A 72,089-nucleotide genomic window follows, 5' to 3' on the forward strand; every position below is an offset into this window, starting at 1 on the left:
GACACAGGCATGAAAGGGAAGCCACAGTGGGGAGAACAGCCGAAGTCAGAAGTTTCAGTGGGGGGTCCTGTGCACACATGGAAATGCCTGTCAGAAGATTGGGGCCACTTTATTAAACCGTGACGATTCTGAAAAGTAAACTCTTAAAAAATCCCCGCAGGAGGAGCTTGCTCCAGGAAGTATGTACAATCACCAGCTACGATTTCAGGGAGCTGAATTTCCTTCCTGAAAAGGGGAGCTGTGATGGCTGTGGTACACCGACTGGCAGCGGGGTGGCTTGTGGATCATCTCTCCTTCATCAACCGGTGCGGTTATGAGATCTGTGACTCCTTTGCATGTGCTGGGGCTGTCACTCCCAATACTTCTGACACATCCACTGGTGATTGTCACACTGCTACCTTTGCTGCCACCTCCTCCTCAAGAGATGGTCCTATTCCTGGTCCTGGAGATGGGATAGGAACAGAAGGTAAAGCAGCAAAAACGAGATACATGTTTCGGGAGGAGTTCTTTGACGTTTCCAAGCCCCATATAGCTGCAGCTCCTGAGGAGCAGCTGTCGCAGGGGTGCCCAGAGGTGAGCCTCACAGAAATAGGGGCCAACAGCAGCAGAGAGGAACACCCAGAAGGAACCAAGAGTGACGTGGGAGATGCTGTTGCCAGTGCTAGGAAGGTATGTTCTCCATAATAACAGTAAACTACAGTAAACACTTAGTAAATAATATACCAGTAACCTTGTCATGCACATTTCAGTTTCCTGACGTTATGTAGGAGAGCAGGAACTTTTTCACAATAGATTTCAAGATGCATGGGAAACATAAGCACTTGTGTGGATATTCTTGTGTCCTTTATGTCTGTAATGTGCATCCTGTGACTCAAAAGCTGTGGGTTGCTCAAAATCTTATGACGTTGGTTGTAGTCAGGCATTTGAGTTGAAACTGTTAACAAGGATGGAAGGACAGTATGAATTTGCTTCCAATATGTAGATTGTTCAGTACTACTCCTTATGGACCAAAAAGAAGGAGTCACAGGTCTAAATCACCAGATGTAATTGTGGAGACGTAGTCAATGTTCTCCTGTTGCTGGTAAACTGCACTTGGGAGTTGAACAAATACCTTCTAGTGTGGGCCCAAAGGAGACATGAACGTGAAGTGTGGCATGTACTAGACCTTCAGATCCCAGTGCCATGAGTAGCATAACACAGCTTTAAGCCGATTGTTCCTTGTGAACACCTACAGCAGCCTAGGTATTTCGAGATCATCTTTTCGCTTATTGGACTTGGGATAGAAAAAGAAAGAGATGGAAAGTTTCTTCTATTTTTTAAAAGAGTTAATTTATAATTCAGATATGTTTGATTATTTATTCTTTTCCCTTCCTTATGGACTAATATGGATTGTTCTTTTCATTGTTTGCTTATTCTGCAGAAACGTAAAAGGAAGTGTGTATTCAACCAGGGTGAACTGGATGCTTTAGAATACCATTCAAAGGTAAGTCTGAAGAAAAGTGTATTTTGCAAGTATGTGATCCCTGACTTTGGGCACGTGCAGGGTGCGAGACGTGGTTGCAAACAAGTTCTGTTCTTGTGACTTGCTCCACTAATGAGGGAAGGTCATCTCTCCAGTCTTTAAATGAGTAAGTGCATACAGAGAATGTCTCCTGTGCAGATATATGTGAAACAAACTAGACATGAAACTGCAGTTGAGGCATTTCGAAAAGCTGGAAACTGCCTTCACAGAATGTCTTTTACGGATAACTGAGCATTTGTTGTGGCTTAACCCTGGTCAGCAGCTAAGCACACACAGCCACTTGCTCACCTTACCACTCCCCCACTGCGATAGGGGAGAGAATTGGAGGAAGAGGTAAGAAAACTCATGAGTGGAGATAAGAACAGTTTCATAGTTGAAAATAAATGAAATAAAATAATGACATTAATAATGCTAATAACAATATGTAATGAAACTACTAATATTATTACTATGTAATGAAAAGGAGGACAAGAATAAGAAAAACCACCAATGATAAAACTGCTTATCACCAGCCGACCGATGCTCAGCCAGTCCCCAAGCAGTGAGAGCAAGAGCCAGGGAGAGAGCAAGACAGAGCTCAAGAGCCTTGAGAGCCAGACCCCCCGTCAACTGTCCCCAACTTATATACTGAGCATGACATCCTATGGCATGAAATATCCCTTTGGTCAGTTGGGGTCAGCTGTCCTGGCTGTGTCTTCTCCCAGCCTCTTGCAGAGAAGAAGCCGGGAGAAAAGGAGCAGTATGAAAAACTGAAAAAGTCCTGGGCTTAGTATAAACATTGCTTGGCAACAACTAAGAACATCAGTGTGTTAACAACATTCTTCTCAGCAAAACATAGCCTCATACTAGATACTGTGAAGAGAATTAACTCTAGCCCAACCAAACCCAGCACAGTATTATATGGTGGTGAGTTACGTACTAGTTGAACAAGAGGTGATTGATTCGAAATAAACAGTGTAACCTGTTCTGAAGATCAACTCATCGTTAGTATATCCAGACACTGTGCTGAAGTTATTCAAAGCTTCTCTGACTAAATGTGCTCCAAGATGTCTTGTTCTCCTAATGAGAAATTATTCTGTCTTAACGTTTTACATTGTCATACTAAAGCACCATGAATGACTTGGGATTCAAGTCTCTATTTAGGCTCAGGTTGATGTGCTGGTGAGGTTTGTCACAGGTAGAGTGGTGCACTTCACTCGCAGGAGAGGAGTGAGTTAACAAAGTTCAGTGGTGAATGTGACAGTGGTTTAACAAAATTCGATGACAAAGTACACTTGATTATTTATTGCAGAGAGGACAGGGTCAGACAAAACTGTTAAGGAGACCCTCCCATTGAGTCGTGAGGTTTGGAGAGGACCCCCTTGCGTTCTAAACTCCTCAGAGAGCAGTCTAGGTGCGGCTAGATCCGGATTTGGTCAACAGTTTATGTCTAAAGGATTATATATGCACAATCAATCTTTTTATTAGCTAAGATTTCAAAATTCTGCACACTTATTCCCAATTCATTTACCGAATATCTGATATGCTATGTCTCTCAACCTTAAGGAGTAACCTTGAGAGGTGTCTCTACTGAAGGGGAGATCCCAGTGTGCAGCTGTCTGCCATGCAGGAGAACTCAATGATATTTGGGCTGTCTACTATTTATGGAGTAAGGTGATTGGCTTTTAGTCATATATGCATACCAGCCATACTTTGGTCAGTGCATGCTCAACTAACCCTCAGCTGCTGAGCAAGATTTATAGCCCTTAGCTGTTGTGGTGTTACCTGTGTCACTGCAGTCCACTTTAAGCTGGATGCAGCCACCACTATGGCCACTGGTGGCTATTGATTAAGCAGAAATGATGGATGGGAAGCACACTGCCATGAAGTTACAACTGAATTACACTGATACATGTTAGTAATTCTTGGAAATGTAACCTGTGGAGGATGCTTCACGTACTCCTACCGCTTTCCTAAATAGTGATGTGAGACTAGGACCTACACCTGTTTTCTTTCCTCTGACAAAGGTGTTAGTCATGTTGGGCTTTCTGTTTAATTCTGTTCCTCTTGGACTATATTTAAATGAGTAAATGAGTAAAATCTTCTACTTGGCTAAATTTTTAAGTAAATGTGTCCCATTTGCTATGATACAGTGTAGAGGTCCTGTAATTATTGTTGTGAATAAGCTATGTATGTGCAGAATCGTCTTAAAGGAGAGTACTCTGAAGTTCAAAATCTAAGAGGTTTATGAGTATGAAAACCTTTAAGCTAAAAGAAAGTCATTCAACAGTAGGAATAAGGGAAGAAATGAGAAGTTTGACTTGGAGGCCTGTGTAACTTCAAATGATTTTTGGTGAATATGTGAAAAAGACAGTTTTGAAACATCTGTGATCCCAGTAAACCTCCAATACCATTCACAGATTGGAATGTGTTGGGTTTTACTATATTTGTAGTGTCAAAAGTTGTAGGTCTGCAAGTCGATTCAGATTATTTTGGCACTTATTCATATCTTTAGAATACCTTTACAAAAAAACCCCTAATTTGTGTCTTGCCCATGAAAGCAGGCACTGAATCCATTTATGAATTTCAATCAGAGTCAACACAGGGAACAGTACAAACTATGCTGGATTTTTTCAGTAGCCGTTTGTTAGAACTACTCTTTATTTTGCAAAGGGAGGGTGCTGAAGCAAATGAGAATGTGTATAGATCCAATAATTTTATCTTCCTGGACTCACTGGGAGATTATTTGACACATACAATTTAGAAGAGCTTCAAAACAAATTCTAATAATTTAATTTGATTTACTGACTGTACTTCCACATTACTTTTAAAATACATAAGATTTTGTTTTTCAAAGTAAGTTAAAATGTGGAGAAATACTGATTTTTAGATCCAAGTGTACATCTCAATTAAAAATGTGTATATGGGCACAGTAACCTGAAATTAGACTAGAATTTTAACTTACACTTCAAATTATTGTTTTGAAATTTATGTTGATTTGGAACAGTAATAATCCACCTCTATTGTCTGTGAAATGTTTTATTCAGTAGTCTCTCACTCTTTCTTTCTCCAGGCTTCTAATTGTTGTAACCTTACCGAAAATCATCAGAAGTCTGCATGGCCTTATTATTATGCCCTTGTAGCTTTTGAGTCAGTGAACTCAAGTGTTTGGCAAGGGTCCTTCTCCCACTCTGCACATTGAAAATATTTTAATTTCTGTCTCATTCAAGTAGATTCTTGAAAGATCATTTCTTTTCCCCCTTTTTTTTTTTTTGTCACCATACAGGTCAGGAAGCTCATTTGGGAAGGCACTTTGCATTTAGTCCAAGAAGGACTTAAAAGTGGATTTCTTCACGGCAGTACTGCAGAACTCCATTGCAGGAAGAATGTCATTCCTGGACACATCGGCTGTGCGTTGGCTGAATTATGTGAGATGGCAAAGCAGTTTCCAGCTGTGAATGAAAGTGACCAGCAAGTTGTACATGTGCTGGATGATGAAACCTCCGTTCCAGAGCAGGACCTGCTTTCATGTGTTACAGAAAACAGCTCAAACTGTGCAAAGATAGTTGTGTTAATGGACCAGAAGTACTTGGTGCCACCAAGGAGCAGTTTCCTTTTATCTGATATTTCATGTTTACAGCCCCTGCTGAACTGTAAGTATCTTTAGGCATTAGAATTTACCACTTCTGTCCTGCCTGAGAAGGGCAGTTAATGTCAAGATGACGAAGGACTGAATAAACAGATTTTAATATACAGCATCACACTGTTAGGAAATGTTGCTGCAAACTTTCAGAGTGGTTTTGTGCAAATGTGGTGGTGAGGCACTGGCACAGGTTGCCCAGAGAAGCTGTGGATGCCCCATCCCTGGAAGTGTTCAAGGCCAGGCTGGATGAGGCTTTGAGCAACCTGGTCTAGTGGAAGGTGTCCCTGCCCATGGCAGGGGGGTTGGAACTAGATGATCTTTAAGGTCCCTTCCAACCCAAACCATTCTATGATTCTGTGAAACACATGAAGGTTTTCAAAGGAATCTTGAGTAGTTGGGAGCTCATGCCATGGGGGGAGTTATCGATCTCCAAGAAGCTTCTTGAAAAGTCTCAGCCAAAATATGACAGTTTGTGGGCATGTTCCAAGCCACTGTCAGTACAGAAGTCCTGTAAATGTGTTGAATTGGGACTGGCTTTGCTGCTGGGTCCCTATCCTACATGATGAGGCTTTAACATAGATAAGTCCATGCTGCTGTTGGGTGGTGTTATTGCTGTCCTGGTTTTCAGCTGGATTAGACCACGGGAGAAGGATGAGATTATGCGCTTAAAGCAAGGGTTCCCTTACAGATTCATCCTGTTCAGCGGCAGGGTCTATTTAAATTGACGTAAACTGAATGTGAAACTGACCCCAGTGTCCTCTAGAGAAGATAACAGTTTGAGGGGCTGCTGCACCCGGCTGGAGGTGAACACCACTTTAGCAAGACCATTGAGTAGCAAACATGAGTTGACTTCTCAGCTGCTGCAGTTCACAGCTGAGCGTATTGGCTTAAGCGAAAATCAGTGACGGAGAAATTGTGGGGTTTTAGAATTAACTCTTTGTAAAAGTAAATCAAAAGTTCTCTGGGCCCGTATCCCAAGCCTTAATGGGACATGCAGAAAGCTTTAAGCTGACAACATGTGGTGGTGTTTGCTGTACTTAACCATTCCATAAGCTTTCAATTTGACCTTCATTATTATTATTAGCAGCAGCTAAGCTTCATCAGACAATGTTGTAGGAAAGATGTTGCCTGTGAGCAAGAGGGATTACTGGGTTTATACTGGTCTACCCTCTAATCAGTAACTTTAGATTTGTTAGTTGCATATTAGAAGGGAGGAAAAGTATGTAAGTTAGATGTTCACTGATTTATTTTTATTAATAAGAACATGCAGGAGGTGGAATTTTATTACCCAAGTAATAAATTTTTGTTTGAAGTCCAGAATTTAGCCAGTTAGCTGGGTCTAGCTCTCTGTCTCTCTTCACCTCCAGCAGGACAGGAATGTTGTGTTCAGGGCTGCAGCCTTTCACTCAGCTGAGCACCTTATTACGTAGCTTCTGATGGAAACTCAGGATTTTCATCTTTGAGACTTGCACTCTATCAGCCTTTTTTCCTGAAAGTCCCCAAGATGTTAAAAAATTCTTGGAGAGGTCTGACACAGATCACATAGAAGTCCTTTCCTTAGGTAATCGGCCTAAAAATCTTGGAAGTACATGATTAGGTGAATTGATACAAGCATGCTAGAAGCCTTTTTACTTCTTATTTGGAAAAAACAGAAGAAAGTTGTGGCTTTGCTGCATGGTTGGCTCTTCGAATGTTATGTGTATGTGGGTAGCTAAGCCTTTATCAGTTCTAATCTGTAGATGTATTTTAAAACTATTGATTTTTTTTTTTTTTTTTGGTAATTTCACTTCCCAGACAAGAAAACATATGATGTAATTGTGATTGATCCACCATGGGAGAACAAGTCTGTTAAAAGGAGTAACAGGTAACTTATAGTAAAATCGAGAAAAGTTTGTCAGCTTACAAAGGGTAGTCAACATTTTGATAAACTCAGGCAATCCAAGACCAGTATAACTGTGAGACTGTAGCTTAAACTAGCAAATACTTTGGCATGTGCCTACCTTCAATTCTATGAAATGTCTCAGGGATTTCACTGAAATGGCTTGGGTACTTATACAAAATATTTGCAAGAGTAGATCTTAAATTGCCTAACTGGTGAGAGAATGTTAGTCCTTGAGAGTTTTAAGGAAAACCTGGAATCTGGCTTTCCTGGATGCCTGAAAGCCTGGAGGCACAGATCATGCAGATATTAATTTGAAATTATTAGGGATACTTCAGTGAGCATAAAGCTACATAAACGTGTGTTTCGAGGACTGAGGTCCTATTTAGAAGTTTTATTTTTTTTAATATTTTTTTTTAATTTGAACTGTGGTTTGAGCTTCAGTCTGAGGGGTAGAAGAGAGAAAGTGATAATGCAGCAGTGAAATCCTCAAGTGCAACAGGAACTTTGAATACTGTAGTTTTATGAAATCATTAACTTAAAATTTTATGGGCTTTGTTCTCCACTGAGTAACATGAGGCTTATGCCAGTGGAGCTCTCTTGATTACCATAGAATTTTATCCATGTACAGGAAGGGCAGACAGGAAATATGGTCTTACAACTTTGTAGAATAACATCTACTGTAGCTTTTGAAGCTTGTTATGAAGACATAATTTGAAGATGCAGAGACTAATTAGAAGTTTTACTTTGAAAGCCATGCAGAAACCACTAGAAATACAGAATTAAACTAATTTAGGTTTCTGTCTTAACTAAGTTACTCAGAAGAAAATTGTAGATATTCACAGGCACGAATTAGTCAGCAAGACCCTCTCTCCCTTTCAAAATTAAAGCAAAAGGTGGAAGAGCTGTCGCTGTTGTTAGTTACCTTGTTGATGGCTAGTCTCTGTTAAGCATTTCACATCTGGGTTGTGAATCTTGCTTTCTCTGGGCAGTCTAGTCCAGGAAGTATTTGGATTTTATCCTTGTTTTTATCCATTTCTCACTGTTGTTTTCACTGTTGCATTTTATAGGGTTCCCAGGTACCTAGATGGTGGCAGTTTGTTCCAGTAGGCAGTGTGCCAATGGTTTTCGTGCTGCAGCATGTAGGTTCTATGAATTGCAACTCAATCATTGTGTAGGATAGCATAGTGAGAAAAATGGTAGAACAGGACAGAATCTGGAAAGCGTACTGTATTCAGAAATGTAGCATACAGTTAGCTCAAAAATATGCAGAACTCTTCTGAATAACCTAGAGAACTTTTACCATGAATGGTAATTTAAAAATAATGAATAACTTCTGCAAATAATTGGAGAAGTGATTACTCTTTTATGACCTTTTAAATTACAGTCAAACTAGTGTTGCTCTTGCACTTCTAAATGACTCACTTGTCGTTTTCATTCAGAAGAGAGATTGCGTATTATCAAAAGTGAATAATGTTACGTTGGTTAAAGAGCTGCTTTACAATAAATTGCTTTGTTCTGGCATGAAGATGAGAGTATTGAATTACATATGATAGTTCTTAAATGTGGGCTTTTAGACTTTTTTAGAACCACACCTCATAATGCTGTATGTGGAAGAATAGTAGAAATAACGTAATTACAGGTGCTGCTCAGTAAAACTTAAGTACACACACTAATGATTTTTTTTAATCAGAATCCATCAGATTTGGCCACTGGGTGTCAGTATTGATCCATTTTTGACTTGTGTTGCCAGGCAGTAAGCAAGTTCTTGAGGCCTCTTGGCTGTTTAATTTCCTTATCCATTTGTGTTGCTTTGCAATTTTTATATTTGGCATATGCTAACTTGCTTTCTCACTGTATTGGCCATTAGATACAGCCACTTGTCTTCATGGCAAATCAAGCAGATTCCTGTACCAGCTCTAGCTGCTCCAAATTGTCTTGTAGTCACGTGGGTGACTAATAGACAGAAGCACTTACGTTTCGTTAAGGAAGAACTTTATCCTCATTGGTCTGTGAAATCACTTGCTGAGTGGCACTGGGTAAAAGTAAGTTCTCAATGTTTTGTTTCTTTCTTGGAGACTGAGAAGGCTTGCACTATGACACACTATATTCTTAAAATTTGTCTATTTACTACCATGTGCTTATGTATTTGAAATGTATGGTATCACCAGTATCTTCCTTTTAATCAAAGAAAATGTCTTGAAAAAATAAGGTATGAAAATCTTCCACTGTGTCTTTTTAACTCCTTTGCGGCAGATTACTAGAGCTGGAGAATTTGTATTGCCTTTGGATTCTTTACACAAAAAGCCTTATGAAGTTCTTGTACTGGGGAGAGTTCAAGGAGACGTAAAGGAAACCTTAAGGTATGCCAGGATATTTATAGTAAATGTCTTTTTTGAGGCTGCTAAGATTCTCTTTGTATATATCACTTGTTCGTAATACAATATAATGTCCCAAAAATCTCTTGGTGTCATCTTTTGGCTGATTGTGGGCCTAAATATAGGCTTACTAGCTTTGGGATAAGGGAGTGCTTTAGTGAGATTAAAGGATGGAAACCTTTGTCTCATCCTTATATCTGTTTGGAACTGGCTCAGATAAAAGCCTCGTGGACAGGGTTATTTGGCTGACAGGTTCTCTTGGACCATGTGTCTGTGGCACAGGCTCATGCCATTTTGGGGGTGCTGGTATTTTTTTACACACGAAAACATACAGGACCATGTTGTTTGTTCTCAGTGGCTTTCTATGGCTATTGAAGTCAGTGATTTCATATGCAGTCGTATTGTATATTTTGGCTGAGCAACACTGAACTTCCCTTAGACTTACGTAAAGTTTGACTGTGAATGAACGTTCTGTGTGTTAGCTCCCATCTGAAGTAGGTCCGAGAGCTACATTTGGTGGTATTCATTCTCATTCTTGTTTTCTTGCTTTGATTTATACGACAGGAAACCTGAAGATGTACTTCCAATTCCAGAACATAAGTTAATTGTCAGCATACCCTGCAGTCTGCATTCACATAAACCCCCTCTTACTGGTACGTCTTGTTTTGTTCATGATGTTTCTGTAGGATGGACTTGGATGTCTCACGTGTACCTAGAAGGAGATACATACCTTTATATATGAAGTACCTTAATTTTCCATATGCCAGGCAATTTTGCTCAACAGGACTTGCGGTTCCTCAACGTTTCTAAAAATGTTGTTGTAAGACACCAAAGTCGTGGCCTCTAAGAATGACTGTGAAAAGTAGAACCTCAGGCGTCACTGTGTCAATATTTTGGGTAGATATGTAAAAAAAAAAATAGTAGCATTTTTAGATTTATTTTTTAAATACTGCAGGAACAGTTTACAGATACCGTATGTATGAAGTTATGTCAAATGACCTAAAGTACCTTGCAGGCACACACACAACGGGACTTCTGGGAATATATGAAATAGGATATCTTCTACTTAGCTAATGAAAGCAGAAACCTCCTCATTGTGTCATCCTGAAAGAAATGTTTTTATGTTTGCATGAGTTGCTTATACACCTGCAGTACAGTTACACCTTTAAATCTAAAAACTTAATTATTTTGAAATTGTTGACAGTAGGCAAAAGATCACAGAATCGCACAGAATCAGTAAGGTTGAAAAAGACCTATCAGATCACCTAGTTCAACCATCAACCCAGCACTAGACCATGTCCTCAAGCACCACGTCTACATGTTCCTTGAACACCTCCAGGGATAGTGACTCCACCTCTTCCCTGGGCAGCCTGTTCCAATGCCTGACCACTCTCTCAGTGAAGGAGTTTTTCCTAATATCCAATCTAAACCTCCTGGAGGCCATTCCCACTTGTCCTATAGCCAGTTACCAGGGAGAAGAGATCAGCACCTGCCTCCTTACAATCTCCTTTCAGGTAGCTGTAGAGAGCAACCAGGTGCCCCCTGAGCCTCGTCTTTAGGCTAAATAAGCGTGCCCTGCTTATTTCTGAGGAGCAGTATTTAATTTATTGAAATCAATGCAGTAACTCCATCCAGCCAGTTAGTGTGTGTATGAATTCAACCTTTCAAAGTTTGGTCCAAAGGATTTGAACACTTGTGTGGTATGTTACCTTTTGCACATTGTTCTGGAGCAGTCTTGCTTTGACTAATTTCATCAGTAGAAACTTGTACTACTCTCATCATTATAGCAGCTGAGTGCTTTACAATGCTGTGGTAAGAAATGTATTTCATACCTCTCACAAAAATGGTTTCAGCCTCCCCCAAAGGGAAAACTCGTGGTGAATCTGCAAATATTCTAGGTGTGTGTGGTGTTGTGCCATCACATCAGAAAAGGCAGGTGGAAGAAATGCGTAATGCTGTTGGAGAGGAGAGGCATCACAGGTTGCTTCACTGGCATCCTGAGGAACCAAACAACTTCAGTTAGGAAGCTGATCTGAATATTTGTTATATGTCTAGGAAGGCTCTAAAATTTGTACATTGGGCTTGTAGTTATTGCATTAACATACGTATATATACACCTGTTAAAAAAATGAGTAAAGGCGCTTACTTTGGTAGCTAAAAATAAATTAAAAAAAAAGCAATTCTAGGAACATCTCTTTCCAGTTCTGAAGGCACATTTTTTAAGAATTAGGGCTACAGCAGGAAGTATGTGTGTTGATTTAAGCTAATGAAAGGTAGGGTAGTGGTTTGTGAGTCAGCCTCCTAGGGCCTCTTCAGAAAACCAGTACTTAGCCAGCACACTCAGACACAAACAGGAAACTTGTGAGGTGTCCGAGGGTGCAAAACAGCAGTTTGAATGTATTATAGAGAATTCTAGTGCCAAAATAGTCCTCAGAACAATTCTTGTGTAGGCCAGAATCTAGAAACAATATTGGGGAATCCTTTATAAATGATGACCCTGAATGGGTTTTGAAAGAAATTGTCCGTGCTAATTTATATATTTCTTGAGTCTGTATCTGAATGCTGGGATTTGATACCATTGTGCAGCGTGTATGTTTCTATTTGAAAAATGAATTTGCTGTAGAGCAATGTCAGTGATTTACAAGGGGTTTTTTTAATACAAATCCACGTGTATCCTACAGTTTTGGCAGCTGCGTTGAACGCGGTTATGGAATGAAAAGGTGGACCGTAAGACAAAAGCTAATTGCTGATGTGTAGACTTCGGTGTTGTAAAAGGGTGAGTGGACAGTATTCTCAAGCGGCCAGTAGAGAGCACCTGAGCTACACCCTAGAGTAGTTCGGAAGAAATGTGAACAGAAGCAGAATTTTGGCAGTGAGGGAGAAGGACACTTGATGACTCACACGCATTCTTTATGCTTTGTTTAAGTAGTAACAAAGCCAAAAATATTAGTATTTACTGATGCTGTCTGGCACTTTATTTCTTATTACTACTATAAAGGCTGTATGTTGGTACATATGTAGCCACTTAATGACTGATTATAACAGTTTATCTCTCTGGGGGAGGAGAAAGATGTAAATTAAAGTAAGCCATCAAAAAGAGATGTTTGTGTTCCTACAGTGCATTTAACCATGAAATTGCGACTGTAGGGGTTTTTGGTGATGCATGTGCTGTGTTAAATGCTTAGAGCTTTAATATGTCATTGTAAATGTACTTAAGCTTCTTTATGCAAATGTGTTAAAATGAAATTTTGTTACTCCCGGTTTTGATTCAAATAACAGCAGGTTTTCTTCCTAATTCAATTGAGTGTTGCTCTTAGAAGACATAGAAGGTATTCTGTTAGATGATGTGAAGTAATGTAGAACCTCAAACGCTTTTTGTTTTCTTTTCCTGTTTTATAAATTCTTTTTGTTACAGCCATTTCTCCTCCAGCTTTTTAAGTATGTGCATTTATTGTTAGAAAATAATATTGTCATATTAGGAGTATGCCTAAAAACATTGGAATTAATTCTTGGCTATGTTCTAGCTGCTTTGCATATCTCCAGCAGAAGAGTTCAGTGGGAAGTCTTGGGAGCTCCCTCCTCCTGTAGCACTCCTGGCTTGTTAGGCCATGTTATAAAATTGTTCTTGGAAGTAAAAAGAAGTAAATGCCTTTTGTTTCCTTATATACCTTGTGAGTCCTTACAGTTAGAATAATTGATAGCTGCATCAACATCTAGGTTTGCAGTCTTCCAGTACCTGAAAGGGCCTACAAGGAAGGTGGGAGGGGACTTTTTGCAAGGGCCTGTAGTGACAGGACAAGGGGGAATGGGTTTAAATTGAAAGTGGGAAGGTTTAGATTAGATATCAGGAAGAAATTCTTCACAGAGAGGGTGGTGAGGCACTGGAACAGGTTGCCCAGAGAAGCTGTGGATGCCCCATCCCTGGAAGTGTTCAAGGCCAGGCCGGATGAGGCTTTGAGCAACCTGGTCTAGTGCAAGGTGTCCCTGCCCATGGCCGGGGGGTTGGAACTAGATGGTCTTTACGGTCCCTTCTAACCCAAACCATTCCATGATTCTATGACTTGAAACTCAGGAAAGATACAGAGATGTAAGGCCATCTTTGTGCTGAGTTTCAGATCTTTTTCTGGTCCTACTCTATTCAGGGCTTAGACAAACTGGGTAATAAGGACCTCTATGTTGCAAATGCTTTTAAAGGGTTACTGTGAAGTGAGTTCAGTCATGTGCTTTGTGCTTTGCATGGTTCACAAATCAGGCAGTGAAAAGCCCACAGTCCCTTTCACTTTGTATGCAATTTGCCATGCAGAACTTGCTGTTTAGGTAATGGAATTTCAAAAGATAAGGGGGAACTGTTGCTTGCTTCAAAAATGATTCCTCCTTTTCCTTATTTAAACACTTTTAGCAGCATGCATCTTCAGTACATGATCGGGATTAAGAGTAGTCAGGTATGGCAGGTGTCCTGCCTGAACACAGGATTATGCTTCAAAGGGAAGTGGGTTTGCTGGAAGACCAGTGTTTTTTCTACCAGCCAGCTTTGTGCTAGCTAGCTTCGTGTGTCCTAGGGCATTCTATGCCCAATTATAGGTTCCTGAGTTGCTGTCATAGTGTTTATGATACTTGCAAGTGATAAAGAATAATCTATTTATTGTCTATTTTTTGTTGTCAGTGGTATCTGTAAGTGGGTAAAACTAACTGTCTGTGTGTTATTTTTGCCTTTTTTTGTTTGTCTGTTTTCTTTTTTAATCTATTCCTATGATAGAAAAACTTAATATTTAATCTTTCTGCTGATGTAGAACCTCTAACCTGTTTTCAGAGGAAAAAAACTCCAGGGTTTGCTTAAGGGGCTGCGAGTCAGATCCATGTGTGTTAAGATAGCATTCTAGTGATATAAAAGCCTAACAAAGAAGCTGTAATTTGTAACTTGAACACTGACTTTTCCCATTTTAAGAAAACCAGTGTGATAAGATTTTATGCCAACAAAATACAGCCATGTTATTGCCCTCTTGGTAAGGTAATTTCCATTGCAGTGCAAGTTACTGCCTGGTGTGATTATGTAAATACCTACAACCTAGCAATGGAAAATCATACTATCATGTGATCTTGAATTATATGTAATCTGTCTCTGTTCTTAAAAAAAAACCAAACCTCTCACTTTAAAAAAAGACCTTCTCTCTGGCAACAGGAGATTGCGAGATTTGTGGGACTTTCTTTTTAAATTCTATAATGAAATTGATCAGAAGATTGGTACAAGCTTCCTGCTTCTGCTGAACTGACTCAGCCAAAACCAGCACGTTTGGCTACCTACCTCTCTTTGGTTTTCTGGCAAGCCAATCTTTAGGGTTGGTTTAATCTCCTAAGTGTGCTTTTAAAAATTGTTCTCTTAGGCATGGAAGTTTTTGGTGTTTAGTAAAACTGCTTTAGATTACTGGACTTAGTGCTGTGATGATATTTTTATTCTATGCATTTTAAGAGCAAATGTCAACATTACTAATATGCTCTTAATGAAATTTTGTCACCTAAATAATTGCTTCCTCTACTTAGAAGCCTATATAAAGCATAACACTGTTCTGTTTTGGTTTTATATGGAGGGAAGGGGAAATCATATAAAGCCTGACTCTGCAGTAAGCTCTGTGTGATCTTATGCCCATTGAGGTCAAAAAGATATCCTACAGATGTCAGGATCTGCTCACAGAGAGCTTATTGAAAGCTTTGGAACTTTGTTTCCACAATCTCTCCCAGCTCTTCTGTGGAAAAAGTGCAACCTCCTGCAACGTGGACTTTCTTAGGCAATCAAGAGAATAGATTTTTGGAAGACCTTTGTTAAAGTTATAGAACAATAGGATTTTTTGGATTGGAAGGGACCTTTAAAGATCATCTAATCCAACCCACCTTCAATGAGCTGGGACATCTTCAACTAGATCAGGTTGCTTAGAGTCCTGTCCAACCTGACCTGGAATGTTTCCAGGGATGGAGCACCTACCACTCCTCTGGGCAACCTGTTGCAGAGCCTTACCACCCTCATCATAAAAAATTTCTTTCTTATAGCTAGTGTGAAGCTACTCTCTTTTAGCTTAAAACCATCATGTCTTGTCCTGTTGCAGCAGGCCCTGCTAAAATGTCTGTCCCCATCTTTCTTATTAGCCCCCTTTAAGTATTGAAAAGCTGAAAAGCAGTAAGGTCTCTCCGGAGCCTTCTCTTCTCCAGGCTGAACAAGCCCAACTCTCTCAGCCTGTCCCCATAGCAGAGGTGCTCCAGCCCTCTGATCATATTGGCAATAAATTGTGTACAAGGAATCCATAACGAAGTAGAGCATGGTAAAAGAATAAATTTTATCACTTTTTTTTTAATATAGTGGGTTTGCAAAATGGTATAAAAGCAGCTACTCATAGATTTAATCCTAGGTTTAATTAGATGAACTCCCGTGATGCCAAACAACAATGTTCAGTATGGCAAGTTTTCTGTCAGAATGTACATTTTCCTCTAAACCTCCCAGACTCTTCTCTGCAAATGTTAGATTTGTTTACACATTTTAGCTTGCCTCGAAAAGAAGCAGGTTTTTCGAGTAAGATTTCCTGCTGGTAGCAGTATTTTTTAGATTACAAGCTGCCTTGGTGATAACCCATCTGAGACATTCATTTGACATTTGTTAAAGATTGAGGGAAGGAGAATAGATTTATATGCCATGCCAAAACATAACAAAATTTGGAAATGCCCATTACAAAACGTTTGTGAAAAGGTTTTGAATGGATTGAAGCTTTGGAAGAGGTGATTGTGAAGGTAGGAAATGCATCTGGGGTTGGTTAACACTCACTAGAAAGTGAAGAGGATCCTCATCTTTAAGGATGTGTTTAAGAGACGGGTGGATGAGGTGCTGAAAGATATGGTTTAGTGGTGGACAGATACGGTTGGACTGGATGATCTCTAAGGTCTTTTCCAACCTAGTGATTCTATGATTCTATGATCTTCCTGCAACAGGAGCATTCCGTGACAAGATCAGCCGGGGTCTCACACAGGGAGTTTGTGACTGGCAAACTTGATGCAAAAAGTCAGCACTTGGGTTGCACCTAAATGATGAAAAAGCATTCCCTCCCATACTTTGACCTATGCTGTTTGGATGCGTGTTTGCTCACTGCAGTGATCATGTCTGAAGAGACTCAGTCAAGCAACGTAGTGTTGGATTTATGAGCTGTATTTTTAAGCTGCAGAAATGCAGAAACCACTGAGAGGTCTGATTAAAAAATGTACGATGTCCTTTGGAAAAGGAAACTGTTTCATAGTTTTTCTTCTTTTGTCCTCAGTGACGAAAATAAAAACTTAACATGTTATTTTTAGTATAGATACGTTTTTTTCAGTCTTTCTGCCTGCTTTGTATTGGATACTCCTTAAACCTTTGCTTTTCACATGCATATTTTTATATGTAATATCTCTGTAGCTATTTCCTGAAACCTAGTTAAGAATTTGTTTGACTCAGCCACAAACTAAATAGCTCTGTATGACAAGTAACACATTTAACAATAAGCTGTTTCCAGTAATACTTTTCAGGCAAAATACAAGATCTTTTTCTGTCAGTCTAGAAATAACCAATCATAGTCGGTGACACAATTGATGTTAATGACAGGCATCTAATTGCTTGGATTTAAGCAGTAAAAATGCCCAACTGTAGAAGAAATTTGAGATTTATGTTACTGAATTAGAGAACAAAGTTATATAAATATTTCTTCAGTTGCCAAGCTGGTACTGGGGAAAGAAGTACCTGCATTTTTATAGCCCTTCTAGTGCTATGCTTATTTAACTGGTGTTTCTTATTTTACCTTTTAACAGTTGAAAAAAAAAGAAAAAAGCTTTTATCCCCTTTATGATGTGGAGAAGAGAGTGTGATCTTAATATTTATTTATTTTTGGGAACGCTGCCCCTGTGTTACAGGAGCTAAGTGAGTGTTTAGGAGGTGTTTGGTTGATATTAGTGAAAAATTCAGAACTCGTCTATGTAGAGGTTGAAATAAATCCTCATTCCCTTTCTCTAAATGAAAACCAATAAATCAAGGCTATTGAAGGCCTCGACAGTATTGTTCAGAATCTCAAGGGCACTTATTTAAAATTACTTTCTCACTATAAATAGTCCAGCTGCTTGATGAAACCCATGAAATTAATTTGCTGTCTCTCCCTTTTTTTTAATGAAACATTCAGTTTTTCATCCACTAGCAGCGCAGGGAAGATTTTGTTTGCTTACTATTGTTATGTATACCTTTGTCACTGTTGTTATCTTCTTTTTCTTCTCTTACACAGCAGTTCTGACAGAGTTTATCAAACCAGATGTGGAATGCTTGGAGTTGTTTGCTCGTAGCCTACAGCCTGGCTGGACCAGCTGGGGGAACGAGGTTTTGAAGTTTCAGCACATGGATTATTTCACTCCCCTGCAGAATGAAAACTGAGTTGGGTCTTGTAGCTTAATTCTGGAATTCCACACCTTCCCAGCAGGCTCTGCAACTTGCCTTTATTGCTGATGGTGCACTGAGAAGGCAACAGAAATAAACCCGTTGCACGTTAGTTAGAATTCTTGAGGTGAGAGGATATCAGTTTAATGGTACCTCCCTCTGTACTAGCTGGTCCTTTATTTTGATGATCTTGAGATGTTGAAGTACTGATGACAGAGTGTAAGTCCGTCCCTACTTTTTTTTTTTTTTCCAAACCTCAGGTAAAGGGAGATGTTCTAAAGTACTTTCACTGCACCTATCAAATCTGAGGAAATGCTAGTGTTGCACTTGTATTATTCTTAAAGAATGATTACGTATTATTTTTAGAGTGCCAATGGAAGTGTACAGTTCTGAATTTTGCGTATGTTTCCTTAAAGAAGATTGTTTTCTGCAAACCGGTAGATTTTGAACTAAAATAATTATGAAGACAGTGTCCTCTTACATGTTTGTATCTGTCTACCTCAGAGGACATAAAAGGAGCAGGGCTTGTGTTAATTGGAAAATGAATTGTTGACTGACCACATTCAACGTAAAATTACACTTTTAAAACGGTCAGATTCCATCTTTCTGTATGCGGTGTTGGTTCTTTGAATACATTGTAAATGATCAGTCTCAACATCTGTTGAGTTCTGACAGTTCTGCCTATGATGGAGTTAGATTTAACTGAAATTTTAACAAATTATAAGTATTTTAAAAATTCTATTTCCTTATGTTCTTGGAACATTAAAAAGCCATGCCAGTGAGCTGTATTTTTCAGCTAGCATAAAAATATATATTTTTAGTTATTCCTTTGAGAGTAGTACATTTTGTATGTCTTTTGCTGGCCTTAGATTTGCTTTGAAAAATAAAAAAAGGGGACTTGATGAAGCCTCTGCCACTTACTCACTTGCAGCCGTCGAGGCAGAGCTGCTGGACAAGCTGTTTTTCCTGATGGTGATCTCCTGAGGTCTGAGGGTTTATAATGGGGAACCAAATGCATTGCGCACCTTCGTTACGTTAATTTCCCTTTTGGTAGTCTGATGGGCTGGGAAGGTTTTATAATTAAACTTTAAGTGTTAGTGGACTTTTTAAAAATGATGTTGGGATAAAAATAAAACCTTGTCAATCCCTGATTTGCAGAACCAGTTCCTGTGTTACTGTTCAATTTCATGTTTTGCCTATTGGAGCAGTGGTGTGAACAAAACAAGATAAATGTTTATTTTCTTTTTTTCTTTCCCGACTAACAGTTAAATGTATACTCAAAATAAGTAAGTAATGTAACAGTGGAAGTAGTTACAAGGCCAAACACTTCTTGCTGCATGATTTTATTTAACCTACGTTTTAAGGTGCCAGTACTCAAGCAACCTTACCTACAACTGTCATGGGTAAGAAAGTTCTTTACTTGCTTTCAGTTTTACAAGACATTCCATACCTGGAGCTTCTACATTCCAGGCAGAATTCCCCTGCCCTCCCAAGATGATCTCATCAGTACTAAATCAGTGTGTGAGGCTCAGATATGGAGTAAGTCATAACTGCTGCACATACCATGTTTTCCCTTTGTACTCTATAAAAACAGCACAAGAAAGGATGATGCTGTCTGTTCCACATCTGCTGCTCTGTATGGCTCTAGATCATCTTTTAATTGCAAATAAAGGAAAGGGATGAACAATCCTAGAGTCCAGGAAAATACCTTTCTCTGCCTTTGAGCTAAGCAGCAGATCCCTTCTAGGGTAACGACCTTCTAGCTGTTTAAGAATTGATGGCCTGTATAATCTGCCTTTTCTGTGGAGTCCCTTTGCAAGTTGTAGCCTTGTAGCCCATCCTCTGTCTTATGGGCTGCTGTGCTCAGAAGCTGGGCAGTTAATTCCAGCAGCTGGGAATCCACCCTCCTGAGCACGGTTTGTGTGTACAATGCATGTGCAGGCAAGCTGTAAGCTTCTCAGACTGGACGTCAACAGTTGAAGACTGGAGTTTAAATAATACCTGATTCTCTCATAAGCAGATAAAAATCATGCACCAGACAGCTCTTTGCTACGTTTCCAGAGGTCTGGCTATGAAGAAACCTTGTGAATGTGACAGAAGTGGTCTTCTGCATCGACAGCCAACCTGAATGTTGGGTTTTCCCAGGAGGAGGTTCAACGTATCTCAGTTCCTTTCTAACTCTGAAATCTCATGGTGGTATTAGCAGTTGATTAGCAGTTTCAGGGTCATCTTTAAAGCATAATTATTGGCCTGTTATGCTTAATTCAGAATTTAAATAGCCCTTTACACTTTTCTAGCTGTCCAGATTCCCAGCTGTCCCCAGCCAACCATCTGATCTTTCAGTACGGGTCAGATGATTCCTCTGAGGCAGAATCTGAAGCATACTGAAAAATCACTGATGAGTGAAGCCAGCTAATATAAAAGGACAATTTAATATCTAATTACCTTTTATAAAAGATGATATTATCTATATCAATTGCTCTATATTACTTCTGTGGTGGAAAGATGCCCTCTGTTGTGCCAAGCCTTGTGTAAAAAAAGAAACTTGCTCTTGAGAGTTTACAAACTAGGTAAGAAATTAAGAAGGGAGAAGATAAGGATGGAGAAATACAGGATAGTAATGAGATGTTGAGGTGAATGTGTAAGCAGCAGCCTCGGTATTATGCACATCTTCAGTGTTCCTATAAAATGATAGGTTCCTCCCCCCTATTTTTAAAGAGAATTTCTGCTTTTTTATTTTGGTATGTTAAAATTATTCCAAGGAAAACTAGGTGAAGAGTGTATTTTACTAACAACATTGACAAAAGAAAAGTTTGGGGTTTTTTTAATTCTAAATTGTTTGTGTAGCAGTTTGGTGAAGTGAGAACGGTGATCGCTCAAGAATTTTCAGAAAGTACTTTATTTGGTACATCTGCTGGTATTTTAGCAGGACAATGATAAAAAAAATCCTATAGGTGTTCTCTGCTACTTAAGGCCTTTTAAAATTATGTCTTCTTGCAAAAAGAACCCCTCAGCTCATAAAGCAATGAGAAGTAATTTTAAGCTGCTCCTATATGTAGAGTACAAGTGTCATAATCAAACTTACTTTTATGAAGCTTCAGGTTTGAGTATGATTTTGAAATGTCAAATTAACATATGACCTTTACTTGTATTTTTAAACTTTTATAAAAGTAGAAAGAATTATACTAGTAAGATATGTTTTTTGGAATAGCGATTGCTAGAACTCCTGTGGAAATGGGAAAGTTTCCTGTGGAAGATGAAACATTGTTTAAAAAGTGAAGTAAGTGAGCAGTCTCTTTACAGGATTCAGCTCTGGTAGGTGTCAGCAGAAGTAAAGAGTTGGCTTTGAAAATCAATTTCTAAACTATATAGATAATCACAAAGTAACAGGAGGAAAACACTACCTGTGCCTTGGGAATTGTGTTCATTAACCTCAGCGTCCCATTTAAGACCTACCTACTGCTTATTTTGGGTTGAACACAAAAGTAAGGGAATGGAAGATGGCTGGAGAATAGCCAAGGAATGAGGTTTTTTCAAGGTGCTGAATGAAGTCTTGTGGTGTCCCAGCTGGCAGGTATTTTCCTAATGGTCTGACAGTCTAGGGGAGCTTGCTCGACCGAGCGACTTTTGCCACCGTAACGTGTTTGGGCTGTAGTGACTACGAGTGTCCTTGTCTGGCAGCCCATTGCTATGGGGAGGACATGGCCATAGAAAGGAGTTGATGCTTCACAAAGCCAGTATCTAAACTGCAAGACCTGAAAAACATTTCTCCAATCCAGCTGTATGCCCTGGTTACACCCTGACTCCATAGGAAGGACTCCCAGGATCAGGAGGAGCCCCACAGTACTTTGGTCAGGGCTGGTATGGGTAGAAAAGGTGCACGCTGTGACCTAATGTGAATCAAGGGCTCTGCTGTTACAGGAAATGCTACCTTATACTTCCTTCCATAGAATGACGAAGTATTTTCCATTAGTGCTGGTAACTGAATGCTGATGTTATTCCAGGAATAGTGGGAAATTAGAAAAAACAACAGGAAGAGCAACTACTGGGTGTAGATAAACTGCTGCCCATACAACAGAGGCCTGGCGAAGCCACCAACCATAACGAGTCTTGCTTATGGACTAAATCTGTTGCATTGGCAAAGCTTAAGCCTGCAGTTGTAAACCAGTTAAAAATCATCCTGCTGGGAGGGGTGAGTGAGGAGTTTGGTTGTCAGAAGCAACTTGAATGGAGCAGTCTAGTTAGACACCTTTGGGAGAGGATGCTCCTGCAAGTTCTTCCTAAACTGGGCCTTACAGGTTGTTCCAGGGAGAGAAGGGAGCCTCATGCAGAACTGTACAATGGAAATCTTGCCCAAAAAAGCTGTTTCTGTGGCTCGATCACAAGTGCTTTTTGCTGCGGGAGAAAGCCATTTTGGGTACTCCACCCTAAGTGGTGATCACGTGAGAAGGAAACAGGTACAGCCCTGTTTGTGGCCTGGTGGTCAGGTGTGGGAGGGCATGGCAGCAGATGCTACGTCTATGGCCTGGTTTGAGAGAAGGGCATCTGTAAGGCTGTGATCGGGCAGCACTGGGAGGGTGACTGCTCTGACCATATCTTGTAGAGAGAATTGGGCGTGTGTATTTGCATGTACATGCTAAGCTGGTCTGTTGGAGCAGCATGAATCAGGGGGATGCTGTCCTTTGAATAACAACCAGAGTTGTACGTTGCTAGAAATACAATACCTTCGCATTTTTACGTGTCAATGCCCTGATCATGCTAATTTATAGGGGAAATAGTACTTTTCATTTGGTTAGAGACGCCCCAATAACACACGTAGTGTAAAAGCTTGACCTGGGGACAGGAATGAAAGATGAATTTTCACTTTGTAGTTTTTTGAAGCCCTGACACTGATGAGTGAACAGCAGAGCAGCTGCCAAGGTGGGTTCCCATGACCTTGGCCACATCTCGACTGTGCAGGAAGCACACAGAGAGTTAGGCAAGATGAGTGGTTTCACTGGTCCTATGCAGCTTTGGTTCACCTTGGCATCACTAAAATGCCATCAAAACATCTCTAACTAGACTGGGTCACCTTGCTGGGCCTAGCTATGAGGATTTTCATTGCTGGCATCAAAGGGGAGAGGCTACCACCTCATCAGGGTCGTTCTTTGGGTGGATGAAACACTTTCTAAAACGTGTTCGTTTTCACTCACAAACATTTTTTATTAAACTTCTTCAACTCCAGTGGTGTGCTGCCAAGCCTGGGCTTTCAGGTTTGGATCTGAGCCTGCCACGTGGGCTGTCCGGCAATTAAAGACTCATGGGCCTTGCTTGTGGGGCTGAGACCCAAATTGCTCCGGGTTTCCAGACTTCCTCTCTTGGAAGCACTCTGGCTGCCAAACTGCAGGCACTCCTCCGCAGTGGTCGTCCCTTCCAACTTTTTAGCTTTTTAGCTTCCTATCAGTCCTATGAGAAGGAGGGCTGGAATGCACTGGGTCTTAGCACGTGAATCCCAGTGTTATTTTATTAAGAAATGTGGCTTTTTCAATCTTCTGTCTATGTTAAGAAAGTTTGAAATTTCTATTATTCGTTTCAGAACATTTACATATTTTAGTTAATACTTTGCCATTTACTTAAGAAAAAATAAATCTGACTTTCCATAAGCTCTGGTTATTGCTGTTTGTTCTTCTTCCTTTCTCCTTTTCCATCTGTTTCTCAACTGATTTGCTTCAATCAAACATCCATTTCCATGTCAGTAACTTTATTCTGTTACATCAGAGTCTCATTGGCGTTATTGGAATTGCCTTGGATTTATGTAACTGTTCAGAAGGCTTGGCCATAAAATGGTGCGGCTTAGGAAAGCCCAATTTGTCACCTTTTTGCACAAACAACTGTACATAACAGAGTAGCATGGGGTTGGAAACAAGTAACTGGAGGTGAGGGAAGAAAGAGGGGCTGATTAGTAGGCGCAAGAAAGAGCATAATTGAATGTGCAACCGTGGCCATCCTGAGGTGCCTGATGTACCACATGGCCAAACTCTTGGAGTTGAGGATTTGAAACTCTGACAATAGCAAAATTGGCTGCTGTCACAAGGACATAAAAATGTGCAAGCCACATGACAGAAAGTGGCCATTTCTCTGTTAATCCTTGTGTTGCCTAATTTGTAGGAATGAGGATAGAAAAGAACAGGCAGCAAATAAGATAAACAGTACAATAGTACCTTAGCAGGATTGTTTGCCACAACTGGAATTTTATTTATCAGTTTCCTGGTGCTAAATGTTTGATAACAAAAGAACAAAGTGAGGCCTCATTTGGTGACCCTAACAGAAAGGATAACCTTGCTTCTGAATGTAGGTGACTTTTATTCAGACCAGCTAGGGAGACCATATTCTTGGTTAGTGTACTACTAATAAAATTCTATGAAGGCAAATACTTGAGTAAGATTTTTTTCTCTGGACATTTAATATGCCGTGTCATGCCTTCTTTTTTTCCCTGTCAGTAAGTAAATTGTCTCAAAAGAAAATACCAGTATTGCTTATCGCTAGTTGGAATATTGGGCACCCTTATTCACTTTTCCTTCTCTTTCGTGAAAACAAAACAACACTTTCTGCTGAGTAAGAGGGAGCTCAAACAGTGTCTTTTTTCTGTAAGATTGCCCCTATCTGCCTCAGTTTTAACTTAGTGGACCTGACAGTGCTGTAAGTACACAGAACTGGTGGAATATTCCTCACCTTGGCATGTCTTAGACCTGCTCTTTTTTCCATTTTCTTTCCATCCCTAAACAGCATTTAACAGTTAATGTGTAAGAAAATGACTGTAAAGCGGAAATAATAGACAGAGTGGAAACTGATGCTCAAAATGCAATGGAATAATGAAAAGAGAATTGTGCATTTTCATATTCTAGCCCACGGCTAGTGCCACTGCAATGCCCATGGCTCTCTAAGCCACCGTTGTGGACTAGCTTATAAAGACGGTTGACTCTTTACAAACTGCGAAGGTTCATCTCTCAGCCTCTTTGGAAGTGGTAGCATTTTTCAACATAGGAGAGTGAGTGTGGCTCCCCTGGCCAGCATCGTTAGCACAGTGGACATTGCATGCTGCTGGTTACTGGTCAACAGCAGAAAGTACAAAAATCTGAATTTAATTTCTGACCTTTTTTGCCCTATCGTATTGTCCTTTTTTGAAAAATATTTTGCTTAAAGAGGTAAACAACTGCTTTTTTCATGCAAATTGCAAGGTGAGGGTCAAAAAGAGAAAAAATGCCATAGTTTTCTAGTCCACCTAAAGGAGGCAGAAATTATTATATGTAAGTTAGAAATGGAAAGAATTGCTAATAATGTAATAGGCTAAAAATATCAGCAAGGCGGGTCATGATTTTACAGGATCATGAACTGAAGTTTGTAGCTAAATTTTAGAGTTTTACTTAATAGTATTGTCTTGTAACAGTTATATGCCATTAATTCAGGAGACAGCTTATTGAAAATATTTTTATGACACTGTTACTGCCCTCAAACTGTTCAATGTGTGGTTTTAACTGTGTGACCTTTGTGTATTTCATTACTGTGTGCACTCCAAAAGTTAGGCTGAGTTCAAAAAGTATGTGTCCTTTTCTGGGGTTCATGGTTCATCTATTGGTTCATATAACTTCAAAGAGACAGTTCTGATATAAAAATTACATTTTCCCACATCAAAGTGACCCAGTCAAAACTTCCATCTAAAGTTTTATGAGGCCTACAGCCTAACTCATTAAAAAAAGCCCAAGAGGGTTTAGATTACAAAGAGCTATTTCTGACCAACTAACGGGCAGGCAAAGTTACAAGGGTTTCTAAATTTCTAATAAGGTCAAGGAAGTGCAGAACATAAGAGGAACCTAAATATTATTACAATTTTCATTGCATGCTGCAACTCACATGCATATATGTTATTTTTTTGGTCCTGTGATCTTCAAGGTTAATTGCGATAACCCTCAAAGTGAAAAATGCCACAGGAATGTGGTTAATGTTCCTTCTAACATGATGGGAGGAAACTTTCTGCTTTTGTAGTGCTGAAAAATCTCATTTACAGAGACTGGGAACTGTCTTACACAACAATTGCATTTTGTTGATATAATCATGGCTTTGTAAAGCCATTTACATAATAACATTATAGGTCTCTAAGAGAAACAGTATTCTATTATTCCATAGCAAAGTTACTGAGGTTTTGGTATTATACTAAGAGTCTGTTTTTACATATGATATTCATGGGAATGCTATTTCAAGGAAATGATTTACCCATTATCACACTGCTCGTCTTGAGTATACCTGCAAAGCCTAGGCCTTGTACTAACTGTCTGCTGGTGATAGTTGGCAATTTTACTCCAAATCACTATGGTGAACAAACTCTTCTTCTAAATGAGTAGCTTGTCTGTTCTTGTACCCTGTATACACATATGAGAAGGAGAAGCACAATAAAAATGAGCATCTGGTTTTGTCACACATGCTGCTTTTCAGGAGGTTTTGATTATTGTACAGAGTGGTGTGTGCAAAAGAAAAAGATACCTCACAAACTGGGAGAGGAATAGTGGGCAGTGAATAGTGATCAGACAGTGGGATTGGTCCTCTCCATGGAGGATGCGCTTCCTTGCAGTTGATAACTCCTTAGTGTTGAGTACTCTGCTTGGAAAGGTTGCATCAATAACAGGAGATTCACTTAAAATGAAGACATCGCCTCTGAGTTTTTAATTCTCAGTCATAAACCTTTGCTGGAAATCTAAATAGCTCTCTGAGTCTTCCAGGTCTGATCATTATGCAAAGCCTCTTTGAATGATGGTAGTAGCAAAAGCAAGTGAAAATAAATCCAAATGCACTGTTAGAGTTAAGACTCCCTTTGCAGCCCAGAGATGTGAAACGATATCTGTTGTCTTCATCATTTTTTACTGTCTAGCCGTTTATGAAATGCTTACCCAGTGAAGATGTAATAGTTTTCATTTAAAATCTTGGTAGTAGATATTTAGTCTGAGACCAGCTGTGACACTTAAGTATTTCCTGCTTTGATGAACCAGATGATGAAATAATCTAATTAGTCTCCTCATGAGAAGCAGTCAGAAGTATGATAGCTTTCCTATTTAAGAATCAATAAAATGGCAAGATGGTAAAATCTGTCAGGGCATCTGTAACATGAGTGTTGTATTATGAAAAAATGGAAGCTTCATACAGGTCTGATTACAGAGGATTACTTGTCTTCCTTGCAATAGCCAGGGATTAGCCAACAGCCTTCATCCTTATGCATACTCCATGTATTTGTGTGTTTGTGAGAGAAGGCAGTATGTGAGTACGATTTACAGATACAAGTATTTAGTTTTCTTTCTCCCACTGGGTACTGTAGTTGACAATTTTTGCTAGACCTTTATTCTTTCTCACCTTTCTCCATAGCAGTTCTTGGGCGTACACATGACAGTCCTCAACTGGTATGAACTTGGGAAGTTTCACTGAAGTTGATGAAATTGCTCTAGTTTACACGAGCAAAGCCATAGACCTTGGCCTGGCAGTTCCTGGTGTCCACTTTCCCCATCACTGATGATCCCTTCTGTGAATTTCTCTGCTTATACGGACTGTAGAAAACAACAGACAGGCAGTCGTAGTATTTTCTGAACCATCTGTGACTATTTTTTGATTCATCTCTTTCCATGTGACCCCAGCCTTTTTCACTCACTGCATCAGAAGTAGCTCCTTCCATGTCTTGCAGGGACATCAAACCAAACCATAATTACAGGCAGCCTGTGTTTGTGCTTAATCCTTTGCTTTGAAAGAACCAAGCTGCTGCTAACAAGGGTATTTGTCATTCCTTGTCTTGTGAATGTTGTAGCCTCGCGCTATAATCTGCGTTCGGACCCCAACTCCTGTAGAAATGAACTGCAGCCACTCTTGCTATCTAACATTTTAAACTTATTTTATGTCTTTTATTGACCCTTAGAAACATCACAGACCACGGTTTTAGAAATACTGAGCTAAGTAGCAATTCTCGCTCCTAGGTTACGCGGTATGTAGGAGCAATGCTCTCTCTTTTATGGTAATGCTTTCACCTGAAGACATTCCCTTTTATCTACTCGTCCTAGTATAGCTTGTTCATGTTGTGATATAAATCTATTGAGGTTGAAAAAGACCAAATATTTCAGGAGGCTTTCCAAAAGCAGCCGAAGCATTTATCTACTTCAGTTACAAATATTCTTGCTCTACCTTACACAGCTGTGTGACTGGGGAGAGCTTAATATTATATGCAGTTCTCCCACTGGATGGGGATCTTGAATGTATCATTTGTGAATAGTAAGTCTCTTCTTTGACATTTACAGTTGCTGTTGCCATTTCTTACCTTCTAATGTTTCCAGGCAGTGAGTCTTCCAGGAGGGCCTGAGCTGTCTCAGGCTGAGCCTCTCTCGTCTCCTCAGGGAAGTTGTTTTGCAGCTTCGAATACCTCAGCTATTCATAAAAAGGCAATGCGACTTTGCTAGCCCTGGAGAGTACATCTGTCTCACTGACTCACCACAGCGATTCTGAAAACAAATGTACTTGCCAGTCCGGATAGCAGTGCTTGGCTGGTTGGCTCCTTCATGCAGTTGGAAGGACAAAAGTAAGCCATTTTAACAAGTGCTTTGGGCAGGCAGGTCAGGATGGCAGAGGCAGGGTGGCAACGCAACGGGAGCAAGAGCTGGACTGCTGCATCGTCTGGTTCATTAGAGGAGGAAGCAATGAACTTTCATGGTGGTGTCAGACTGAATCTCTAGCACCTACGAGAAGAAAGAGAATTGTTGAGTATGACCAACTGGGAGTCTAGGAAGAGGCGGTTGGGAGCATCCAATGAAAGAGCCTTTATGAGGACCTCCAAGAGAAAAGTAAGAAGTCTGCACAACCTGAATTCCAAAATAAAGGTCAGTATAAAGGTTAGAATTCCCAGTAAAAAAACGGTAATGCATGACAAGCTCATGTTAAGAAGTGCCCACTACAAAACTTTAAGGTATTTAATGAACCTTTCACTTATTTCTTGAGAATTTTACCTGTGATAATGATTCAGTTTCGTTTGTGTGGTCTGAGCTCATTTCTGAGTTCCTCTGTCATTTCCTCCCAGTTTATGTTGGCAGCATGCTCAGCCATGCAGGATGCAAAACGCGCAGCCATGTATAATGGAAAAGATCAGAATGGCCACTGAGGCCTTCAGCTGCTGTTTGTAAGAACCACCTTTCACATTAACAAGTAAGAGGCTCAGAGTCATGTATGTTACATCACTTTGCTGGTTTACTTACTCCACCCGTGGAGAATGATTGTAGCTGAAGGATGAAGATGGAGGGTCCACAACAGGATGAGAGAACGCAGAAGTGATGGTTTCAAAACATGGCAATGAAGGATAATGTCTAAAATAATGCAATTTAAAGGGACAGTTTTCTATTAGAGCATGCTGTGGTACATTTTGGTGGTCACAGCAATCAATCTCATAGAATCATAGAATCATAGAATGGTTGGGGTTGGAAGGGACCTTAAAGATCATCTAGTTCCACCCCCCCTGCCATGGGCAGGGACACCTTGCACTAGACCAGGTTGCTCAAAGCCACATCCAGCCTGGCCTTGAAGACAGCCAGGGCTGGGGCATCCACAGCTTCTCTGGGCAACCTGTTCCAGTGCCTCACCACCCTCTCTGTGAAGATTTTCTTCCTGATATCTAATCTAACCCTCCCTGCTTTCAATTTATACCCATTACCCCTTGTCCTATCACTACAGGCCCTTGTAAAAAGTCCTCTCCCAGTACCCTTGTAGGCCCCCTTCAGATACTGGAAAGCTGCAAAGAGGTCTCCTCGGAGCCTCCTCTTCTCCAGGCTGAACAAGCCCAGTTCTCGCAGCCTTTTGTCATAGCAGAGGTGCTCCAGCCCTCTGATCATCTTCGTGGCCTCCTCTGGACTCGCTCGAAGTGGTCAATATCCTTCTGATATTGAGGGCTCCACAGCTGGACGCAATACTCCAGGTGGGGTCTCATGTCATGCTAGACCTAGGTTTGCTTGAGATTCATTTATGCTTTCTGCTGATTTTGAATATCACAGAACATGGCCACCTGACTCTCAATAATCCAGCTGAGACAAAAGTATTGTATTTCTTTATCTCTAAACAATAAAAGTGCTCAGTAGGTACATGCTCCTCAGACAATTAATAGAACAGAATATTTCGTATTTTGCTTGGGCACTTTATTTTGCTTAACAGGTAATATAGACATCAGCCACTCATTGCCAGTCTAAGCTTGTATTTGCAGCATGCATAAGTTTTTAAATGTGCTCAGTATACGGGAGAGGCTTTGTCTTGCAAGACAACCAAGATGGATGGACAGTTTAGTCACTTCCTAGCTCAGACAGAACCCAGTGTATAGCCTTCGTAAAAAGCCTTAGGCTGCAAGCTGTGAACTTTTACCTAGATACTGCTGAACTTACACTGAACTCCTATTTGGTACATGAGGAAAGGCCCCAAAATCAGTGTAAATGAGAAAGATAAGATAATTATATCGATCAGCAGGAGCTGCCTCCTCCAGATAAGGAAAGGAATAGCCCACCTGGAAACAGAGAAAGGATTCAATGAGGGAGACCCCAGACCCAAGTATGACTGTTGGACCGAATGATTGTGTGAGGGGAGGGGAACAGAGGTTGCAAAGGTATAATTGCTGAGAGATTCTTTAGTTTGGGATCCCTCTCCAGAGACACCCAGCACCAGCTGTACCACTCAGTAAATTCGTCTGGCTATGTCATGTCGGAGATTTTGCTTGGGGAAACCTAGGGTCGAGATGGAGGGAGGACGAAGCACCCAGGAGTGTTATGTGTGTGTAGGAGGAGTAGAGAGGGACACACGTCATCTCAGGGGACTCACCTGCGGCGAAGGGACTCTGGTCCCAGCAGTTAACATCTCAGGCTGTGAGTCTGCGACTCCTCAGTTGGTGAGTGAGCGCTCAGGCAGCGGCTTCTCCCTTACCATGATTGGTCGGTTCTAATTTGACAATTTACAGCAACAACCGAAAGATGACAGCAGAGAAAATGATCCACAGTTGCATGAAAGAAGATGTGCTGGTTACTGAATGAACTGAAAGCAGATCCAGATGCCACTGCCAGTTCTTTTACTGTGTGCTCTAAATGAATATACGTGGTCTCCTGTCTTACCTGGCACATTCTTCTAAAAGCCCCCTGCTGTGGCAAAGCTGGCTGTCAACCAAAAAAAGCAGCAAATACTGAAATCCACTGATGGGGGCACTGGAGGCCTATCCCTCTCTTCTCCTCCTCAGAAAGCTAATAAAGAACATCAAAAATAGATGTTATCAGGCCATCAAGAATTAACAACATGCAGCAGATGGTAACACCTACCCTTTGCTGTATATCTAATTTTAGCCCAGACTATTTACCAGCAAGTTGTGGCAAAGGTTAAGGAATCCAGCACTGAGGAGCGGGAAGCGAGTAGAGGCAGGAGAGAGTGGAGAGGTTCTCTCTCACTTCTGGCCCTGTTTTAGGTTATCATTTTAATCAGCAGCTTTGCACACCATGATTACCCTCAGTGAAATGAATGAAGGTGATCCTTTCAACCCCAGCCTATCAACTGGTAGTTAGAAACTCCAGCCCTTGCAATCTATGACACAGCGAGGAACCTGGAGCTATGTTTTATGGCTGAAATTCAACCATGTCCCTGAAGCTGTTATCAGGAGATTTGTTACACGTATGTGCTTACGGATGTACATAGGTATTTTCACTCGTCACATTTTGCCCTTACATGGTATTTTCTCTCTGCTTCATTAATTTTTCTTTCATGACACTATCAGCAGTGTGATTTAGGCCAGTAAATACGCATTGATGCATGTTGGATCTGCCACTCTTGTGACGGATCATGTAGACTGAGAGCATCTCTTCACCACAGGTTTAACTCAGGATCCCACCCACATTTTAGTACAGATGTCTCTGAACATCTGTTCAGAGCTCAGATAAGCTCAGGTGAAAAGTTTAAGTGCGCTGCTGGCCCAGCGAGTGTCACAGGCTAAACCCAAGGTGCTGCTGAAAGGCCATCTCTGAAGGTCCGACTTGGCAATGCAGCTGCGCGGCACAGGGAATGGCTGCAAAGTGCTGGGAGAGAAAGAAAGATGTCGGGATTTCTCCCCCTGGGATGAAGGATGCCACTGGCAGGGTTGGCAGGCCTCACACCTGGTGGGTTCAAGACCAGGTGCTCTGGTTTCTCAACCAGAGGAGAAGCCGGTGTCACTTGCTTGATCCCTGCTGGTCTCTTGGCCATAGGCTTAAATTTGCCCATGAGTCTGTCTGTATTGGGAAGATGCAGGAAGCACTACAGATTGGGGGAGAGTTGAAAATTGTGAAGGATCTTGTAAGCAACGGGAGGATTTTCCCCAAAGCACTGGAAGACAAAACCTTCCTTTGCTCCTCCTTTGAGAGGCTCATGCATAGATTTAATTTCTTCTTTGTTTAATTGCAGTATCACAAGCTGTGTTTCCTAATGGAAGTTCCATACACAAGGTGTTCAAAATGTTTCTCTGCTGTGGATGCTTTGTGTGAACAGCACTTTAGTGAGCAACAAACTGCTTCGAGTTGCACAAGTGAATAAAAATGGATTGAATCCCCGGTCCTGATATACTGACTAACTACTGTGAGTTTTCTGTATTTTGTGCCTGGTTTGAAGTGCCTGAAAGTTATTGGGTTTTATATTTATTATTTAACAGACTTCTCCTGGGAAGACAGCTCTGGCCTCCATAGTTGGTTCAGCTACATTTTTGAAGAATAAAAAGCTCACAAACCCATTCATTTTGAAAGTAACATTAATGGAAAAAAGACCGCTGATTTTTTTAAGGTTCAGTTTTTACATTTACAGTTGGAAAGATCATTCATACGAAATCATTTGAGTTTTGTCTTTTCCTTTCTAGGCCTGCTACAAATTTCACGGGTACATGCATTAAATTTCTGTGCGTATTTCAGCATGAATATTTTTTGAGGGATGCAAATAGCCTTTTGCGAGGAGTCTGAAGTGCTTGTTGTATTAGTTAGATAAAGCACAGTTTGTTATCCCTGAGTGAATCTAGTAGCACCGGTGGTTACAAGGTACTGAAGAAGCCCCAGTGATGCCCGTAATTCTTGTGTAAGTGCTAGCACATATGAACATTTAAGAAGGACAGACAATTATTAAACTAGCATAACTGTGCATCCTAGGATTCCCAGGTCTTTGATATCTCTTCAGCTTGTATTTTCATAGCATCAAGTAAAATCAGTTGCTTGGCAAATACTGCTGTTACAACTGAGTTTGGTTGGTTTTTTTTCTCATTAGTTAACGCGAATAGTTGAGAAAACAAAGAAAAAAATAACTAAGGTTTCTTATTCCCATGCCCTTTTAACTAAGACTTCAAGAAGTTAATAACTTCGAACAAATTCTATAAAAAAACAGACAACATCTGTTATTTGACTTCATAGCAAACCTGGAAAACAAAGACGGCACATTTTTACTTTTATCCAGCTGACTGCATCCTCCTTGGGCAATGAGCAATGAGCCAGAGTCTGATCTGCTTCCTTAGCTGCCTTAAACTGCAACAGGCCTTAAAAAGAGACTTTCTAGCACTGAGTGTTGAAATTAAACTTTCAGAGGATTCATCCAAGTTGAAAGTTTCAATATGTTGACGCAGAAGAGGCAAATGCCCTTTCTCTAAAGGACTACATTCTGCAGCATGCTCAGGAGCTAGCAACAGCCTTGAGTTAATTGAATGCGGTATGTGAAGGAAGTATAACATAGCATCCAGACGCAATACAATATATTCAAGTATTTGTCCATATGTAAGTGGTTAATTGACTGTGTTGCTATGAAGCACAATTCAAGGTTATTTTATTATCTTTAGCACAAAGGAGCTGTACAATTATAAAATCATACAGGTTGCAAAATACATTTAAGGGCAAGGTAGGCTTAACTACAACATTGCAAATGACAATGAAGTTTTTTGCTTGCTTCTCTCTTACTGTACCCTTCATAGCTCAGGGACAGCATCTGGTGCTCAGTGAAATCCTCACTCTATTTAGTTTTTCTAGTAGGAGGAATGACAGTAAAAGAAACTGTGTGTGGTTTCCAAGGGCATGCATTCATGCTAGAAATGGTTCACATTTAGAGTCCTGATTCTTGACCAGTCCCAGCTGTTCATGCATTATGATTTAAGCCTCTCAGAAATACAGAGATGTTTAAAAACGCATTAAAAAAAAAAAAAAAAAATCCTCTACAGTGGTCAGTTTCTCTGTCCTCTTTTTCTAAACCTTTTAAACACCTTTTCTCCATGACCTTGAAGTCCAGAAACTTATATAAAATCTGAGGTTCTCCTGGTAATCATTATTCAAAGGTCTGGGGAAGTGCTGAAATTCCAAGAGTTTTAATGAAACCATGAGAGCTAGATTCTCCTTTTTCTGCTACCCAAGCATCCATCTGGACTGATGTGAAGACTAATGTGAAAGTAACATCCCATTTTTACATTCCCTTTCTTTAGGTCCAAACACACAAAACCAGAGAGGTCTTGCTGACCTAGAAAATTTTGCATTTTTGGACTGGATTTCCTATTTTTTTCCTATCAGCCATCAGCGCAGCTGCAGCCAGTGCTGCACTGGATGAGGAGCAGCCTGAGGCAGCAGGTGAGGGCAGGCAGGACCACAGAGTGTGTGGACACTCCACCATCCTCTCTCACCCTTGGGATACAATGGTGAGGAGGGGGAGAAAGGGTCAAAGACAAGGTTTTTGTATGTTCAGGAAAAAGCTCAACCTCATTAAAGGCATCCAGTATTTCTATAGGCCAAGGGAATGGCACAAGCTTTCTTTACCCCCATTCCTGTGCAAGCACAGATACATATCAAAATGTACAATCTGTGTGCGTGCGTGTGTGTGGGCCTGGGGGAAATGACATAATATAAAATTTATAACTGTAGCTATAACTTAAAATTATGAGGCAGCTACAAATGCGGTTACACAGTATTTGGCATCTTAATTCTTTGCTATTTAAGGCAGACAAAAATGTTTGTGAAACATCTCAAAAAGCTGTTATTTTTTAACAAGTGACAGTCTGATCCTAGAACATAATGGCCAGGAGCTTTTTAGCAAGTTAGATAGCATGATGTTCTTAGGATGAGTGATGATAGGAAAAACTTCCTAGGAACAAGTATTTGAGGGCTAAAAATGGGATTTCATTGGGGAAGTAAAATCATTGTAAATTATGAATAGCTTTGGGAAAGGCATTTCCATGCAGAAGTGTTACCTTATCTATCTTGTCTATACATTAGATGTAGGTAAGAGAATAAAAGCACGCTCTCTGCATCTTCAGTTATAGTGTCTGTATCAGCTAATCTTCCCAAGAGCGCTAATGTCACGGTTTCCTCTAATACATGAAAAAAAAAATATGGCTTGCATGTTACTGTATACGTTCTTGGATTTCTTCTTTGTATTTGATAGAAAGTTACTAGTTTTCACATTAGTGCTGAGACCCTAAAGCACTGTAGACAAGCTAAGAAATGCATCATACCTAATAAGAAAGGAAATTGAGAAGTTGAAACGGAATAATAAAAGAAGAAAAACATTGATGTCTGCATGATCCTGGAAAATGACTGTTATGTTCTATTACAGAAATTAAAATAACTTCAGCAAGGTTTTATTATTGAAGAAAAGTAGATGTGGGAATAAACACAGAAAAAAAAGCAAAACCAAAACATCACTGCAAACCAAAAGCCTTTGGCAGAGAAAAGACACCATGAAGACACAAACTGGGTTTTAAAAGTATTTCTAATTAAAATCTTTCATTTAATATGAACAATAATACAAGAGCAGTATATGTGAAGTTCAAAGCAGGTGTATTAACTATAGCAACACTTCTAGATGTTAGTTAAGGAGTTGTGATTTATAATATCCAAAATTACCCAGCTATAAAGCAGTCTATCTGTTAATAGTTTTGCTAATGCATCTGACATTTTGGTGCCTAAGCACCTGTTGCTCTGTTATTTCTGGGGTAAAAAACAACAGCCAAGAACCTGTGGAGAGTTCACATTTTTTAAGGGTATTCTAGCCCAAATTGTTCTGACACTGCCACCTGCAGTAATGGTCCAGCTTGGCTATTCATTAACTATTTGTTGAATTTCGTTTCCATGACAACTTCCTATATCATAATATCTTACAAACTCAGAAGAATTCAGGCATCAACTTAAAACACCTAAATGTTTCTCTCAGTTGCATCTCTTGTTTCCTTGGCAACTTCCTCTCAAGTCACCCTAGGATATTTCAAGGCACCCAAGACAAATTCCATCGCATTGATCTTTTTAATGAATTTACACTGACCTGCAGTATACACATTGTGCCAAACTTAAAATATTAGATGACAGAATCTTTATTGATTTCATTCAAATGCTGCTTCTCAGCTGAAATCCAATTACTTTGCCCCAGTGCGTACATTTTCCCCATTAGGGCTGCAAAAACAATGCTGTAAGGCGCTATCTATATGTATGCAGACCAATCTGAAGATTAAAAACAACTTTGCATACTAAGTGCAATATTTCTGACAGAAACCAGGACACGTTTTTGCTGCTCCAGAGCAATGTGTGATTGTTAGGATAAATTCTAATGAGAAAAGGTAAATGCAGAGGAAACCACAAGAAGCATTGACACTAATTGTTAGAAGTTAAAAGAATCGTAACACAAGAAAAACATCCCAGGTGCTAAATCCCTCTCCCCGCCTAAAAAAAAAATAAAAAGGCAAAAGGAAAAAGATGTAATGCTGATTCCATGCTGGTCACAAAATATGGCAAAAGCTGGTGACTCAATAGGTCTTTCTTAATTCTGCACATGCTATAAATTGTGCTGTCTTGGAGAAGTGTTAAGATGCTGTAACAAATCCGATGTATCTTCGTTACAGCCTCTTTCTCCAAAATCCCTTAGGGAAATAGTGGTCAGTTCTGAGCCAATGCTTAGTGTCTACAGTGGGTAAAGACTATTTTCATCTCCCATTTTTCTCCTTTCACACAGAATAGTCCCACAGCCTAAAGAAGTGGGGACCTGGATCTGTGATATTTGAATGGAAAAGTGGAAAGCAGGTCAGACCCTGAAAATTAATCTCTTTTGGACATAAGTAAGGGCTAAAATTCATGGACTTGAGTCTTACACCCATCTGCATTATTTAATCCTACCATTCTCAGTTTTCTCACTGTAAATCCATATCCATATTTAGTATTTCTAAAACTGGCCTACCTTCTGACATTGTCATCTCTACTTTGCTGACCTCAACCTTGGTTTAGCATCTTCCCATTTTTCTCATGACTTCCTTTTATCTGGTTTATTGAGTATGCTTCACTCTCAAATAAAAATAAAAACAAACCCAGACAACACAATGAGTGCACAGGCTGATTTAGCCTTTGTGCAGATGGGTATGGGAATATATTTGCAAACCCATTAAAGTCAGCACCCGCAGCGTCCTTTGCTGGCATCTTTTCCACATCTCTCCTGCAAGGATAATTTGCTGCTTTCAGAGACGTTCTGGAAACTTTTGCGTCTCAGCTTTGTCATTGCTTTGAATGTCTCCAGTTTGCTGATTTTCAGAGGAAGAGAGATCTGAAGTCAAGAGAGCACTCTGCAGCACCCGTGCTTACTGTTTTGCCAGCCTTTAGCATCATCTGCTGTGGGAGCCAGAAGAAAATTTGTGTTCATGCTCGTATCCGCAAAGGCTCAAGGTTTAGGAACAGGTGTTGACTCCGGTAGGATATTTCAATCTCCTTGTGCTTAAAATTTCTTCACAAGGGTGAAATAATGCTTTTTATATGCCAAGAACAACTTCCTCTTCTGATTGTGTGTGACTGAGATGAGCTGGCTCAAGCAAGAGCAATTTTCTGAGGATGTCTGAATCTGAGGTTTTTATCAGAACCAGTCAGCCTTACCCACTAAAGATGTCTGGGGTGGTCTCTGTTAGTGAAGATGCTTTAAGTCTAGCTCTAGTCTGGTTCACATGAGATCAGAAGGAAGGCAAGAAGCAGCGGAAGGGGAGAAGGACCATATCTTTATTGCTGTGGGAACTGGCTGTTGTGGCATCAAGAAATACCAATATTTGTGTAAAGGAAATAGAATTGCTGCTGACAAAGAGAATTATCAATGAATGAACAATGTTCTAAGAGAGAGAGAGGAGTGATTTTACTGATTTGAAGTTAGGCTTGGTACTGAGGAGCAACCTGAAAGGAAATTAACTACTTTAAGCTTTTAAAGAGCCTATCAAACAAACAGACCGTAGCAGAGCCTTGAATCACATTAATGCTAATTGACAGATGTACAACACTTGAAAGAAAGGTTTGAGACATACAGTTATATATAAAACCCAAGTAACAATGGCTTTTTAAGAGGTAACTGGAAATGATTAATTCATACCCTTAAAAAAAAAAAATTAGTGAGCTGTTTGCCTAAGCCACAACGATCATTCCTCTACCTTGTGTCTGCTGCTTTTGTACTTTCACCTGGCAGGAAATGACCCTTTGAAGACATAACGACTTGTCTAATTTTATGCCTGTTAGAAGTCTCATTAAGTATAATAAATTATTAATGCCAAAGAGATTGTGGTGGAGAGCATTTGTCGGATCAGAGCTAAAAGTGTTAAGCCCTTCTGGAAGAAGCTGTGGTTTGTCTACGTCTGCACAGTACTGGTTTAGTGGGTCCTCAAACTTGACAGCCTGATAGCTTTGGTTAGGATAAATAATAACATTTATATGGACTGGTTTATATGTTGAACGTGTAATTTCAGGCAAACTTAAAATGTTGGGAAAGTCAAATGCTATTAGACTTCCTTGACTATCAAGCTAAATTATATATAAAAATAAATAAATATATATATATAATACATATATTGAAAAGATATATAAAATATATATTTGAATATATATATATATTTAAGAATTGCACATGGTCTTTCCAAATCTCACATGCGTTTCATAGAGTTTGGTAGGTGACTTGCACTGCCAAGACTTGCTATTATGCAGAATGCACTTTAATCAGGATTTTAATGGATTTCTTGTGTCACCATTCAGGGTTATAATATGCTGTTTTCTCTGGTGTTTTAGCCTAATGATAAAATATTAATATTACATTTTTTAGAAGAAACTGTTCTTTCAAAGTTTTTTTTTTTTTTTAATTTTCTCAGACATGGTTCTTTGATGCAGAAATATTTCAACTTTATTTAGGTACGTATATCAATACATGATAGACTGTGATTGCTAGAGGGGATTAAAGGACTGAATTCAGGAAAGACTGTGAAAGTCTTTGCAATGATTTCAGTTGGCTTTGGATGATGCCGGAGAAAATATTTTAAGATGCTTCGCTTCAGTTACATATTGACCCTAGAGTTACAGCAGTTGTTTAGTAAGCTAATGTATTTTTTTTGTCAAAGTATATGATGCCAAGATGTATCACTAGAAAGATTTCTTAAATGTGCTCATCCATTTGTTTTAGTCATAGTGTAGCTCTGAGCAAGAAACAAAATGTATGTGTGCTTGAAATAAAGAGTGTTTGTTGTATGTATGGAACCAATTTTTTGAGATAATGTCTTACTGCACCAATACTTTCAAATCATTGACTGAGCTGTGGATATTTTTGAAGAGAAGGGACAATAGCAACAGTAGCTTTATTTACTCTGGAGACAGCTAAAAATCACACAGGGTTAGAGGGAGGATGGTCTCTGTGCTTGTAATTTTGTTGTAAAGGAGCGTAAAATGTATGGCCTTTGTTTGTGCCATTTAGTTTTATTCCTGACTTAAATTCAGGAGGGTTGCCAGAAACAACAAAATGCTGCATGACACGGTGGCACCTCTTTTGCAGCTGGGCATGTGCCAGTGGCCTGAGGGTTACATCTGCTTTGCATATGAATTTGCACAGTATATTCATCAGAGCTTAATGTGCAGGGTTAGCCTTTATATATTCATATGAATTATAAAGCAACTGCATGAAATATGTTTCAAAGGCTGCAGGGGAAAAGGGTACAGAAAAGAAAACTGACACTTCTTGTGTCCATCCCTCTCTTCATGCATTATTTAACCTGCCTTCCACTGCCAATATCCATCAGGGTGAAATTCTTCAGGAAAAAAAATAAAAGCTAAAGCTTTGTTTGGAAGACAAAGAACCTCACAAGTCAGACGATATTTGTCCTGAAGCTGAATGTTCACCCTCCTAGGTGCAAAGCAACATCAGAGTACAGCAAGAAGATTTTGGTGTCAGCAGCACCCTCAAGTATATGAAGGAATGCTTGGAATCTTTTCCAAGACTGCCCAGCCAGTGGAGCGCACCATTCACCCTCATTCTCTCTTTACGTTTGATTTCCCGAGGCGAAGTCTTAAGGCAGTCAAGGCTTTGGGGTGCAGTTTTCAAATGATGATTGGCCTCAGGAGGCCCAAGTTATGGTTTCTCTCATGCCTGCAAAACCAGGAGGGCTTTCCGCCAAGAAATTCCTGGTGGCTGAGGATTCTCCTCTTTCTCTACCCCTTACTTTGGAGAAGGACTGTATGAGAAGGTATGTTGAGGAAGAAGTGGCTGTGACCATTTCTGTGTTCTGGTCACTTGGGGCTTCTTATTTGGAGAGCTTCCTTCTCCCCCATGGCGTTGCTTGTTATGCTCAGAATGGGCACCAGGGATACCTTGGGGAAAGTCGGTTCTTTGACCAGGAAACTCAAAAACATCAAATCACTTAGAGAATTTCACTTCAGAGACAGAAACATAGACATTTCCTTTTTGCGTGGTGTTTTGTTTTGTTCTGTTTCTCTTTATTTCCTTCAAATAAAAGGTTGAGTCTGCCTCAGCTGGTGAGGTCACCATAGAGTGAACCCCGGGAAACAAATGAAGTGTTTTCTAATTGCACAGTGTAAGGCCAGCAAGCAGGCAGACCTTATATTCACTGGGCCTTTCATTGCACTGCTACGGCTGAGTCAGCAGAAAGCAGCGCACGGTCCTCACACATCACCTTTTTTTGTTAAAAAAAATGTAACAAGACCGAGGTTAAAATGTCAGAGTGTGTGCTTGTGGCTGCGTTACCTACCTTTGTCACGGACACCCGCTGGGGGTGTGAACGCTCATGCTTGGCTCTAAATCAGACCTCAGCCCCGGGTGAGACCTCAGCTTGAGACCAGCACCCCTACCCCAGACCAGGGAGGTCTGAAGAAACGGATAGGTACATGCATTAGAGCAGAGTCCTGCTGCCATTAAGGCTGCACACGGTATTCATTCAGAGAGCTCTATTTCAGTCTATTATCACCCTGTCAAATATTTGCCTTTCACTTTGAAATAGTGCATGCCTGTTGTCAGTCAAGGTCACTTCTTTTTGGTGAGAAGGTGCGAGCTGTAGCACATATTTTCTGTGAAGAAAACGAGCTTCCCCTGCACATTATTGCAGTCCTAGAAGTACAGCCTTAGCAATTTAGACAGGAAAGTGCCTAATGATTTGGAACAGACACTGTAAATCTGATGGGAGCCAAGGGGCTTGGGTTACAGGTGTGTGACCCAATAGCCTGGTGAAAATCTGTGTTGGTTTGTCTACTTGCAAGGTTTTTACATCACAATTTCAGTGCAGATGTTCTTTTTTAGAAGACAGAAAATCTCTTTATCATTTAAACCAGTCATGTACCAATACTGAAGGAATGTGTGCTCTATTTATGTTTAACTGAAGTGCTTTTGTCATGGTCTGATCAATCCTTCCTGAAGCTCACAGAAGCCTTCCAGCTGGCTTTGCTGAACTTTGCACTGTCTTTAGTGTCTGACTGTTGTTTGTAAGGGAAGACTCCAGAAAGCTCTGCTTACCTTAAGTGTTATTCCATCATTTAGATACCCCAGGAGTTATTAATGCACGACTGTCACATAATTTTTTTCAAATCCTCTCAAGGATTATTATTTATATAGGAACAGTAATAGGACAGTTTTTATAATATAACTGACAAAATTGTTGAAATTGAGTGTCTAGATTTTGCAAGTACTCTTGAACAGATATTGCTGTGCTTGCTATACTTTTATTATACAAAACAGCAGCATGTAAAATGATGGAAGATATGGACAAGTAACTCCATATTAGTATTTGCTCAGTCAGGGACTGTCATCAGTGTAAAACTCAGAGGATTTTATCTTGAAAAGTTACAACTAACTTCTAATTTTTATCAGTTTCTATTCCATGAGTGTGTTTGGAAATGATCTATCGGCTGTGGAACCATTATACCTGTATAGTCATGAAATCCTCTTGTAATAGGTGGTAGCGTGCCGTGCTGCATTGACTTTCTCATGTGCCCAACAACCCCATGTTTAACTCGCAGCAGTATTTTTTCATTTGTCTGAGGCAGATGTGGATGTGTAACCAATATCACTGAAATATATGAATACATTTCCATAATTAGTGTCTTGTGAGGATAGATTTGGATTTATTGGGGGATTCAAGTCTTAAGTGTCTTGCAAATTGCAATATATTGATTAATACTATCTTCTTAACCAGAACTTAGTTTACAGCCACCAGTTTCCAAAAAATCCAGAAAACCATAACTGGAGTAGCCTAGCATTTAAATCAGAAAAATAAATGAAATTAGATGGACACACTGCAATTAAACAATCCTTGTAAAAGAATATTATTGAAGCTGTGGTTGGTAAACATTTGGAAATAGTTTTGAATATTTTTATGCAGGGTGTATTCAGTAATTAGAATTGGCCCTCCAGGTAACCTTTCATACAGCAGTAATATTATTTCAAAGTGGAAAAGCTGAATTATTAAATGACTTAAGGGCACAATATTTACCAGATATAATCAAACAGATTTCAAGAATGAAGAACAATCAAGCTTTGCTTTTCTGTATAGCTGCTTCCTGCAGTAATCATGCGAGCTTCTAAAACTGAAATCAGAGTAGTGTGCTGGGCAGGGAGAGTTTTGCTTCCCTTGGTCTTCCTTAATTAAATTCTCCATGTATGCTACACTGAAACCATAGTCACCCAGAAGGAGCAAGCCTAGACAAAAGAGAAGTAAGAACACCCTAGACTTTAATACAACTTCTGTTTCTCTTGGGCTTGCCTTTGCACAGCGTGCTTGGAGCACCATCTTATCTATTTCTTCGGGAGAACCCAGCAGCCATTGTCAGAGGATTATCACTTCTGAAAGTGGTATACAGGAGGAAATAAAATGCATGCTAGTAGACAGAGTTTGTTTACTTTTTTGCTGTGGGAATGTTGATCAAATGCCTGTTACTCTGGAATGAAGCAGCAGCCTGGCTTTCTCAGCATAGCTTTTGCTATCTCTCTCTGTGACCTGGTTTGCTTTTGGATGGAAGGTTTTTCTCACCTTCTCATGGGGTGAGAAGAAAGTCAGAAGAAAACAATTACAGAGGTAGTGCCCTGCTGGGCAGTATCCAGTTGATTTATTGATCAGGCTTGTGAGGGCTCCACTGGACCAAAAGTCCTTTGATGCCTGCGATTGCTGCCCGAGGACAGCCTCTGGAACAACTTCTCTCTGCTATAGAAGACAACATGACTCGCTTCTTTTGAACAGGGTGCCTGCAACTCAAAGGGTCTGTGAAAGGCATGTCTACAAAGTTGATCCATGTCCTTGGACCTGTGTTATTGGTCTAAAGTGACAGCGCGAATGACCAAAATTTCAGAAATAGAAACACCTGCCTCCTGTTTTGTTACAAGCACACCAGAAAGAGGTCTGAAAACAAAGTTGTAGAATTTACCTCCAAAATCCTTTCCTACCTAAGTAGGATAAAGAAGCAGGCATGGGGTGTGTACAAAGTCTGCAGTAGTTGTTTCAGGTCTGTGATTCTCCTTAGGCAGCGACTGAGTCCTGCCTCCTGGGGACTACAGAGCAGTGATTGCCTTCCCCTTGCAGAGAACTGGCCTCCTACCCTTTGTCTGGTTGTCAGGAGAAGAAAAAAAGGAGAAAGAATCGCAAGGGGAAACTAATATTTCTCAGATACAGAGATTTCTGTGTCCTTTCATGCCTTGAATTTTGTTTATCTTTATTGCTACACCAGCTGCGGTCCTGTTGCTAATTACTGCCCGTCAAAGTTCATGCTTGGTCACAGCTCTCTTGGACTGTCTGTCACCTCACGCTGGGAAATGCCTTATCTCGTGCTGCTATCAGCCAATTTGAGCTATTACTGAATATTCTTCTTCAGCATCTTCGTGCTTTTTCCGGAAGTTCAGAAGACAAATACTGGTCTCTTTCTGCACATTTTGCAATTTGCACAGAAAACCACAATTTTATGTCTCTGTACCTGCAGCTCAGGAATCAAGGGCATTGACAGCTATAGAAAAGTGTCTCAGGTGGGGTGGTAAATGTGCAATGGAAAAGGAGTCTTGCTCCATCCACAAAGATCCTCCTGGTATCACTACAGAGAATATTAAACTAAACTGACAACATTCCCAAACTGCAGGCATTTATGAATCTGCTTGAGCATTAGCTTTACATGTGAAGGTGACATTGGTGGGGTTGTAGAGGTAGGAAAAAAGAGAAACAGCACAGGGCACTCCAGTCAGACCCTTTACAAATATTGGTACAGTCCTGAGACAAATGTTTTTGTTCAGACAGAACTCGAAAGAGGCTGGGAGCTTGAGGAGAAAAGCCCTCCTGTCTGACTCTTCTTGCAGATCAGGAACCAGCTTTTGTCCCCCTATCATGAAGAAACAGCTCTGCACCAGCAAGACTGAACTCCATTCTAAGCTGCTTCTGGTGAAAAAGAGAAGGTGGTTCATCCACCTGGATTTAAGTGGTCAATATTATCTTTTTGCCTGTATAGTCCTAAATACATACATGCAATTAAACTTTTTTTTGAGGGAGGTATTTTACAGTGATGCCAAAAGAGTCAGCCTCTGGTGCTATGTGAGTGCAATGGCAAAGAATGGCCTATCTCCTACTGTTGGGCAGGACTGTTGTTAGCTAAAACCACCCCTGGTGCTATCCTACATCTTTCTCCCTCACTGCTGAGCCTCAGCTTTGAGCTCTGCCTTCGACCCTTCCCATCTGGCCCTCTTACAAGTGTGAAGAAAAAGTACAAGCCCAGTTTTTCTTAGGAACATATCAGGAATGCACTATTTCCAATTAAAACATTATGGTGCCCACCCCTTATATAAGACTCGTTTTTTGACTTGCATATGATCAGCCAGTGGAACTTCATCCATAAGGAAAGTAATAAACCTGCCAGGAAAGCTCATTAGTTTAATTTATTCTGATTAAATACAAGGATTGTTCACTTCGCTGTTTCATCAAGGATTATAATCAAGATTTTAAATGTGGCCAGAAGGGACATTTCAGCTAGTGATTCAGTCTGTAAGACAGAAAGCAGGTTCTGTATAGGAAAACATAGTTAAAAATGCAAGCGCAGTATGCCTGTGCATGGATTTGAAATACAGTTGCATAAGGATCTCGGCCTTTAACATGAAAAATTTCTAGGAGGGGTTCATTTGGAGATGGGGGTTGAACACTATTATTTTTCCTCTCATTAGTACTGAGTTTAACATATAACCTGTTAATAGGAACATGAGGGAAATAAACAGTTAATTCTTTGTGATCCAGAAATGACTAGACATGGAGCTGGGTTTTAGGGAAGAATTTTTTGTGTATTTCTTGAATGACCTAAAATATTACCAAAAACAAATTAATGTTTTGAGGGACCTTTTGCATAGCAGTTCAACTATAAAACAATCGTCTCTTATAAAATTACTGCTTGTAGCACCCATGACTCAGCATGTGGTTTCTAGCAGTGACTCGTGAGAGAAATGATCTGCTGGAGTTTAGGTTAACATCCTTCTTCCTTACTCTGTCCTTATCTGTTCCCTGAACCTGTGGGCTGAATTTACTGATGATTTTGCCATGTCTTCCTCTTTTTTCTCTTCCTCTTTTCCATAAAACTTTACCAAAGTAATTTCTAATCCCCACCTTCCCTGTGGGTGGAAGCTATTGGTGAGGCAGCCGTATGCCAAAGACTGATGTTTTACCTGATGGCTTGTGCATTTCTGTAGAATAAGAGGGGAAATACAGAAATTGCCAGAATGAATCAGACCCATGATTTCTCAAATACACCATCCTCTGACATCAGATATATATTCCTCTGAACTGTATAAATTCTCTGTACCAGTTTCCTGTTTTCCTCTCCTTTTCAGAGGTTGATTCTGAATTATCTGTGGAAGTATGGAAGCAAAGATGTAGTAGCAGAATACAATAGAAATTCACTTGAAGGCAAAACGTGTTTCTGGGCTGTTCCATCTTCATAATAAATGCTTGAAAAGGGATATCTGAACTGTATAATGAATAGTGCACAACACTCCTTCCACTTATAAAGCTAGTTTGGGCATTTACCACCAGTGAGTGTATGAGCACAAGGTCATTCAGGAAACACAAAGCAAAAGAAGCACAACATTACTATGGGATCTGAGGCAAACACTTTGACCTGCAAAACTAAAAGGATGTTTCCAAAGTTGAAAATCAGATTTAACCATATTTCAGGAAGAGGAAAATATGGTAGAGAAAAATCTAATTACTTGTTGAATGTTACTTAAGAGAACTTAAGACTGAAAATGAGCAAAATTTGAAGACATAGCCATGAGGAAAGAAGGGGTATATTATATTTATTATCAAATGGAGCACATTAAATATCGTTTGTGTTGCAGAGAAGAGCTGGCAGAATGAAATTTAAGCAAATTAATAGTTAAATCCAGTTGGCGGCTGGTCACAGGTGGTGTTCCCCAGGGCTCAGTACTGGGGCCAGTTCTTTTCAGTGTCCTCATCAATGACCTGGGTGAGGGGATCGAGTGCACCCTCAGTAAGTTTGCAGATGACACCAAGTTGGGTTGGAGTCATGATCTTCCTGAGGGCAGAAAGGCTCTCCAGAGGGATCTGAACAGGCTGGATACATGGGCCGAGGCCAACTGTGTGAGGTTCAATAAGGACAAGTGCCAGCTCCTGCACTTGATCCACAACCCCCTGCAACACTACAGGCCTGGAGAAGAGTGTCTGGGAAGCTGTCAGGCAGAAAATGACCTGGGAGTGTTGGTCAACAGACACCTGAATATGAGCCGGCAGTGTGCCCAGGTGGCCAAGAAGGCCAGTGGCATCCTGGCCTGCATCAGCAACAGTGTGGCCACCAGGAGTAAGGAAGTGATTGTCCAGTACTTGTCACTGGAGAGACTGCACCTCAAATACTGTGTTCAGTTTTGGGCCCCTCACTACAAGAAAGACATTGAGGTGCTGGATGTGGCACTTAGGGTTATGGTTTAGTAGTGGACTTGGCAGCACCAGGTTAATGGCTAGACTTGATGATATTAAAGGTCTTTTCCAACCTGAACGGTTGGTTCTATGATGCTATGAAAATAACAGTGTGCTGGAAAATGCCAGTTTGTGAAAACTAAAATTTGGATGGTGCAACTTAAATCCCTGTTTCATCAAAGGTGAAATTTTTGTTCTAAACTCAAGCAATGTCCCCAGATACCTACTAACTTGGTGATTAGGCTGTCTGGGAATGGGACTCCAGGTGAAAATCCTTCTGCTGGCTGCTTCTGGCTAGGAGCTTCAGCTGAAGTGTGTCACAGCCCGAGGAAACCCTTTTCCATGGAGGTCTGGGACAGGAGTGAAGGGGCGACGGCTGCTGAATCACTTCTGGGAAGCCAAGAGCATTGTGATTGCACTGCTCGCTGTCTCACCAGACATCTGTGCCCTGCATCAGTGCGTGGGGTGGCCTACCGTGGGGTACGGGGACATACTGCCCATCCTGCCACGTGACCAGCTGTACTGTATGTTTCTGCTTGGACTATACAACTTCAGCAGCAGGTCCTGTGCTCAGCCATGTGTCAGGCCCTCAGGACTGGGAAATGTGGTTGCATTAATGTAAGGTTTTTATCCCATGGAGCCAGGTGGCATACCTTCTACTGCTATTAAAATGCAATTCTCTTCAATGAATCCTTGCATACGTGCAGGGGCTGCCACACTAGATCATTTACAAGTCCTGCCACCATCTGGGATTTATATTGTGTGTTATTCAAATGATACATGGTGGAGCCTCAGGAAAGTAATGGCAGTGAAGAGAATGTACATTGAATTCATTCATCGACTCTATTTCATCTGAAGAAATGCAGTCACTCCCAGACACAATTTTTCTATTGCTTAGGAGGACAAAAAGAATCCATTAGACTCTTCTGATTATAGATGTTTAAAAAATAATGATTGTTAAAAAGGAATTGTGTGCATTAATGTTCATTTTACAGGAAAGGGAAAAAGTATCATGAATGTATTCGTGGATTATTTTCAGGTTTGGGCCCATGTGTCTGACTGATTAAAGAAAGCTTGAGTTTTTCAGAGAGTCTCATATGTGATGAGGCAGTTGTTATGGCAACAATACATTTTTTATGAGTTATGATAATGGCAGAGCAACATCTTTTAAATTATCAGGATTTAAAGTTACAGCTGCTTTGTTGTGTCTTCCATACACACCTTGAAAATTCTGGAATATTTTCATGACTATGTGGTACCATCTATAGGCTTTTCTTGAGTATGTAACAAACAGAAGACTTTTAAGAAGGGGCATACATTGTAAAGTCAATAGCAACTTTCATTGTGCCTCATGAATATTCTTTTTTCCATCCCCTCTCTGATTACTTTTTACTATTTCTATAATCAGATATGTTTCTCACTTGCAGTATGGTAGTCATAAGTGTAGCCAAAGTGCTGGAAAGATTGCTAGGTGTTCCCAAAATTAATATTGCTGCTACTTTTTGTAGTTTTCAGTTAAGCTTGAATGAGTAGTTTTCTAGGATGTTTCTGGAAGTCTGGGAAGCACTTCAGTGACCCTCGTGACTCTCCTAGATATCCCTGTTGGAAATATTTGAACCATGGTGTATTTCTCACTGCAGTCTCACAGTATGTGATGCATGTGTACCTGCTCTGACCATGACCACTGCTCTCACCAGAAGTCTTGATGGTACTACTGATTTTTGTCCTCTCCAATGGAGAGAGAACAAGAATTTAATTTCACACATAACTTGCATTCGTCACTACTCATGTATTAGGTAGAAATATCCATATATTTCAGTCTTCAGGCTTCTTTTAGGCCTAGTTTCCCTCAACACACCCAAGTCATCCACAGGCCATCCCACTGTTGTTATTGACCAGGAAAATATTATTCCTTTGGATGAGCTAGACTGAACTAAAGAGAAATCATGAGTAGTAGCTTCTAATAATCTAACCTTGGTTAGGATACTTCTGCAGTAAATTTTTGAGACTTTATTGTCTATTGTGGAGTGTACTGCATTCACATGCAGGGGCACACATGTTTTCTCTGAATTGAATATGAGGGTCCTCTCCTTGCAGCCCGAGGAACAAATGTTTCAACTCAGTACTCCTCCTTTCTACTGATCTTATTAACACCAAAAAAAAGGGGGATGTGGAGAAATAAACACAAGCATGAGTTATCTGTAGAACTGTGTAGAAAAAGTAGAAGTGGGATCCAAGAAGAATTTATTGATCCCATACTGTTAAGCAAGCCACACAATAAAATAATAAATAAAATACAGTTCATGATTTGCTTTCTGTACATGTCTTGTGTGTCTAAAAAAATATTTTGCTTATTCCTGAAAGTGTTTGAAACAATATTTGGTCCTCTCTAACTGTCAAGCTTCTTTACCTTCATGCTGAGATCTGCCTTAGGCCATTTGCTGACAAATGTCCATGTATCATTGCATCTGAACACCTAAGAGACTATTTTAAATGTTAAGAAAGCCCTTTGCCCATCTGTCCTTTGAATACCTTTCAATGGAAAAAAAAAAAAAATTTCATGTAGAATTTCATGATAAGTAGATGGTGCATTGTCCTGCACTGATAATTATATTTTCTTTTTTTTTCCCTCATTTGTAAGTGAGGTCATCCTCAATACTCACACTCCTCTTGGCATCTAAAGGAAAGCATTGCTTTTAAATTGAATGAGAGGAGTCTGAAAAGATTACTTTTACAACCTGACATAAATCATCTTATGAATGAAAAAATGTCCATGACATGTTTTTATTATGGGAGCTTTTTCTTTCCTTGAAATTTCAAGCAACTACTGCATCAACCCATACACTGCTTGAAAATAACCATTTTCTCATTAGTTTCAAGGGACTGTCTGTCTGACTGAAAAATATCAGGAAAGACTTTTCTTTATGTGTAGTTTGAGGGGGTGGAACAAAATACAGCTTTGCCTAGATAGCTCTGGTTTTAGATTAGTTCTCAGAACTGAATCAGTAAGTATTGTTCTAGCATGAATTAATATTTAATTTTAATATTTAAATATCACAACATACACACATGCAACATCATCTGTTTGGGATTTTTTTTCTGTTTCCCAGAATTTTTTGAAGAAAAAGGACTGTACAGACAATGAGAATAAGATCTGGATGGACCTCAAAGGTTTAACTTTGGAGGGAGACTCCATAAACATAGGAGTTTACTAAATCTAGAGATGCTAAGGATTGAAAACTCATTGGAGGATAGGCTTAGGGTTTTTTTTTTTAATTTTTTTTGTTCAAAGGAGAGGAATGATTTAGAGAAAAACAGAATGCAGTTTAACAGAGATGCAAACGGGCACAGATGCAGGATGGAGAGTGATGGCTATGTGGAAATACTGCTATTGGTTACAGTTAGCTCCCAAGCAGGACATGAGTCATGGTGTTGTGGCAAAGCAAATGGCACACTATGTTGTATATATACTAATGCACTACTGGTAAGATATATGAAGTCATACCATCCTGTAGTGTACTGCCACAGCCTCCGCTGAGGAGCTGAGGCTTGTATGGGTGTTGAATTTAATAAGAATATGAGTGACAAACACATTTTTAAAGGATATACATAAACTGAAGAATCATGCAGATGTAAGATTTACCAGAAAAAGATCTGGAAGTGACTGAATATTTCTCCTTTCCTCCAATATTCATGTTTTTCATCTTCCCACATCCAGCAATTCAAAACTGCAAAAAGCAGCTACAAGAAGGAAGATAAAATTATTTTCTACATCTGCTGTTTTCTAAGACAGCAAATACTAAGCTGAGGAATTGACTTCAGGATAAGGAACGTTCTTTTAACAAAGCAGCGAAGCGCCAAAGATTTCTGGGAGAAACGCTGGAATCTGTCTGATTGCCTTTAAGACCAGCTTATAGGGACATCTATCAGGAAAGACAGTTGATCTGATCCTTAGGGTGGAGAAATAACCTAGATAACCTCTTCATCTCTGTCTTACAGATTTCTCTGAGTATCGCAGCGTGCTGTTCTGACTTACAATACAATGCCATTCATGGGCTGTACAAAGCCAACCCATGTCTGCATGTTTTGGATTTTCTTCCACATACCCCTCTTTGTAAGTGTTCAGAAACAACTAGTACACCCTGCAGTTGGTATTTCAAAAAGACCGGGCAAGTGAACCTTTCAACAAAACGAAAAAAATTGTACTCATTAACTGAAACTAAGACTTTTGTAACAACGTGATACAATATAACTAGAATAAAATATTCCAATATACAGACATATTAGCTTTAAATACAACACCTTGAGTACCCCGTGGAGGACATTAAGCAAGTAGTTGTTGGCTGATAACAAGACACCACCTTTTTTAAATATCTAGGCATGCATAAACACGGAAAGTCCCATCCCACAGCTGGAATGCAATAAATTGCAATAAGGGTTTCTCTAGGGTGCTGAAGATGTGCTTTGAAAAGTCCTAAAGATGAGTGGAAACAATTTATTTTGATTTTATTTACAGTCCCTCTCAGATAGGGCCAGTCCTCTGGATCATTTGGTGAACCCTTCACTCACCCTCTTTGGTGACCAGTTAATCACTCCACACCATTCGTTTTAGTAGCATTACTTTGTCAAGTAGCTCTTCAATGATTTGGGCAGGTATTAAAAACATGTCTCTTGCAGCACCTGGACAGTCAGCTGCTGATACCTTATTGCAGCAGAACAAACACTTTCTTTCACCGTCACCATCCTTGGAATCTGTGAAATAAGGTGCACCGCAAAAGCCGTGAGCCGACCTGCCCATTTTGGAGACAGGGAACAGGCTGATGCCCTGACATAACCGTGCGTCCTCCCTGGCAGGTTTAGGCGGTGTCCATGGGCAGCACGTGACCCCAAGGTCTCTCTGGGCAAGACTAAGGCGTTGTCTTTCCTGCCTGACAACAATCACATGCTCGCACTCTGGACAGATGATTGTAGAGGGTGGCAGAAGGCTACATAGGAGCAGCTGGTTGCTGATTTCCTGGGCTAGAAGTGAAAATCCTCTAGGTATCTGCTACATGGAGGTAGCATCAAGTGACAGTTTCCACAGACTCCCTTCCAGTGAAAAGGTTTGCTCATACATGGTGGGGGGCTGATGAGAACCATTCCCAAGGACTTGGCCCTTCCTTGAAGGGCAGCATGGGCATAGCTGTGCCTGTGGCTGGCCAAAGCTGTTTCTGTTTTCTTCACCTATTTTGTGTTAACCTTGAATGTATAGAGGTACTTTACTCCAGTTCACCTTGGTGTTTGTATTTCCTGCAAAAAATCTTTCTGCTTTGAGTTGTATCTCTATACTACTTGTTATTTATATTTTTAATCTCTTGACTTTTCTGTTCTTTTCACAATTACCTCCTAGTATTTAATAAGATCCTGGGAAATTCAGACCGGAACTTTCATTTTGTATGGCAAAACATTTTTTCCTAGCTTGATATAAATGGTTTTCAACATTTTTTCTCAATGGTAGTGGTATAAAAACAGGGTTTTATGGAAATACTGGTTCATCTCAATGAAGGTGATGGGAAAAGATTAAAACAGATGTTGCCCACTATGAAAATATTAGTAAGAGACTGTTTAAAGATGGTGATACAGATCTGTTCTTCTACAGTGAACAGGAAATACAGCTCATACTGCTACCTGTGCATACACAGGTTACTTCTTATCTAAGTTATGTGTCAAAAGGGATCAAAATCGACTTGTGCATTATTCCCACTGTTTAACAGTCAATACTGCCCTGCTTTTAGGTTTATTTTTTTTGAAATCATAAGTAGCAAAATTTAGAATTAGCTCTCAAAATCTTTTTTCATTAGTAAAATAAAGAGGCCATCTTGAAACAAGTTTTCTCAAAAGTATGAAAAACATTTATATAGTCTGATTTTTCTAAAGTTTTGATGTTAATCCTGCTTCTTAAGTATTTTTATCTTACCTGGGACCACTTTTTCAAAGTTGCTCTGAAACAGTGAGTCAGCCAACTGCACATGATCTCTCACATGCACTGAACTTAAAATCTCAGTGAAAGATCCATCCAAACAATAGGTGTGGGTTTTTTCTTTCTTTCTTTTTTTTTTTTCCCCCTGATTGTGTAATTTATCAGTCATATTTTTTAGCTTGCAGGCAAATGATGAAAAATTCAGGTTTTGTGTACTGCTGCCTAGGAACTGCAACTTGCCATTCATACTGTTGCTAATATCTCTTTTACCTGCACAGCTAACATTTTATAAAAACATCTTATTTGAAAAGCTCTATATCCTTGAAAGAGCTTTGTGCTTGTAAACTCCTGGTCAGTTGTATTTGCAGACTTATAAGCAAAAGCTGCACCTCAAAGCGACTCTGGCTGTGGATAAGACTATGCCACAGCATCCCTGAAGAGACTGTGGCTCCTAGATAAGGCTCCACCTGGAGCAGGTACTCCCGTAAGGGACTGCAGCCGGTGGGTAAGTCCAACCTGGAGCAGGAGCAAGGGGAGGAGTTCATTGCAATGTTAAACCCTATGACCTGGCCCAAAGTGACCAGAGGTGGAGATTGTAATGGAAACACTGGAAGTTCTTCACAGAGGGGATAGTGAGGCACAGGAACAGGTTGCCCAGGGAAGTTGTGGATGCCCCATCCCTGGAAGTGTTCAAGACCCGGCTGGATGAGGCTTTGAGCAACCTGGTCTAGGGGAGGATGTCCCTGCCCATGACATCGGGGTTGGAACTAGATGATCTTTAAGGTCCCTTCCAACCCAAACCATTCTATGATTCTATGAAATTGTTGTAACTCATGATCTGAGCTGCATGTTACAGGAGTTACTGTAGCAGGAACCACCTGAATGAATGGAGGACAAGCCTCACAAGAAGCAGTGCAAGTGCAGCAGTGACCTGACCTGAGCTGGTTTTGGTGCCCAATAACTCTACACAACACACCACCTCTCGTGTCCTGAGTGACCATCAGAACAGATGCAGCACAAGATCATGGACCAAATGAACTCAGTTGGCATTTATGGACATTTTAAAGACATTTTACAGGGGGGGTCCATAGACTAAGGGAATGAAGTCTGTGTATTATATCAAGAAAGGGACTGGTAGTTAATGAGGTAGTATTGGATAGTGTGGTACCTGAGCATGACATAAATGCTATAGGGATGGAGAATGTGCTGGTTTTGTCTGGTATAGAGTTAATTTTCTTTATAGTAGCTCATATGTAGCTATGTTTTGTATTTGTGCTGGAAACAGTGTTGATAACACAGGGATGTTTTCGTTACTGCTGAGCAGTGCTGACACAGAGTCAAGGCCTTTTCTGCCACTCACACCACTCCAGTGAGTAGGCTGGGGGTGCACAAGAAGTTGGGAGGGGACACAGCTGGGACAGCTCACCCCAACTGACCAAAAGGATATTCCATACCATATGGCATCATGCTCAGTGTATATATCTGGTGGAAGAAGGAAGGTGGGGATGTTTGGAACGATGGCGTTTGTTTTCCCAAGTAACAGTTACATGTGGTGGAGCCCTGCTCTCCTGGAGAAGGCTGAGCATCTGCCTGCCAATGGGAAGTGGTGAATGAGATCCTCATTTTGCTTCACTTGCATGCACGGCTTTTTCTTTACCTATTAAACTGTCTTTATCCCAACACATGATTTTTCTCACTTTTACTCTTCCAATTCTCTCCCCGATTCCACCCTGGGGGAAGTGAGTGAGTGGTTGTATGACACTCAGGTGCCGGCTGGGGTTAAACCATGGTAGATGGCCAAAGGCATAGGACCATATCAGAGGACAAAATATTTAGTATTTGCTTTAGTTTTTATATACTTTTCCTAAACCACAATGAACCACTTACAGAATCAAGACCAAATGGTTAGATAATCCATCTCCAGTCATAATCACTTTCTATGAGAAAGCTTGCAATAGTGTTTCTTTACAGTCAAGTAAAGAATTACATTAAAGTTTTGTTTTTAAGTGCTGCCTTTGACTGTTGATGGTGGGAAATGTTTTCATATGGTTATAACACTGCGCATGTCTAAAACGCTGTGAACTGTCGTTTGGATGAAACTGCAAAACGAGTTTGTAGCAAAGTGAGAGAGAATGTCTATAAATCCTGACCTGCAAGCCCCTTCTTGGATTAGGGTATAATGTTTCTGCACAGCTGGTGACAGCTACCAGCTTCAGTTAAGTTGCAGTCAGATGTACTCTTCTAACATGATCTATGTGGTTTAGGAAACTATTATCCTGAATTCCATTTATTTCTCTTTGTGGTGCCAGCTACCATCACATCAATTTACGTCTGGTAACTGAGTGTGCTAAGCCCTCCTTAATACTAGACTAACAACTTCTACTTTGCACTGCTGTGTTCCATCTTCTGACTTAAGCTTCTCCCAAAAAATATCAAAGCAGACCTTACCAGAAGTGTACAGTTCCTCCCAAACAACTTGGTTAACAAAACTTTATTTACATGTGGTTTCCCACTGCTGTTTGCATAAATACTTGATGTGCCCTGCTTAGCAGTTTAAGCCTCACATGTATCTCTTTTTTCCAGCCATGCTTGTGCATAACAAAAAGCTGATGTTTTAAAAGTTCTTGAAATAATAAAAAGTGTTGACTTGAGTATGAAACTGGGGCACAAGCCCTGGAAAATTCGTTTTCATCTTGATCAAATACAGTAGTGTGTAGAGATACACAATGCATGGTGTGTGCTGAAGATTTCAGGTGACTTGTGCAAGTTGATCATACAGGCAACATCAGAGAATCCATTTTTAAAGAAAGTAGCCATCAAGAACTCTGGCCAGTAAGTTTGCAGATATTTCACTCCATCCTTCACTCTGAAGTGATTATATAACTGGTAATTTTACTTCTGGCTGGTGAAGGGCTCTGGGTAGCTATACAGCACCTACTCTTCCCATTGCCCAGTGAGGATGTTCTGACTTTCCTGAACAGACCTTCCATCTCACATCACTGGTGCAGCTGTGAAAACAGATAATAACAGGTAATGTTCTAGTGAAAGAAACAGGAGCTGACTTTCAAAGGTGCTGAGAAGAGTAAGCTGAAAAACAAGCACTGATGAGGAATCATGAAGAAAACACCAAAACCCAAACCTAAATCAATTGTCATAAGAAGTGATTTTCCTGAAGATGAAAATGTTGTAGTAGTCCCAGCGTGCTGGAATAATGCAACATTTGGAAACTGCTGTACTGAGATATAATTTGTGGTATGGAAGCTGGGATTAGGCTATGCCTTTAGCTTTATAAACGTACCTTTGATGATCTGCCAGTTACTGAAGCTGTGGACAACACAAGGGACACTTCTTGCTGACACTAGAGGCACAGGAGGGTAATTAATGACAATCTCAGAGTGCTGAAACAATTCAGCTAATAAGATTTTTGAAATTTTCATGCCTGGGGTCAATACAGGTTGATTTGACCTCTTCAGAGAGCTAAGAAGACAAAGAGGATTAAATCCATAAGGAATGAGTACACCTGACTTGGGCAGACATGAGGATTTCCCTGTGACTATCTCCCAGGAGACCAAGGAGAACCAACTAGCAGTATCTGGTTTTAAGAAAGGATTTTCTGTAAAATACTGGTGCTGCATATTGCATCAGATCTGGCTGGCAGCTGAATAACAATTGGCATTGAAGAAACAGACCAGAGCTGAGCTGATAGATCTCTTGTGAGGATCATCACTGCAAATCCCAGGGTGCCTCCTACTCAAAAAGTCTGTGATCTGGCAAGAGCAGATCACAGGGCTCCATCCCTCCACCCTCCCTCATCAGCGAGAGGGAAGATGACCAGAACCTGGGAAATGAGTGGAATGCTTTGCACAGACCATAGAGATATGTGTAAAAAGACATATTTTGTCAGCTTCCACTTAATTTCAATATTGGGTACTTGTACTACAGAATGACAATGATTTGCTTGAATGTCATGCTAAGAATACCTCGTAATCATAAAACTGGCCAAAAAAACTACTTATAGTAAAAGAAAAACTTCTACGAAAAGGTCAGATAATCACTTACTAGAATAAAGTGTGACAGCAATAAAGTCAGATATTGAAAAAGTAGATGTATTTTAAGGAAAAAAAATAGTTTTGGCATAATTTGTCATACAGAGCTTTCAGCCAAAGATAACGGGTAGTTATCCATAGATAAGCGTACCTTCGTAAGTCAAGTAGCAAAATCAAAGCAGTGAATGTATGCATGAATTCCAAGTGCCTTGGATTCCAAATATTAGGACCCTGAGTAGCAGCCAAACCACATTTTTATTTCTTACAAAAGTCCCCTGATTCAAGAAAATAGCATGACATTGTCACCACTGGTACTCTGGTGTTCTGAAAATCTGAAGTGATATAGTCTTCAGTCATTAGTCTTCAGTCATCATCCTCATATCTGTGGTTTCAGTTAATGCCTAAGTTGTTGCCCGCATTTCATACCCACTGAGCGTCCTGTACAGTGCTTAAAGTAGCTTGGGATCCCTGAGAAATACATGGAGTGCCAATAGCTGGAGCAGGCAGAACATGAACTCCCTGAAATGGAAAGTCATCCAAAACCATGCTTCCTCAATCCTGACTTTCCTTTACTCCCCAGTAGCTGATTAAATGTTTGCATCTAAGTCAATTTGTAAAAATAAGCTAAAAACTAATGTTGATGATATGTTTCACATACTCCTCTATGTAAGCTTTGGGATTTGTCCCTTATGGGCAAGAATCAGCTGGACCAGATATTATTTCCACAGTGATTTTGATACATTTTTGTGATATGACAAATATTTTTTGACAGTTTGTAACAGGTTGTCATTGTGGTCCCATGGACTTCCCATGGAGCTGCAGGAGAGAGCCTGTGGAGAGAAACTGGAGATCTAGAAACATAGAATAATTTGAGTCAGAAGGAACCTTTAAAAATCATCTATTTCCAACCCCACTGCTCTGGGAAGGGACTTGAAAACGTGAATTATGTGGAAAGATTGAATAAGCTCTGTTAATTTGCAGAGAAGACTTGGATCGAGATTGTAACTGTCTTCATAAAGAGTCTCTGCTAAGAGAAGGAGCATTTTCTGGTAATGAATTTAAATTATAGCCATGGTGATGCAGTTTAGACATTGATAAGACTTACATTTATTAAGTGTATTTAAGCTTGACAATAAAATGCTTATCATAACTGGAAAATCTCCATTTTGAGGAGTTTAAGGAGCAGTTTAGACAACAAGTTACTAAGACTCCTGTTGATGATTTGGTCTGGGACAGAGGATGGACTGGGTGACTTCTCAGAGTTGCTTTAGCCCCAAGTTTATGTGCCTGTGATTTTCCTCTATGATGTCCACCAAGCAGCTATATATTATCAATAATCAATATCAATTAATGAACTGAAGGACTCAGGGAACTGGTAGCAGCAGATCAACATCAGAACTATGGTACTCCTGTTAATATTTCTTAAGCTCTTCAACTGTTACTCTTATCAATGTACTGCTTACCATGGTATTATAAATACTAAAGGAAAAAGCCAGTATAGCATGGGACAAGGGTTACTTCATGGAATACCTGCAATTTTCCATTGCTTCACTGGCTGGCATCTCACAAAGCCAAACATTTAAAACTTAGAAGAAAAAATGTTCAATCATTTTTACAGAAAAAGCAGCATGGATGTTATAAGTTTTGCTGTTCTGTTTACTTAAGGGAAGAATATATGGATCATAGGTATTCTTCCTTGGGTGATATGGGATCAGCTTGCTTTGTGTCAGCTACTTCTCTCCCCATTTAACAAAATTAAAAAAAAAAAAAATCACAATACTCTCACCATTAGATTCGCTGCGCTCATTAGAGCCAATGTCTGATTTTAGGCCAATGTCATAATTACAGAACAGCATTATTTTACCATTTTATTTTAGCCTGGTGAAGAGCTGAAGCAAATGTTTATTCCAGGCTGATTAGGCCTGCAAAATCCTTTAATTAAATGCGGAGTAGAACGGTATATTTTTGGCAGTATATTTCAATAGGAGCTGTGTGTTCCAATGTGATTTAGATTAAGTGTGTTTTAAATGTATAACTACTCATTTTAATAAAGAAAACAGTACACTCTCTTAGTCATTTGAGTAGTTCATTGTTTACAGAAAGGAGGGTATAAATGAAGAAAACAATTCTATCAGAAAGCTGATCATCTCTTATACTGATGCATAAAGAGGCAAGAGTCCATGGAATTTTATGGAAATGTCCAGGAAAAAACTTGTGGAAGACAGAAGAAAATCAGACCCCAACTTCTTTGAGGATGCTTGTTGAACTGGGGACTCATCCAGAGTCTTGTCAGTTTATGCAAATGGCTGTATTCCATTTTCCCAAAAGGGCAGTTTATTTATGTGCCAAATCTTGTGCTCAACTAAGTTCACTGTGCGCATTAATTATGTACTTACCTATTTGCAAAGAGTCCATGACAAATTTTAAATTTGTAGGACACTCCAGGGAAACATGAAATGGTAAAGTTTGCTCCTGGAACCCTGGGGAGGATTTCTCTCTCTTCTACTCAAAATAGCAACATGGTATGTTCCTGAGAAATGGTAAACATGCCTTTGCATTGTTTAACACCCTTTTCTTCCATCAGCTCTTACTGGAGCTCTGTGTTTTTCAGCAGCCCTAAGTGAGTGGAATGGATTTATCAGCTTTCAAAAGACAGAAGAAAATGAATCCTGCAGATAACTTCATGTTTCTTGTAGCCTGTGAGCATTGATATATTGAAAAGTCCCACTGGGTTTTGTTTATTGAATAAAACATCCCAAAACTGGAACCCCTGGATGTATTTCCCACTCAGATGTACCATGTAACCACAATTTACTCCCTGTGGTGTTCTGGGTTGTCTTAAATACAACTGGGTTTTTCTTTGTTTGTTTGTTTCTTTGTTTTCCCCTAAGGGCCAACGTTGCATAGTTAAGTTATTGGTAGACTGGACGCTTCTGACTGCAGCTTTCAGCATAGGCTAGCTCTATCAGAAAACCTTAGTGGCGTTACAGAGTCACAATCCCTTCAGAATTTTGTAATGGTTGAAGTGATGCAAAAGATTTTGTCATTTGTCATTATAATCCAATACAGCAAAACAGTTACCTTATAGGGATGAGAATGGGAAAGACTTTATATGATTACATCACAAGATGATAAATGAGAGTAATTTGTGTTCATTATGAGGACAGCATCCCAAAGAGAATGCGGTTATAAATTTTGTCCTGCCCTCCCTCCCTTCACCACAAAACTAGAATACCAGCTTAGAAATACGCAAGCAGGCTCTGACAACAATCCAGGTGGAGAAAAGCAAAGCCGGCGAAGATTTGTCTGCATTGTACTTTAGCAAGAGTATTGAGAATTAGAAAAGTAAAAAAGAAGCACAGGATGATACTTAGGACAAATTCTTAACCTATGATTCCCCCTTTTCCTTGAATAAAGAATATTTTTGTTTAGTAAAAATATTCATCCTGTGTGGAAAATAATGGATGTCCTGAAGTGGAACAAAATTATGTTTTGCAAATCAGTCAATGAAAACATTTCTTTTGATAAACTGGAACTATTTCAATTTGAATGTAAAGGCTGAACATTACAGTGTGTTAATTACACATTTGAAAGAAAAATAATGAAAAAGGTTTTGGTTTTGTCTTTTTTCTTTTTTTTTTTTTTTAATCTAGAGATGTCAATCTCCCCCCAGCAATTTTGGGTTGACTGATCTGCGTTTGCAAAAGAAAGACCATTGACTAGGTAAGTTTCCAACCCACTCTGTAACTGAATGAATAGTGGAGTCAGCAATCAGTTAATTCTTTCTACATTTTCATGTATGCATCACTGCAGCAGCAACAGACTGGAATGAAATTTTCTCATGTACTTGTTTTCTGTGGCCTGGTAATCGTCCACTTTTCAGCCATGATGGCTTAGTTTGTGTCTACGTAATCTGGATCTGAGGATTAAGGTCAGTGGCATTCAGCCTTGCATCTTTATGTACATTTTAAAAGATATTAGCAAATCTGCTTGCCTCTTTCCTCTCTTCTTTTTCATCTCCACCACTTTAATAACCTCTCCATCCTCCCTGTATGGCCTGTGATATTTAACAAGTTGGGCATGGAAAAAGCAATGCAAATGCTCTTTGTGCTGATGAAGAAAAGGTGAAGGGTGAGCTCAAACACCTGTGTCTCCTAAATCCTTGTGGATGTGTGATCTAAAGCTGATTGAAGTCATTACTGAGTAGTGAGTTTTCTGTGCAAATAAAAGGAAGAAGTGTGAATTGGGTCAGTACTTTTGTTGAATAGTCAGCATTAATGCTTAAGGGTCTTGTGATAGTCTTAAAAGAGAGGGTTTTTCTGCTAAATCATGGAGCTTGAAAAAAAGGGGCTCAGGGACTCTGAAGAGAGGAAATCAGGAGAGTTCAGAGCAGGTGGCAGAGCTCTAGGTATGAGGTGGTTTTGGGAAGACAGCAATGGGGAGCTTTTCTCCCACCCCATGACCTCACCAGCAGCTGAGGATGCAAAGAGATTCAACTCAGGCTCCTGTCTGGAGGCACTGTCAGAGGAAAGGCCCAGGAATGTGTCTCTGCCATGAGTGCCTGGGCAGGAAAAAATACACAACAAGGCTGTGCAGTAACGCTGGTTGAGGATTGAAGCAAGATCTGGCACAGGACACCAGACTAATAAGAAGCAGGAGAGTTATAGGGTCCAGGCAGGTCTATGGGTGCTGATCTATCAGGAGAAGATGTAGAAAAGTAACATGAAAATATTTCTGCATGGAAACTGGACAGCAGTCTTGGCTCTGCTCTGGGGCTCTGCCTGCTCCATGGCTGGGATGTGGTGAGGGAGAGGATGGCAGGCTGAAGGGACTTGCAGTTACTGGGTATTCTCATCAGCAGGTGAGCATAGCGGGAGAGGGAGAGCAGAAGAACAACCTGTACTGGATCTGGATTCTGGGCTTTATTTGAATATTAATGAGATGAGAGCTTTGCCCTTAATTACCTTACACACTCACTCACTTCTGCCCAACATAACACTCACATGGGCTCATTTTCCATTTCCCACGTGGTGGTCGCTGCTGGTCCAGGAAGGCAGAGAGTCTTGTCAGGTTGTGCTGTACCACTGCTCACAGTTACCAGTCTTGGGTGTCACTAGGCAATGACCTTGGACAGGCTGCAACATTTGTTTCCATGTGTCTATCCACCTCTAGGACCTTCCACAGTTCCAGGATGTATTTTCCAGTCAGGAGCTTCCTCTTCTCCCAAGATCACTTTTTCTTCCTGAGACCACATCATACTCCTCTTCTTGGACCCTGGCTTTCCCAATCTGAATACTGTGTATGCAGAAGACTCCTGATCAGTAGTTGTCTTATGTGTCTTTATTACTTGGAGGGTTTTAGATGTGTCAATTATTTGATCCTGGTGTTATTAAAACTTACAGCCAGTGCATATCAGTTTCAGTAGTAGGTAGCAGGCTTGAGGATAGAGAAGTTCAGCTGTGGACGTTCACACACATACACCCAATAATTTTCTGCCTGTCAGCATTCACGATTTGAGCTATTTTTTGCCCATGAAAACAAGATGCAAAGCTATTTTGAAGGATAATGTTGGCATGTATGACTGAATATGGAGGACAGAAAAATATTGCTATGTGTTTCCAGATTCAAATCTCTTGTTAATACTGTTATCTTGCTTCATTTCCTGAGTAAATTCAGTACCTGAGAGTGAGGTTGGGCCAGTATGGATTCATTCTTCAGGGGCATATTTAATTTACCTAGATTTCTGGGTGGGAGTTATGAGATGATTTTGTGAGTTTAAGAGGAAACCCTTTGGCCACTGAATCTAGCTCATGTTGCTGCCAGGTGTGCTTAAGAGAACAGCTTTAAAAGCACCATCCATTCTTCCTGTTATTCTGAATACATAGGAGTTGGGGAAGATACTTCCAGTAGTGAGAACAAGTGGTAGTACTGGTGGAAGAGAGTGAACTTATTGTCTCCTTGGCTTTGTTTCATATCTACTTCATTACCAGAATAATCCAGACATCACCTTTTTATTGGGAGAACTATCATATGATCAGTTGTCTACCTGGTGCAATAATGTCTTCAAAATGATATTGGCTAATATGTATGTATTATACACTAGGGGCATATCTGCCACACACAAACATTGTTCAACTTTAATTTTAGCAGGGTTACAGGATACAACTTATCCATTATTGCCACATTTAATGAAATATATTTAATGCCAGTAATAAAAATGGTATAGCAGTATTAATTAAATCAAGCCCTTCATTGACACCGTTGTGTGGGTGCAACAATAATGTCTAGAACAGGTTTGATAAAAATGCAGTTATTCCAGTGCCCTCTTGACAGCTGCCAATTCCCATGATCGGTATTTGGAGAGGTGAATCCTGATACAGATGAAAGAATAAAAAAGATGCCACAAACAAGATCAGGGGGCTGGAGCACATCTCCTGTAAAGACAGGCTGAGAGAGTTGGGGTGGTTTGGCCTGGAGAAGGATCCATGGAGGTCTTACAGCAGCCTTCTAGTACCTGAGGAGGCCTACAAGAAAGCTGGGGGGACACACTTTTCGAAAGGGCCTGTAGTGACAGGGCAAGGGGCAATGGGTTTAAATCTTTACTATGAGGGTGGTGAGGCACTGGAACAGGTTGCCCAGAGAAGCTGTGGATCCCTGAAAGTGTTCAAGGCCAGACTGGATGAGGCTTTGACCAACCTGACCTAGTGGAACCATGGCAGGAGTCAACCCAAACCATTCTATGATTCTAAGGGAGCAGGAGACCGCCGTGTATTATGTTATAGATCTACACGGTTTATCTACTTTAAATGACACCTTCAAGACATGAACTTTTTATTTCCATTATTATTTAAGTAATTACTGTCTATTCCTTTGCAGATTTGGAGAGTTGTGACTGGGAAAATGACACTGTTTCCTCTAAATATCTTGGACCAGAGGGGAATAATCTGTTTTCTTTCAAGTATTGAGAAAGAGGGGGAATGACGTAAACTGGGGTGCAGAGGTGTGAGCTGTGGAAAGACAAATACTTGTTGACAGTGAAGAAGAACTGGTAACAACCAGATGATCTGAGAGGATCTCTTTAATAAAATTTGTATCTATCTTAGAAGACTTGGCATGAAATATCTAGATGATGAATATCCAGAAGATAATTGAGATTTTTGGAAGAAAATTTCTCTAATTTTGGTTTTACTGATTTTTGGAGAAACTGGAGATTTCAGCTATGTTTTCTGTAGAAACTGCAATACCACAGTGTCTGTGGCAAGGTGCTGCCAGTGAGGGGTGCAGGGCAGTCTCTGTAAGGAGAGGCCAGGGTGCCTCAGACTGGACACAGATGGCTTCAGCCAACCCACGTCAGGGCACAGCTGGGCCCCTCAGCCAAGGTGGTGGTGCCTCTCAGAAAACATTGTTCAGAAAGGGCAAAAATATTCTGGACAGGGAGAAGAGAAGACGAACAAATTGTGTGAAACAGCCCTGTGGACACTAAGGCCAGAGAGGAAGGAGAAGGAGGTGCTCCAGGTGCCAAAGCAGAGATTCCCTTGAAGGCCTTGAGGAGGCCTATGGTGAAGCAGGTTTTCCCCCTGCAGCCCATAGAGGACCTCAAGCTAGATCAGATAGATGGCTCCTGAAGGAAGCTGCAGCCTGTGGAGACCCCAAGCCTGAGCAGGGGAGAAATGTGGGGAGGAAGGAGCAGCAGATAGGACTGACCACAAGTCCCATTCCTCATCCCCCTCTGCAGCTTGACAGTGGAGAAAGGCTAGGGGTGGAGGAGTGAAGTTGAGCTGGGTAAAGAGGGGAGGAAAGATGTGGTTAGAATGTTTGTCTTTGTTGGTAACTGCTAAACAATCTCCCTGTCTCAAGCCCTGAATTTTCTCATCCTATTGCCTCCCTGTCCTGCTGAGGCAGGGAGTGAGTGAGCGGCTGGGTGGGCGTTTGGCCTTTAGCCAAGGTTAATCCACCACATAAAGTCAACTGCTGAGGTTTATTTGTTCCTCTAGCACATGAAGGTAAAACTGGGGGGAAAAAAATCAAAAACTCTTCAGTATGAAGTGTCTTCTGCATTAGATACTTCAGGTCTGTATCTTTTTCCAGGATTTTTTTTTTTTTTTTTTTTTAGCCAAACGCTTTGACAAATTACAACAGGTGGTTGTCACACCTGCAGTCAGAGTAGATGCTGTGGATCTTAATAGCAGTTGAAACATGGTAGCTGACAATAGCTTTTTTTTATTTGAATCTTTCTCTTGTGTATAGATTGAAACTCCCTACCTGGCATAGTTTATTATGCATCTACTTGTGAGAAAAGCAGTCACATCATTACTTTTACTTTTTGCCAGGCTTTGTGGACCTAGCCAAGCAAACCTGCTCTAATCATACGTATCACTATTGCCCTACATGAATAAGCTTACTTTTCTGTTGCCAGCAATACATTTACTCCTAACTAAATATTTCATTAGTACCTAACATTCTCCAGTGCTTCGAACACTGGAAGGAATTCCTGTGTAATCAAATGATTTCTTCTCATTGTAGTTTTAGCTAAACTCACTAAACCTAGTAATATGGCACATTGACATTTTGTCTGTGCTGTTACCACATACACCAATGCATATTATGAGCTATCCTCCTCATAGCAACATTGTTGAATCTTCTCTTTGGCAGGTGGTTGGCAGAAAATTGTATTAATTATACAGTTGTGAATTCTTCCAAGCTTCCCATCTCACTCTGTTTTGTTTTACCGTAATTTTTCAACAGACTCATGCTGAAGGACTTCTCACTTTGCTCCTTACGTCAGTAGAACCCTCAGTCTGTTTCTACTGTGGTTATTACTTCAGTTATAACCTTTAGTCAGCATTTAGTCATCATTCATTGATTGAAATCTGTAGAGACAGAAATTAGTGGGTGCCTTAGGAAAATAGGCAAATTTTGATGGCATTTAGTTGCTTTCTATTCTTTCTTGAAGCTATGTCTGAAGCTCTTATTTTCAGTAAATTGTTTCTTGCCTTATTCTTTCATGAAGTAGAATAATTAAACTTGTGTTTCTTAACTTGTTTTTAATTGTATGGAGAGGAAAGAGGGATTTGAAGCCTGGTCAATATGTCCAGGTTACTAAGGCATGATCTACCGATGTTAAAAAGGTAAAAATTGTAAATCACATCGGTATGATAACCTCAGAGATGGTAATTCATTAATTTTGCTATGGTGAGCCTTGTGAAAACTTGGTGCTAATTTGGGTTACCCACATATGAAATGGTAGTGCTGTCAGAGTTTGGAAATCCAGTTTGCTCAGGTTTGTGCAGTTTTTCATAAAACCTTAAATCCTTCCCATATAGCTACTAAAATTATTTGGGTGTTGCTTTCAATATATTACTGTAAAAGCAGTACTATCATTTATTATACCTCAGTTGTTTCAGGATTGCTCCTGTTTTCCTTTAAGTATTCATCTCTAGTATTCATCTCTCCTTATCCTTCCTGCCACTCACATCTTTGCCTTAATCTTTCTAAAAAGATTCATTAATATTCATGGTATTATAAAAACATGATTTTGGAACATGCCTTGGAGGTAGAAATTGGGGATCGGTAGAGCCAAAATGTTACCGCTGTTATGACTGGCTTCAATCAAGAGCCAGTTATAAGCGACATATACATATTTTTTAGCTGTTTTTATCCTGAATTATTTTGATCTATAAGTTGATATAGACTCCAGTAAAGATGCTTCCTACACTGAAAAATGCCAAGTAGTCATCAAAAACTGACAGGAGACTTTTACATCTTACTGAAGCACAGCAGCCATTTATGAACAAGTTAAGTATGGAAAATAGCTCCAAGTACAACTGTGGCTTTCACATTCATAAGTAAAAGAAAACCTTTCAATTAAGAGGATGGCTGAAAGGGGTTTTATTTGTCCAAAATAACAAGTGATAAAAAAAATTAACTGGTCTAACCCTTCCCAGAAGCCTCCATGAGGGAAACTGGTAACAGACGTGATGACAGGAAAAGAAGCAGTGCAGCAGCAGAAACCCTAGTTACCACCTTGTTAAAAGAGACATGCTAAGTTTCAGAAGAGAAACACTAAGCAAAAAGAAAAAGCTCTATTCAGTGCAAGTCATAAAGCATTTTTATAACATGTTTTTTACTCTGGAATAGCACCTGGTATAAGGGGCTACTTCTGGAGCAAGGCAGTCTTCTCCTTGGTGTTCCTACATTCTAAGACCAAATATAACTTGGGTGGCGCTTGAGTCTTGTGACTGACAGGTGAATGAAGAAAACGGTGGATTGTGATTATAACTAGTAGTAGGCTAGCTGTGGTACATGTAATATATATTTTTAATAAAAATAAAATATTCACACTATAAGGTACATACAATATATATGGTTATATATAATATAATATGTGCCACCAGTTGTTACCACCATTGCCTTGTTGCAGTTCCAATCTGTTTCTTACCCCTTTGTTTCATTCGTAAAATCTTGTTTTTGTCTGTGCTTGTGGGTTGCTCTTTATTACGTCTCTATAGCGCACTGTACGAGAGTGCCATGACCTGTTGGGAAGCCTCAAGGCTTTATTGCAATTTGTAATAAGATAGAATTAGAGTCCAAAAATAAAATCAACCAGAAACTATCCATAAAAGTGAAATGGACTAGTCTAGTTTAATAGTGCAAGATGGGAGCAATGCAGGAAGTAAACACCTTAGACAGGGGAGAGTAAATTAAATTCTTCAAACTCTTTCAATTTTAATAATCTCTTTATAACACAGACAAACCAATTTGTTAGAAAGTATGATATTTAATCTGACAATGTTCCTTTAATAATCTGCCTATACTTGCTGTTGCTGCCATGGTCTCTCTGCTACTCTTAAATGTCACTGTCCCAAAAAAGCCTTTGCAGTCTGTGAGGTATTGGGTGTGTTGCCTCCCCAAAGACTATTTGCTGCAATTTTGGCTGCAAACCTCCCACTTCTCTCCCCCTTTTCCACAAAAGACAATAGCTGGGTTAGGGACGAGCAAAGCTGATCTGCATTGGAAACTCGGCTGTGTGTCAGCCTCAGGGGTCACCTGTCAAGAGAACTGATGAGCCGGGTGCTTCAGCTGCCTCTCCTGTCACATCTGTCTCTCATGAGACAGTGGCATCTTGCTGGGTCCTGTTGGCATTTAAAATGCTCATGGGTTTCCTGGGATGCCATGTCAGCTGCCAGCATTTAACCTCTCCGTTCCCTAAGAGGTTCTCTATGTTCATCTCTTCTGACTTTCCTCTAGAAATGTTTGTATATTATGGGAAGAGTTAATCTCCTGCTTCTCTTTTATTCTTCACTCTTTCTGAGTATCTTTTGTTTTATTACCTCTGTCAATTATAATGCTACTCAGGGAGAAAAACTCAGGTTGAAAAAGTAAGAGGAGCAGAGGATGCCGTACATGACCTTACACAGCTAAGAGATGATCACTGAATCAATGAAATTTCAATGGGAAGGCTCACTGGGCAGAAGGAAAGGGTGTAAGGCCTGACCCTGAACATACAGCCCGATGGACAGAGCAGCATTTCTGGGGGTTTCTCTGTCTAAACTGGATGACAAGTGCCCCTCAAGGGGTGGCCTTCCCCCCTGGGGTTTGCTGCTGCTTTGTGTAGCCTTGCTCTCCCTCTTTTTTTTTTTTTTTTAGCTCATTAGGCCTCTTGATGTGTTCTGCCAACTGTGTTCTTTAAAAGCTGCTAGAGATGTTTTACAGCAGGATCTCATTCATTCAGCGCAGCTTACATCTTTCTTTCTCATTTCTGCAGTAGCTTGACAACACAGCTATCAGAACAAATCATTCAGCTGAGCCACCTTTTTAATGTGTGGCTGCGTGCATCCATACACACACAGAATACACACACGTACTTATGGTTTTTGTAAGTGTCCCCCAACAGCTTATTAATAAAATCACAAAAGAATATGCAATAAAGCACTGAATGGAGGCCTAGGAGGGAAAAAATGCCTACGATCAGAATATATGTCTGTTTTCATAAAGCAGGGAACAGAAGGGAGAAATAGAAGAACCCTCACCTCATGCAAATATTAGGAATAGACCCAAGCACCAGTTCAATTCAGCTGTCAAGCATGTAAGACGTGTTTAATGGTTCTTTTTCTCTACTATTTTTAATGAACAAAGTATTTTTAGAAAAGTGGCAGATTTACTATTTCAGTGTCATTTATTAGGAGATTAAGGTCCCATTGTGCGAAGCATTGTAAACGTGTATCATAAAAGGCAATTGCTGCACTGCCCTGAGGACTTTACTGCCTACAGAGCCAAACAAAGGGTTGCAGAAGGGAAATGCAATGTTCAGAAAGAAAAGCAGAAGTGCAAACTGAGGCAAAAGGAGAAATCTTAGAATACTACTCCCATTACAGGACTTTGGCAACAGCTAGATTTCAAAATTTCTCTGATCTAAGCCTTTTATCTGAATTGTTAACAAATTTCAGTCTGTCTCATTTCCCACTTAAATTCTTTTGGTGATTGTTCTTTTGCAATTATGAGCAAACGTCCTACTACAATGTGGTAAACTTCGGACGTGTAACAGGTCTGGAAAGACTGGTCAGTAAGTTGGCTTCTGGTCATTGAAAGACAGAAGTCATTCACTAGACTGGACCAGATTTTGGTGGCTGAGAAGCACCTGGGAAAATGTACCTAGATCATGCATGGTAACATCTTGTAGTTCTGCAACTTTTGTAATAATGTCCTGGAAGACTAATGGAGAGGCTATCTAGGGGCTGTTGGTTCTCCTAAATGTTTCATCACTCTGCAAGGACCTTTGAGTGTAAAGCAATACAAACTGCTAAAGGGACTTTGTGACATTGCCAACTTTCTGTTGACAAGACCAAGACTTATGGTGGTCCAGGACCTTTACAGCGAAAGTATTTAAGGAAAGATGTTTTGAAATCTGTGGGGATTTTCACACAAAAGTATAGAAAAAGCCATTTGATTTCCAAGTAGTAGGTCAGGAAATGCCACCGTTGTTCTATTGGATCCCTATTCCATGCAATGATGCCATACCTTAGTCTTGGCTGTCTAGGGAAAATCAGTGCTGCTGGAAGATAATTAACCTTGTAAATCTTTGAAACATGGCATCTCCTCTGAAAACAGTGGCAACTTGTCTGTTGACTGTGTGCGATTTTATCCTGAGGAGTGCAGCCAATTATCTGATATAATTTTATCTGTAGACAGAAAGAATCTAGAAGAAAAAAAAAAGAACAAAACTTAAGAAAGAAAAAATAAAACCAAATCCACTGAGAGTGTAAGAAAATGGTCTTTCAGTAAGTTTCCTTTCTCCCTCTCTATTAATATTACATGTTTTTATTTGCTGTACTTAGTACAGTCTGAGAAAGCTTGTACCATGAAATATTTTACACATCCTCTCCCTCACTGCTAATGCCTCTTCTACTGTCTCACAAAAAACCGATAAAATTATTTAAATATTTTATGTTATAGGACCTAGAAGTACAGTGCAATATATGTAGATACCACTGGGAAAAAGATTTCAATATTACTTTTAGGAACAGAAATTATTCATGCAGTGCAAATAACAAACTGGTGGAGAGCGCAATCTGTGATAAAAGCACTTGCCTGTTTTTTAACTTTTTCCGGTGTAGTTGTAGTTGACAGATGTCTGACGTTTAGTACATTATTTATTAAATGTTTTAGCATAACTTTTAAATATTCAGTGAACACTGAGCCCACAAAAGTCATGGCTGACTGAAGATGCAGTGATGCTGATGGCGGAAGCACGTTGCATAGTTTTCTCTACACTACTGCAACATGCAGTTTGTGTTTTAAAAGGGACTATTTTTTTCCTGCTTATATATTACTCATTCCATCCTTCTGGGGACTGTGGTTTATGCTTCACTGTGTTGAGAACACAATCCAATATTTTATGGACTGCTGTGCATGGCTTGATTGTGTTTAACTGTGAAAATCAAAAATGTTGAAAGAGTTGCACTGGTTGATGTACCAAAATCTATCTATCTATTTTAAGAAAACCCCCATTTTCTCCCTTTCCTAACCAGATTGCTTGTTTGAGGAAGAAAGATAAGCATTGCACTTCAGGTTTATTTCTGACACTAATATGATCTGTAATGTGTAACCTTCAACGTATGACAAGCCCAAAAGCTTGGTAGGGAACATCAGAGACAAGGTGGAACCAAAACTAGCAGAAGAGAAATCCTAGTGTAGTGAGGTTTTTACCTTTTGTGAGTATAAGCATTGTTATAACAGGAGCCTCAAACGGTTGTTAATTCAATTTGTAATGTTGAACAGAAGGTGATACTGGGACTACGTCGGATGGAAGATTTGGTCTGAAATGGTTGATGTGCCTGATAGTGAAGCATTTGAGGGATGCATGCCTACATCAAAGTTGCTTACATCAGTCACATTGAGTTACATTCTACTAGGGAACCTCATCCCTTGTGATTAATACAATTAGATGTGGTGTGCTGCAGCCTGGGAAATTAAGAGCCCTGAATCTGAAGAACTTGTTACTCTATTTAACTGTTAGTAGAGAAGCTATTAGAGCTAACTCTCTGTATCTAGGGGACATTTTTGTTTTTGCCTCAGGAACAATCACCTTTAAATTATCTTAACCTGGCCAGCACAACCAAATCAAGTATAATGAACAAATGAACTCCCTCAAAGAAGTAATAGTCACAACAATGATATAAAACAGTGCTGTGGATCTTCTCTTACTATAAAATTTGCAGTTTGTGAATTGAGTCCAAAGTCTCATTTCCAAGGGGATGAATGCCTAAAAAAAGGCACAAAGTAATTTTCAGTAGCTGAACCTCACCTTAAAGCCAGTCTTCTTCAAAGCTTTTCTTTTCTTTCTGCTGAGCATTGGCAGATGTCAAGACCTTGTTGGCTGAATCTTTGTTGAAAGAAGAAATCTCAGTAATTCAGATAGATGCTTTGTTAGCATAACCCACTTCATTTCACCTATTGAGAGAGTCCTTGAAGTGTAGTTGTCATACTATGTATAAACCAATTCTGGTTTAAATAAAGCCAG

General features: G+C 40.0%; 1 protein-coding gene across 1 annotated transcript; it reads left to right on the plus strand.

Annotated features, from left to right (window-relative positions):
* Positions 1-243: 243 nt before the first annotated feature.
* METTL4 (methyltransferase like 4) lies at positions 244-17,829 on the plus strand. The gene is made up of 8 exons (XM_010160583.1): positions 244-669; positions 1,421-1,483; positions 4,788-5,154; positions 6,939-7,008; positions 8,894-9,068; positions 9,280-9,386; positions 9,966-10,054; positions 17,684-17,829. The coding sequence occupies exons 1-8, from the start codon at positions 244-246 to the stop codon at positions 17,827-17,829; spliced, it is 1,443 nt and encodes a 480-aa protein (XP_010158885.1).
* Positions 17,830-72,089: the final 54,260 nt, after the last annotated feature.

The sequence above is a fragment of the Eurypyga helias genome, unplaced genomic scaffold, assembly GCF_000690775.1.
Source record: "Eurypyga helias isolate BGI_N326 unplaced genomic scaffold, ASM69077v1 scaffold161, whole genome shotgun sequence".
In the NCBI taxonomy this organism is placed as follows: domain Eukaryota; kingdom Metazoa; phylum Chordata; class Aves; order Eurypygiformes; family Eurypygidae; genus Eurypyga; species Eurypyga helias.

Bases quoted from the DNA above. Each gene is read 5' to 3' on its own strand.
- METTL4 (XM_010160583.1), top strand. From the start codon at position 244: ATGGCTGTGGTACACCGACTGGCAGCGGGGTGGCTTGTGGATCATCTC. The intron at 9,069-9,279 runs GTAAGTTCTCAA...CCTTTGCGGCAG, and splicing joins CTGAGTGGCACTGGGTAAAA to ATTACTAGAGCTGGAGAATT. The intron at 10,055-17,683 runs GTACGTCTTGTT...TCTCTTACACAG, and splicing joins ACATAAACCCCCTCTTACTG to CAGTTCTGACAGAGTTTATC.